Genomic DNA, 72089 nt, shown 5'->3' with positions numbered 1-72089 from the left:
ATGCTGTGTTTTACTGTTAGTTGCCTTCCTACCTGCCTTGTTCTGTTGTTACTTATTTCTATGCAACCACAGTACTGTAGTGATTAACAATAAAAATGTCTTCTTTTTTCCTAATAAGATCTGGAACTGAAACAAGTGAGCTCGTATAAGAAAAATAAAACTGTATTTTAGAAACTTCATAACGATATTTTATGAGCAATTATAAATTCTCAGTGTTTCATGTAAAGAATTAGAAAAAGAATTAAGGTAGAAAAGTAGGATAATTTAAACTGAAACTATTAACTCATTTAATTATAAATTAAATTTTTGGTCCCTGATGTACACTTGCATTTTTAATGATGTATGATTTTATAATTCTTATTCATGAAAAATATTCCTATTCCAATTAAAATGCAAGTAAATTCTTGAACAGGGAATTTGATGTGTGTATTTGTTGTTTAAACAAGTAATTTAAATTCTGAAAATCTGTGTGAGTTTCTTTTTTGCCCAGTTCCTCATGGGAAAAACTTTATTTTAAGGCTTGAAATAGGAAACAGGGAAGACTACCATGATTATGTTTACAAGCTGTTGACTTGTTTCTTTTACTCTCTTTGGCAAATGTCCAAATATAGTATCATAATGAAACAGGTTTGCCATCTTCAGTGCCACCAAAGGTATCCTATATTGGTGACAATCAGATGGAATACCATCTGCTAAAAGTGACTTATTCTTGAAAGGACCTTTATGTCGTGCCATCCTTTATATAGAGGTAAATGCACTGTATCTTTTTAAGATGATTACCTTAAACAGTTGAGTATCCCCTCTTAAAATTTACAGCCCCAAAGACCATATGTGTACAATGGCTGAATCCATGTATACAAATGGCTATATCCATGGGGCTTTTAACTCACTTTGTAAACTTCTGTTTTCTTTAAGACTGTGTATGACATGCTGAGTAATCTAATTATAGGCAGCTTGTTTGTAATAAACATTGTCCAAAAATGCAGGGAAGAAGATTGCTCCTGTCACAGAGGAGGAATTCCTGTTCATTCGAGATCCTTCAAGCAGGACTAAGAATTACATTGAAATGAGACAGATTAATAGGAGAAAATCAAATCTAATACTGTGTGTATGGAGAATCCACACAGATGTGGATATTCCAAAGACAGGGAAAATGAGATATAAGCATGCCATCCTGCACTAAGGAAAAGGGGATAGAGGTCTGTGATTTCAGAGGAAAGGAATGAAATTTACAGGAAGATGGAAAAGAGTAAAATTTTGGTAAATAAATGTTTGCTGGGCCACTGAGAAACAATGGGACAGAGAGGACTTTGATCAAAATGGCCTTGCTAGGTTCCTCCTGGTCTACCATACCTACTTCATATCATAATGCAGTTATCTATGGTAATAGCGGTCTTCCTAAAGTAGGTTCTCTGCATAAATTCTTTTTAGTCAGTTAAGAGGAGGTGAAAAGTTTTCTTGAATCTACTGGGTTTTGACTGCTTGCTAACTCGAAAAAATCTTCATGCCACAGTGGTCCATCTTGGTGTAATCTGAAATTGGTCCCTATACTTCCTTACTGGAAGTGGTTTAAAAATGTTATCAAAGACTGTCAAGAAGAAGAAGACAAAAAAAAAAAAAGGAATATAGTTGTTGGTTTGTAGGAATAAGTAGGCAAAAAACACAAGTGTTTGAACCTGAAAAATTCAGTTCTGATTTTCTCTCACTTATACACATACTCTTACCCAATGAATTTTATCCCAATGTGTAAAATGGACAAACAAATTAACTTGGGCTATGGAGATGCATATGTGGAATTACATATATTAATCCATAGCTGTAATATATATCAGTACATAGGATATTTCTTATTGTATACTTAGTAGCATGTGTGTGTGTGCATGTGTAAACACCTATTGAACTTATGTACATCTGATCTTCTTAAACTGGATGGGTATTTTACACTTTTTGGAGAATTTTCCTCAGGTCTAGAAAAATCAGTTACTATCTTTGAAGGCTGTTTGTAGTCCGCTCATATAAAGTAAAATTCAAGGCCAGTTTTAAGCAGAATTTAACATAGACATATTTGGAAACATCCTCATTCTTTGGAATACTTTCGTCTCTCCCCATTCTCTTCTCCAGCAAAAAGTACTCCTGTTGCTGTAGGACAGGAAATGCGTGGTACTCTTTTAAGGTAGATGCTAAGTCTTAGGATAAACATGATTTGCTTCCTAGAAGCATAGAACCCCAGAACCCTAGAAGGATTTGTCATTTAGATACTAAATATACACACACACATATATATTAAGTATATATGTTTTGAAAATTACATATGTACGTACATATATGTTATTTTATGGAATATATATATTTCCAGTTTTTAATTCAAGCACAAGATATTGCTTATTTCACGCTTTCAGCTGGCCATATTTTTATAATCCTCCATGGTTGTTAAGATAATCATTCGCTTTACTTTATTATTGAGGCCATTTCGAAGAAAAAGCTGAAAAGTTATTTTTAAAATTTTCTTCACAATATGATCTCTGATCACCTGACTCAATTTAATCTTACTCACTACAAATACATATTGTTTTATAATTTCCTCATTCTTTGTTCCCACTCACAATTTCTGGGTTGTGTTGTATTGTTCTGTTTTGGTTTTTTATGTATTCTTCTCTAAAATCTTCTTGACTAGCTAATTAATGCTTGATTGAAAGCAAGATCTGTTGGACCATTTCATGTTTGAATCCATTTGTTAACATATTCATCAACACTATTGCTATTAAAAAGATCTTCATGTTGCACATAGGTTGTTTCCATTCATGCCTCCTTGTACCTTGCGTATAATTCAAATATTAAAGTACTCAAATTATATTCAATTAGTGTATGAAAAATTACCCTATTTGATTGGAATATTGTTTTAAATTAAACAGTTATCATGGTTCTATTTTACCTATTTGAAGAAGTGATTAAATCAACATATTTATATTTTTGCTGGTAGAGATATAGCAGTAATTCTTTTGCCTCTAGTTTTATAGAATTATAACGACATCTCAGATCATGCTATTAAAAATTAGTTTGCACAAATACAAACATCCAAAGAAAATTCAAACATTACAAGAAATTACATATATATGGTGCCAAACTTTTGGATACATCAGTCTCATAATTTGGTCAGATTTATGCAAGTTTTACCTAATAACACAGCTAAGGTCAGTGAAGGGAAAAATACTAGAAATTTCAATAGAGAATATTTAATATACATAATTGGTTACAATCTTCATATTTAAATTGGTTACAAAGGAAACATGGAGATAATCCATAAATAATAACTATAGACAGTAACTCTCAATTCTAAGCCCAGAAAAAACAAAAGAACTTAGGGTTCTCAAATGTAAGAGCTTCTACATTAGAGGCAGCCCCCTGCAGCTAGAGACCAAACATCTTAACAGGGGATGCAATCTGACTCCTGCCTGTACAGCTTGTTTAGGGGTAGAGAGGCTAGTTTTCCAAGCGCCAAACAATGATGGAGGCTGGAACCAGTAGGCACACTGGGGTGACAGGACAGTAGATGGGGTAAAGTGTTGCTAATGAGTCACAACACAGAAAATAAATCCATCCATCTCCCCTTGTCTTATCTCCATTTTCCTCCCTACTGCCCTACAGATAGAATTTAGTATGAGACAGGCTGGAAAAGGAATCAGGGAAATGTATTTTGCAGTCCTCTCCCTAGTAGCACAGACCGTCATGTAGAAGGATAAGTTTGGAGCAGGGAGACCAACACTGGTTTCCCATTCTAGGAAAAAAAGCAACAAACTAAACAAAGATATAGCAGTATGGTTCTAGTTTCATCTATCTTACTGTATGTATTACCCTAATATTAACTATAATAATATATTAATGATGCCATTAACATTATTTTTACCTTTTTCTATCCCAACATTATTTGTCTCAAACATTTTATAATGGCACTTATTTGGGCTTTTTGTCTTTGTTGCTTTTTAATATTGGGACACATGCACTTTATGTGTGTATTACCTGAATGCCCATATGCTTTCATTGTATATAACAAAAATAAAATGATAATAACATTAGTATGGAATATTAGCATCTCCTCAACCCACATGTTCCCCTAGGAATTAAAGTCAGACTTTTATTCCCTCAAACACTTCAGAGATTCCTGCAAGGGCCTTTTCATGTGCCAACATACATTGTTCTTTGCCACTCCAAACTCTTTCTTCACTACATGTTCCTCTAAGGGGAAAAATTTCTCCTCAACCTCTTTAGGATTCCTTACTGGGTCTGAAAATTAAACTGACAAAGACTGATTTTAACAGGAGAAAAGCATGCAAGTTTATTTGATAAAGGCTTTACATATCACAGAGCCTTCATTAGGAAATGAAGGTCCAAGGAAACAGATTTGAGTGTTTTTATGTTGGTTAGGTGAAGGATGGACAGTCATGGAGAAATATGAGAAGCTAAGGAATGTGAAGTTAAGTGGGGAAAACTTAGCAAGGCCTATTCAGATTCTTCCTGGCATCCCTTCGTCTTCAGAGATAAGGTTTCTCCTTTCCTCCCAGTATAGGGAGGGCATCTCTCCCTGAAGGTTCTGTGACCTCTTTCAGGGATGAAAGGCAGGGACTTTCTGCTGTTTTTCAAACTCCTTCAGCTTAAAACATTCCGTATGCCAAGGTGCTATATTTTGGGGTAATGTGTCCTGAACCCCATCATTTTCAACCTGTCAGGTGGTCTCTGTAACTCAACACACACCCAGTCACAGGCTTTTGATCAAGGTGCCACTGCAGCTAGCAAACTTGCCACTGGCAATAAATAGAACATGTTCGCCTCTGTGTCACAGCCAGTTTTGGATGAGGGTGTGGTCAGGGAAGACCATAGGGGTTTTTAGGACTCTGAAGTATAGAGTTTAGTGAAATGGCTCTTTCTTTACTTACATGTAGTGCAAGGTAGAAGGTGGCTGAGTCATATGGCACCTGGGTGGCTCAGTCGGTTAAGCATCAGACTTCGGCTCAGGTCATGATCTCGCGGTTTGTGGGTTTGAGCCCTGCATCGGGCTCTGTGCTGACAGTTCAGAACCTGGAGCCTGCTTCGGATTCTGTGTCTCCTTCTCTGCCAGCCCCTCTGCCACTCACACTGTCTCTCTCTCTCTTAAAAAATAAAGATTAAAAAAAAAGAATTTAAAGAAAAGAAGATGGCTGAGTCAGGATTGGGTACATCTGACAACTGCCTCACTTTTACCACCAACTTGTCTCCCTCAAACAGAGATATTTGGATCATGTAGGTGAATCTGATTAGTTATATAGACATCTTCTCTATGAGAGACTTGACTTTCAGGCTAGAGGAATAACAGGAATAAAGCAATTATCTAAGCAGTACTCTAAAGAGGAATCAGACGAATTAGAAAGTAAAAAATCCCACAGAAAAATAAGATCAAAGCAACCAAAGGAAGAAAGCCTATTGAAGATTGAAAACAAAGTAATTAAAAGGTTTAAAAACCAGATGCAAAATATAACCTGGTTTGGACTGATCAGCTGCAAAAGATATATGGGGAGTCAGTGGAAGAGGAAAAAATATAAATGTAGTTCAAATATTATACCTCACTAAAGAATTATTACTAATGTTATTGGTTTTGAAAATACTTTAGCATGGAAAATTTTAAGAAAATAACATTTGAAATATCTACTGGAGAAGGCTTGTTTATAATTTACTTTAAAATGTTTCACCTTAGAGAACATGAAATGTAATATGTAGTTGTCTTAAATGACACCTTTGGTATGATGGATTGTCCCTATCAAGACCATTCACCCCAGGCCTGGCACCCTGCAGGGGCTAGCTAAGGCAGAAACATCTGCTTTCTAAATCTCAGGAAATACAATACATTTCTTAATTAACATTATAAATTTCAAAAAATGTGATTTCATTGATGAATGCTGAAGCTTAGTATTCATATAATGAATGTTAGAAATGTGTTCTTAATAGAGAAAATAGGAATTATTCAAGATATATTGATTACCAGAAATATTCTAGATGGTTTACTCACTCTTTCTTGAAAAAAAAAAAGTATTAAATCTTGGTGCTTGTATACTCAGCAGAGGAGCCTGAGAAAGGATTCCTGAAGAGTCAGTGGTTAACCAAAGATTCAGAAGATTCTTGTGTAATTATGCAGATGTTAAGTCATACATCCTACTGCTAGCATACTGCCTTGATGCCTTGAATGAAACTCTGTTGTAAGGAAAGTCAGATCCCCTGAGTGGACAGAGAGATTTGGGACTTCCGTAAGCTTAGCAAACATCACGTAGGAACTACCTGTGCCTGCTTGTAAGTATCTGTCAGATTTTGATCTAAAAGCTGCTTTCTTTAAAACTTAGTAGTAAGTTTATTGGGGACTAGCTTAATGATTGGCAGCTACTTTTGTATATCACAAAGAACAGAAGATATACCCAATGTAACTGATCAAATTGACTTTGCTCATGTCACAATAGTGCTTCATTCAAAATTTAATAACTACTGTAACTTGGAACAGTTTGTATCTTATTACACACACTGTGTATTCAATTTAAAACATGAATCAGCTATTCACTTAGTATGTATCCTTTTTTCCCTTCTCTTTCCAAATTTCTTCTCTACCTACTTATATTACCTCAACTTTTATATGTCAATATATAATAAATTGATTTCTTCTCCTGCAAGTAACTCAAACCAGTTATTACTAATGATCTCTTGATTAACAAAGTCAGTAATATATTTTTAGTTCTTGATTTATCTTTTATTTTGGGAGACAGAGAGAGAGACAGATCACCGAACAGGGGAGGGGCAGAGAGTGGGAAACACAGAATCCAAAGCAGGCTCCAGGCTCTGAGCTGTCAGCACAGAGCCCAACACAAGGCTCAAACTCAGAAACCTTGAGATCATGACTTGAGCAGAAGTCAGACGCTTAACTGACTGAGCCACCCAGGCTACCCATTTTATCTGGCTTTTTAAAAGCGCTAATAATTTGATATTGTAAACTACAGTCAACTTCTTCAATTTTTTCTTTTCTTCCCTTAAACTTTTATGCCTCATTTTCTTTCTTAAACTTTGATTTGATCTTTAAGTAGCCAGACTTATTTGTCAATATTTTCTAGTTTTTGCCATGACTTTTAATACTCTATACACACTCCATGACCAATCTCACCCCCTCTAATGACAGCAACTATTACAGAATCACAAATGAACTTCAAATATCTATTGTAAGACAGACTCCTTCTAAGCCCAGGCACACATAGTAAACTGTCAGCACCTCCAAGAGAATATCCACAGATACTTCAACTACAAAATATTTACAACTGAATTTCCCTTTGCCTTAATTATTGTCTGCATTACCTGTTGCATATCCTGTCTTAGATGCTGATAATGATATCCACCTAGGATTTTAAAATAAGAATACATATGGGGATAAAATATAATGGTGTTTGGCATTCGGTTGCTTTATAATAACATTTCTCTTCAGTCACATGGGTAAATACATATTTTAGATGGGCACATGTTTTCTTTAAATGTACTCAATAATATAGACAAACTTCTGAAGGAAGTACACAGCAGACATTTCATTTTACAGAGTTTTACTTACACTTCTAATTTTCTATTAAAAATATTTAGACTGAATAGCTTCAGGCTACAGACATGCTCCTGGACTAAGGATAGTTAATGAGGTGGTTACAGTGCTGCTCTACTCTGGAATTGTTTGTACAAAGCACAAAGCAATTTTTTCCGCATAAAACTACAAATCACAATATCTAATACAGAACCCAAATAGTATTTTGGGATTTAAACAATTATTTCCCTAGCTGTGGAGAAAGCTGTTATCTAAGAGCTCTCAGATGCTGGAATTATTTGGAAATTCCCAAGGGTTGAAGAGAGCCATCAGACCAAAGATCATGTTCTTTCCATGAGGGCAACCTGCATCCTCACCCACATTCAGAACAACTCTAAGAGCTATCATAGTTTCTGAGCTTCCTGAAGGGTCGCCCTGAGGCCTTTGTAAGGACTACATCAAACCTCTGTGTCTTCCTCTCCCAATCCTGCTTCTTTCATTTCCCCACGAGCATTGATCCCCAAATTAATCTTTAACAAACTACTTGCATGCTAATGTTCATGTAAGGTCTGCTTCTTAGCAAACTGTACCAGCAAAAGTTGGTTCTCTGAGTGGTTCAAGAAAAACGTCTCTAAGATGGTATTTGGAAGCTGGGAGCTGGATCACCAACTCCTGTTCCCTTTTAGCTGGAGAACAGAGAAGCCAAAAATAATGGTGATATAAATACCTGCTTACTATTCAAGTTTCTTCTTTGCTCACAAAACTTAAGAGGGCTAATATTCCTGTGTTTTCTTTGTGTTAGTTTTCTACTTCTGCTATAACAAGTTATCATACACTTAGAGAGTTAAAGCAACAAAAATTTATTATCTTCCAGTAAATCTTACAGACCTAAAGTCAAGGAGTTGACTGAGCTGCAATGCTTTCCAGATGATTAAGGAAGAGTACATGTCCAGCTTCTTGAGACTGCTCACATTCCTTGGCTCATGGCCTATTTCTTCCATCTTCTAAGCCAGCCATGCTGCATCTTTCCAACCTTGCGTCCACTTATTACATCCTCTCAGAGCAAATTATTATCTGTGTTAAAACTGGGCCCACCAGGATAATCCAAGATAATCTTCCCATCTCGAGGGCCTTAATCACATCTGCAAAATCCTCTTTGCAACAGATAGCAACATATTCACCAGTTCCAGAGATTAGCACATGCACATCTCTGGGAACCCATTTTCTGCCTACCACAGCTTTCCTTATGTTGGAAAGTGTAAAATGTAATCATTTGTTCTTTACTTCAGAGAAAATATATAGGCATGACACAGATTTCTAAGAAGTTTACTGATGTGGCAGACCTCTAAATATAATTGCACCAAATACACCCATTTGGTCAAAGTGTCAAATGTTTTGCTGATTTGGGTTAAGACATGTGTACTTTAGAAAAATGACAGGAAAATAATACGGAGTTTCAGAGCTGGAAGAAGGTGTTGGAGGGGGAGGGCATTATTATCAATGAATGAAGGAAGAGAAAACCCAGACTTGGTTCATTAACGAGAATGGATGAGTTTAATATTCACATTAGAGAAGTAGATAAAATGAGACTGTTCTATAGCCCCATTCAGGAGTGGTCATGAAAAAGAGCAGTGGGGGCAGGGAATTCTCTCAATAGGCACAGTTTTTGGTGGTACACGTGGCAATCTAATCTGGGTTTAAAGAAAAGTGGCCAGATTCTGGTCCTGCTATAGCTGGAAAAGTCGACTGTATTGCAACCAATGTCTTCTGTTGATTACAAGTAAAACTCTGGCAACTAACCTAGGACTCTGAAAAGTGTAAACAAATATGGGAAGATTATAAAAGGGGTGAATTTCTGGTATATATATTTCCCATTTTAGCTTTCATAACTTTGTTGTAAGAGTGGGCTCCAGTCACATTCTTGGTTAAGGGAGCAGCAGCATAGAGGGCTAAACCACTAATATATATCTTACATTTCTGTATACACACACACACACACACACACACCCTGTATCTCTGGATAAGAAAAAGGGCTCCCTGTTGGCTAAAGAGTGAAAGGTAGGGATCCTAGAGAGGGGCCAGTTGGAGAAGGGAGTTCCTTAATTCTGGATATAAGCTTACAAAAGTCTCAAGTTCACCCCTGAGACGTGCAACAGACAGACCCCAAAACAACATGGTGAAAACTTTGAGAATTGAACTACTGTTTGATCACTACCCAAGTTTCAGATTCATCCCTGAGTGACCCACATATAAGACAAACCCAAATAAAAAAAATTTTTTAATGTTTATTTATTTTTGAGAGAGAGAGAGAGACAGAGTGTGAGCAGGGGAGGCACAGAGAGAGAGGGAGACACAGAATCCGAAGCAAGCTCCAAGGCTCCGAGCTGTCAGCACAGAGCCCAAGGTGGGGCTTGAACCCACGAACCATGAGATCATGACCTGAGTCAAAGTCAGACGCCCAGCCAACTGAGCCACCCAGGTGCTCCAAGACAAATCCAAATCAAAGTAGTGAAGGCTCTGAGAACTAAATAAGATTTAAACAGTGGCCAAAGTCATAATTAACCCCTGAATAACACATGCATGTGAGCGATCCAAAGCAGCATAACAAAGGCTCTGAAAACAGAACTGATGTTGGAACCATGACCCATAGAAGGCAAGATAGAACTTGTGGTCAAAATCTAACTGGATTTATAGACTAAAAAGAACAAAAAAAAAAAACAGCAATAAACATTCTTCAGGCTATTGTAACAAGACCTAGAATGTATACAAAATAGTATTCAAAATATCTAGAATTCAATCCCAAAACATTAGACATACAAAGGACCAGAAAAATTTGATCAAAGCTTAAAGAATCGGCAATCGACATAGGCCAAACACAAGATGCCTCAGTTATTGGAATGATCTGATAAATTCTTTAAAGCAAATGTCATATTTTGCCACATAAAGATAAACATACTTGGATTTTTTGGAACTGAAAAAAATATAGTTGAAATAAAAAAAATAAAAATGGTCTCAACAGAAAAAAATAGAGGAAAAGAAAAAAGTGGGTTAATTGGAAAACCGATGAATAACATTATCTAAACTGGGGCACAGATTTTAAAAATTGATATAAAAAACAAAGCAGAACCTCAAGGACTTACTGGACAGAATCAAATAGTCCAATATAAGTGTATCATTGGAGACCAGGAGAGAAGAAAGTGACTGGGGCAGGAACAAATATTTGAAGAATTAGTAGTCAAAAACTTGCAGATTTGGCTTCATGACTATATCTCCTCACGTAAATTGGTGATTTAATTAAATGAAAAAAAAAAAGGAAATTACTGGAAACATGTTCTTTCTTTAATTATTAACATGTATTCATTCATGCATTGAATTTTCTTAGCACCCTGAACAAAATCAATTGACTGTAAATGTGAGAGTTGATTTCTGTATTTTCAATTCTACTGCAGTGATCTATATGTCTGTCCTTATGCCGCTAACACATTCTTATTTTTGTATCACTGTATTAAAATTTGAAATCAGTAAGTATGAGTCTTTCAACTTTGGTCTTTTTTGAAGTTGTTTTAGTCATTCTGGGTCCCTTGGATATTCAAATGAATATTATAATCAACTTGTTGATTTCTACAAAGAAGTCAGATGATATTTTGATAGGGATTATGTTGAGTCTGTACATCAAACTGGAGAGTATTGCCTCTTAAAGGCATTAAGCCTTCTCAGAAATTAACACGGGATATTCTTCCATTTAATTGGGTCATGTTTAATTTCTTTCAATAATGTTTTGTAGTTTTCAGAGTATAAGTCTTGTCCTTCTTTGGCTAAATTTATTCATAGGCATTTTACTCTTATTGATGATACTGAGAATGTAATTGTTTAGTTAATTTTACTTTTGATTTTTTCATTGCTAATGTATAGAAATACGATTGACTTTTGTAAATTAATAATGCGTTCTGCAGTTTTAGTGAACTTATTTATTAAAAATTTTTTAAATATTTATTTATTTTTGAGAGAGATAGAGACAGAGTGTGAGCAGTGGAGGGGCAGAGAGAGAGGGAGACACAGATCCAAAGTAAGCTACAGGCTCTGAGCTGTCAGCACAGAGCCCGACGCAGGGCTCGAACCCACAAACCATGAGATCACGACCTGAGACTAAGTCCGAAGCTCAACCAACAGAGCCACCCAGGTGCCCCTGAGCTTATTTATTAATTCTAATAGATTTTTAGTGGATCCTTTATAATTTGATATCTATAAGAACATGTCATCTGCAAATAGAGGTTGCTCTACTTCCTTTCTATTCTGGAAATTGTAATAATACTTTCTTGCTTCTTTTACTTAGTAATATGCATTTACGTTTCCCCCATGTCTATATATGGCTTGATAACTCATTTCTTTTTAGCTGTGAATAATAATCCATTGTCTACATGTACCCTCGTTTATTCATCCATTACCTACTAAAGGATATGTTGATTACTTCCAAGTTTTCGAAATTGTGAATGAGGCTTCTACAAACATCTCTATGTAGGTTTTTGTGTAGATATAAGGTTTCATTTCTGAGTAAATAACAAGGAACATGAATCCTGTATTATATGGCATGAGCATTTTTGGTTTTGTAGGAAACTGCCAAACAGTCTCCACAGTAGCTGCATTTTTCATTCCCACCAGCAATGAATGTGTGTTCCCATTGCTTCACACCCTCACCAGTATTTGGTATTGCCAGTGATTTGGATTTTGGATATTCTAATAAGTGTGTGGTGATATCTTATTTTCTTAAATTTGCATTTCCCCAATAAAACATAATATGAAGCATTTTTTCTAATGTTTATTTGCCATCTGTGTATATAATTTGGTAAGGTGTCTGTCAAGGTCTTTGGCCTATATTTTAATCTGGTTGTTTATTTACTTATTGCTGTATTTTAAGAGTTTTATTTGTTCTTTTGGAAAGGAATTCTTTACCAGGTAGTTTTTGCAAATATTTTCTATTCTGTGACTTGTTTTCTCATCTTGACATTGTCTTTGCAGACAAAAGTTTTTAATATATTTTTAAAGTTTTGTTTTTATTTTGAGAGAGGAGACAGAGAGAACATGCATGAGCAGGGAAAGGACAGAGAGAGAGAGAGAGAGAGAGAGAGAGAAAGAGAGAGAGAGGGAGAGACAATCCCAAGCAGGTTCTGTGCTGTCAGCAGGGACCCTGACATGGAGCTCAAACCCAAGAACTGTGAGATCATCACCTGAGCCAAAATCGAGATTCAGGGGCTTAACTGACTGAGCCATCCAGGCACCCCAAAAGTTTTTAATTTTAATAAACTTTACCTTACCAAGTATATGTTTCATGGATCATGTCTTTGGTGTTGCATCTAAAATGTCATCACCATACCCAAAATCATCTAAGTTTTCTCCTATGTTATCATCTAAAAGTTTATCTAAAAGATAAAAGTATGTTATCTTCTAAAATTAAAAAAAAAATTATATTTATGTCTTTGATTCATTTTGAGTTAATTTTTGTGGTGACTGTAAGATCTGTGTCTAGATGTATTTTCTTGCATGCTCAATTGTTCCAGCACTGTTTGTTGAAGAAACTGTACTTTCTCCATTGTATAGCATTTATTCCTTTGGCAGAGATTAGTTGACTATACTCACATAGATCTATTTGTGGGCTCTCTGTTCTGTTCCACTGGTCTATTCTTTCACCACATAGCTTTAATTAATGTATCTGTATACAAAATCTTGAAGTTGACAGTCCTCCAACTTTCTTCTCCTTCAGTATATGTTGGCTATTCTGGGTCTTTTGTTTCTTCTACATAAACTTCAGAATAAATTCTTAATATCTACAAAACAACTTGCTGGGATTTTGATTGGGACTGCATTAAATCTATAGATCAATTTAGGAAGAAATGAAATCTTGAAAATAGAGTCTTCCTATCCATGAACATGGACTGTCTCTTCATTTATTTAGTTCTTTCATTTCATTTACTGAAGTTTTATAGTTTTCTTCATACAGATCTTGTATATATTTTTGTTATTAGGTTTATACCTAAGTGTTTCCATTTTAAGGGATGCCGATGTTTATGACACTGTGTTTTAATTTCAAATGCCACTTGTTCATTCCTGATATATAGGAAAGTGATTGACTTTTGTGCATTAACCATGTGTCTTGCAGTTTTGCTGTAATCACTTACTAGTTCCAGGATAATTTGTGTGATTACTTCAGATGTTGTACATGTATGATTATGTGATTTGTGCACAAGGAGGTTTATTTTGTCTTTCTTAACCTGTATATTTTTAAAGGTTCTTTTCTTGTCTTATTGTATTAGAACTTCTAGTACATAGTTAAAAAGGAGTTGTGAGAGGGGACATCTGTTCCTGGTCTTAATGGGAAAGCTTCAGTTTTCTCACTATTAAGTGTGATGTTAGCTACAGGTTTTATACAGTTATACTAATTTATACAGATATACAAATTGATTAAATCTTCTATTCCTAGTTTAGTGAGAGTTTTTATCATGAATGAGTGTTAGAAAGAATCATAATCTTTTGGCAGGGGACATTGTCACAATAAACTTAAAGTTCTGTTATAGTGAAAAAGTAGAAAATGAATGTCGGAATATCAGCAGACTGCAGTATCTATCACAGAACTCAAAATTGGTCATCATTTCTGTTCTATTTGACATTTTGTAAGTGCTTTCATCTATAGTATCTTTTTTGAATACCAAATACATCTGAGCAATTATTTCTATAAAGACTAATTTACTAAACCTCACAGAAGACAATGTCCTGCACAAGGTACACATACATGCTTTAGTCATTTGATCCTTAGGGTGGCTCAGATTAGTGTTGACTTTGACTCAGGTCATGATCTCATGGTTCAGGATTTCAAGTCTCACATTGAAATTTCTGCTGTCACCGCTGAGCCCACTTCGGATCTGCTGTCTCCCTCTCTTTGCCCCTCCCCTCCCCCACCTTTCTCTCTCTCAAAAATAAAATAAACATTTTTTTAAAAAACTTATAAAATGTGTTACTCCCCTCTTAGTTAAAGTACATATTAAGAAATTCCAAAAATGCTATATGAGGTCTGAAAGCAAATAATTAATATGGATAATATAAAAGTTCATTATTTGTTGTTAATCTAGCACAATGACATTTATTTAGCAAGCACTAATTAAATATTCAGCAAACAACTAAATTACCAGTATTATATGAATGAATATAAGAATAAGAATGATTCTAGAGAATACTCATAACTTCTTTGATCTGGTTATTTTTCAGTTAGGTGTATTAGAAAATTCAGGGCATCTGTAGGATTTTTAAGAGTAAATATGGGTAGTAACAACAAAGATATATACTGAATGGTATGTCTTCTTTGTTATTCTGTTACATTTGATTTATTTTATGAGTCAGCTACTGATCATTCTGTAATAAAGATAAAAAAATATTGTTCTCTTTCCAAAGATTTTATATAAAAATATATAAATATACCTGAGGTATATGAAACAATCAACTTTTTAAAGATTAGACAGAAAGTGAGATTTAGATCTCTAATTAGAATCTTTAAGGTGCAATGGCCCATTTGTACTATGGCCCAAAAGTATTTTTGAACTGTAGAGACTGAGATAGCTCAGTGTGAATGCAAGAAAGTTAAATCATTATTGATTAATTGGCTGGAGAATAGGACTGTCCAGGTGATCATGAATTGTTTAAAAACAGAACACATTCCAAGTAGCATGCATATAGTAGCCAGTCTTAAAGAATTAGAGTCATATATGTACATACCAAAGCAAAGAAAATTTTATCTTTTATGAACAAAAAGCACTAGTGTCTATCAAGAGCTGTTCAAAAAACCTCATGAAAATTCATAATCACATTTTATTTTTCAGACTTTATGGTGTGGGAGCCAAAAGAGAGTGAATTTAATATATATGGCAAAGTTGTTAAATGTGTCTCCATTTACTCTAATGTTTGAAAACATTCACCATCGCCCTAATAACTATAATTGATGCTTGCTTTTTCACCCTTCTTTTTTCCCCTCAAGAGTACATCTTTGGAAGAAAACCCAGCAATAGTACAAACACTTGACTTGAATGCCTTTCTCCTTACATTTAGAGATTCCCTACTGGGATAGCAGATTACAAATGAGATCATACATAATACATAGATCCTAGAGCATAATTCTGATAATACTGAAGAAATCACAAAACCAAAAACATATCCACTTAATTTTTGTTTAGCCATCCATAAGATCAGAAAATTCTGTCTTATGTTGACCTTAAAGTTTATTTCCATAATTTATTTTAATTTTTCCATCAAAATATTTCATTTATAAGTTATTTTTATGAATTATTTTTATAATTTTTATAATTCATAAAATTTTTTAAATGTTTATTTACTTTTGAAGGAGAGAGAGAGAGAGACAGAGTGCGAGTGGGGGAGGGGAAGAGAGAGAAGGAAACAGAATTTGAAGCAGACTCCAGGCTCTGAGCTGTCAGCACAGAGCCTGACGCTGGGCTCTAACCCCTGAACTGCGAGATCATGACCTGAGCCGAAGTCAGATGCTTAATGGACTGAGCCCTTATCTCATAATTAATAAATGGAAAACATGTTACTATTTAGAGGAAGAATGTGTATTCTGTGCTTGTGTTTTGCTTTTGTTTCACCTCCTGTGTTGAAACTTTTCAGTATTAAATTTAAAAATACCTTCCTCTATTAGTTTAGGATACTATATGCTCACAGCACTCAATTTGTAGATTTATCACTACCTACTTGATTTGTAGAAGGCACTTTTTAACATCACAAATATGATCCATAAAATAAATATGCTAGAATATATGTTCCTTTTTATTACAATAAAATTAAATTTTAAACAATAAAATATAGTTCATTAACAATAATCCTTCATTTTTTTTAAATCATTTTACTTTTTGGTAAGAAATTGTTAATTCTTTCCCTTTTGCTTCTGGCAATGAAAAGATGTGCTTTGTTCATTCATGCTCTGCAATTTCCAGATAGGTATTTTTTAGGAGGTGGAGATTTCTGCTATTGCTGATAACCAGGCACTAACCACTGCGAGGAATAGAGCCCATGAGTGGAAAACAGTGAAAGCCTTAGACAGTTTCACAGAAAATATTGTTATCAAATGAAGAAAGCTATCCACATGTGATCAGCTGCCTAGGAACTTATTAGGGGGCAGAAAAGGAACAATTAAGGAAGGGGGCAGTCATGTCAATAAAAATGCCCTATAGTCATAAGACCTAAGGACAGAGGAGAGTATATATAAAGTATAATTTTCAAAAATTCTCACATAAACATGGAAACACACACACACACACACACACAGACATTACTTAAAATAACTTAATTACTGCCTTTGAGTCTGGACTCTGGCCCATACGTGTCTTTGGCAGAGCTGATATTTCAACTGTATATGCTTTGGTAATCTAGAAACTTGATAAAATAACATTGTGCCTTCTGTATAGACTAAAAATCTAGTAAAGTTTCAAATTAAATCTAGATGTAAGGGGATTATAAATCATACCCATGGTCTCACAGATTTGTATGAATTTAGAAATTGTGAATATTTGTTTTTAAAGTGTTGTAAGGCTTATCAAAACTGAAGATTAGGTTTGATTGCATTTTAAATTAAATTGAGTAATTGTTTTAGATTTGCAATTTTAAATTGAAATACTTGACAGCTTGTAAAATTACTATATTATCATGTTTAAGAGAATTGAATATACATTTACAAAATGAGTAAGTTTGGTTGATTACATTGAAATTAGTTGTTTAAATGCTTGAGAAGGATGCGTTTGTCAGTTCCTGGCAGTGACAGCTTCAAGATTATTAAATTCATTACATTTAAAATATAATTTTAAATACTTACAGAAACATATTAATTATGCTCTTTTATAATTTAGGGTGTTTTTCTTGAGTTGATCCTTGAAACTGTTAAAACCAAAGATGATTAGTTTTGGTTTGTTTTAATATGTTTATTGAATAAACTAATATTAATGTAAACATCCAAACAAAGGCATGAAGTTTTTTATGAGAAGATAAAATGTTCTAAACTTTACTTTGGTGATGGTTGCACATATCTGCAAACGTTCCTTAAAACATTAATTGTAAATTTTAAGTGTGTGAAATGTATGGTATATGAATTTTTGGCTCAATACGACTGCTAAAAAATAAGTTGACGTAGTTTTCTTTGCTCAAGATTCATCCTTGTCACTAAAAGTCCATCTCATTATGTGATTAGCCATGAATTTTTCTTTTGAGAAATCATCAGTGATAGAAATGTAGGCTGTTCTCACTTCCCCATTTAAAAATTTAATTTATTTTCAAAAAGATTTAAATGCCATCTTGCTCATAAATTATTGCACATGTCTCATCATCCCTTAGAATAAATTACAATAATTATTAAAGTGCTTGAAAATTAAGAATTTGATTAAAAACTTTGATTGCTTTCTTAAATTCCTATAGCAACTTATACTTTTACCTTTAGTGTATTATAGTCCACATCTTACCATATCCAGCTATACAAAGTATTTCATTTTTTTAAAACTATACTAATTCCATTCAAGGCATGATATCTCATTATCACTAATGTTTTAATATAGATTTACTGAGAACCAGTGGCGATAACATGTTTTTCTTTATATATGTCTGTATCAATCTAGGTCCAAGTGGGAAAGAGAAACCATGCAGTAATATGATCAGGAAAAATTTAATAAAGAGTTACTAACTATAACAAGGGATTAGAATAATGATTTAACTTGTACAAAGTAAAAATTCTAAATATGGGCATAGCAGATATAAGAAAAACCATTTCCCCTTGGGCAGAGATAGAACAACTAAGGAAGACTCTTCTCCCACCTCATTTCACTCCCAACACAGGGCTGAAATCCTGACTTTCTTAGAGAGAGGCTGATCAGGGCCAAAAAAAAAAAAAAAATCACTATGGTGCATTAAAATGGAACTTGCTGGCAATCTATCCTTAGGGTGCCACCAGAAGGTGTTTTGTGGCAGATGTAGGGCTACAAAGCTGCCCTAAAGAATTCTGAAAAAGGCTGTTGGCTGATGAGTGTTCCTGGTCACTGTGGACTGGAGGAATTAGGTACTAGAAATCTTGCAAGTGCTGGGGGTCTGAGTGCTGGGGATTCCTTGTGCCCTAGTGGAGCCTGAGAAGCAATCATACCAGAACCAGGAAGCAAATGTTTGTTCCTGTAATGTCACTCCAGCACTCACTACTGGCAAAGCTTTCATGGAGGAGGGAGAAAGAAAAATATCTAAAATGGCCCATATTCACAGAGCAGGCACAGAGGATGAATTTGGAGTTGGGAAGAAATAGATGCATAAACAGTACAATGTCTTTAATGTTTTTATATTTAGAATTGTACATTCATTTACATTAAAATGTTTCAATCAGAAGGTGACTTTTGGTACTTATTTTAAGATACTTTGTCACAGTTTTAGAAAATGATTAGAATTTGTAACTTATGTTTCTGTTTGGGTTGCATTTTGATTTACCATAGATTTTAATGTTTATGCAAGAAACTTATTCATGTTTTTCGTTGATTATACTATTGAAAATAAATGTTTTTAATGTTTATTCATTTCTGAGAGAGAGAGAGATACAGAGAGACAGAGCGTGAGTTGGGGAGGGAGAGAGAGAGAGGGAGACACAGAATCTGAAGCAGGCGCCAGGCTTTGACCTGTCAGCACAGAATCCAACGTGGGGCTTGAACTCACCAATCGTAAGATCATGACCTGGGCTGAAGTCAGACACTTAATCGACTGAGCCACGCAGGTGCCCTTTCTCTGATTTTACTATTAAAACACATTTCACCAGATTGAATAGTTTATATATTTATCTCTATTTTTATAACTGTGTTATTGTTATAGTTAAGAAAATAGAGAGAAATATTTTCCAAAGGGATTAAAAATATTAAGTATAATTTGGAAATTATTTTATTATATCACATTGGGACATTTTATTGTTGGCATCTGTTGAGGACCTAAGACCAGCTGCATCGATGTGGGTTGTACTTTGTCCCATAAATCTTCCTGTTTTATATTTCCCTCAGGAAGAGAGATCCATCCAGTAGAATCTATAAAGAGTGATTCCAAGAATCACCTGAAGAAATGGATCTGAGGAGAAAAACTGTTGTGTAGTGTGAGTCTCCTTGCAAAAACAAAGCATTTTCTTCTTCATTTTTGAGCAGCTAAATTACTGCCTTAGTCCTCAGCTGTCAGGCTTCTTCAGAAATTGCCTCAGCTTGACACAGCCATCTCACCCAGTGTCATGCTTCCTTTCCAGAAAGGACCAGGTGCAATAATTACAATGAGTTGGTGATAATTAGGGGTGAGATGTGGTCTAATGTTAGATCCCTTGCTGACTTGATACACTACTGAAGGGCAATTCCAGCCTCCTAATTCTCCAAAGGGACAATTGAGCCCATTTCTAAGACTGCATCACAGTTCAACGACTGTCTTTGCCCAATCTTGTTTATCTTCTCTTCCAAAATGTTGATTCTCAAATACTTCCAAAGCACTTATTACACTTGTGAGCACTGACTACCTTCTTTCTTTCTTTTGAAAACACACTTTACTCTTAATTAATCAATTAATTAATTAATTAATTTGAGCAAAAGAGAGAGAGAGGGTGCATGTGTGAGTGAGGCAGGGGCAGAGAGAGAGGACGAGAGAAAATCCCAAACAGGCTCCCTGTGCAGCACAAGATGGACCCCGGGGGCTAACTCCCATGACCGTGAGATCATGACCTGAGCTGAAATCAAGAGTTGGAGGCTTAACCGACTGAGCCACCCAGGCACCACTGCATGCTAATTTCAATCTCAGGATTTGCTATGTAGACAATCTGTGTCTTTTTTTTTTAACATTTAATCTGTGTATTTTTTTAACATTTTAATAGTTCATCATATTCTGGACTCTGAACCCATTTTTACAAATTGTACTTTAAAAATAACCATTTGATGAAGTCAACAGTTGTTTGTTAACACTGTAGTAGTCATTGAGCATTAACTGTAATAGCACATTAGTACCTTATGCTCTTTTCCACCCATTAGTTTGAACCGGTTATATGATTATTCAATGATTCATAATTGCAGTCATGTTTTGTAACATGCTTGCATTTTTAAAAAGATGATTACATTTATGTCATTGTAATTCCATTTTAGATACTACCTTATAATTTGAGAATCTCTGCCTACATTTCCATGCATTTACTTTTCATTCCCATTTGCCAGGATCTGACATGGATATCTCATTTTACTCTGAGTTCCATCCCTTTCCCTACAATTTTAAGAAGTGTTTACCTCTGTGAAATTGTGTTTTTTTCTTTATTCAAGTAAAATATGTTTATAGACATATAAAGCTAATAAATATAGAGAAAGAGAATCACATTTCCTGGTTGTCCAATGTTGATTTAAAAAATAAGCTAAAAATTTTCTAAATCCCCAAAGCGATGAATGTTAGGTAACATTTAATCAGGGTGTGGGGAGAACAGATAATCTTACAAAATGTTAGAGAACTACAAATCAACTGCTGGAGTAGACACTGCCATTGCAGAAATCATTATATGCCATTAGAGGGCAACTTGACAGATACAGTTTCTTTGGTATTTTAAAGATAAAATTGAAAGCAGTTTGACAATAGCATTTGCAGCAAAGACATTTCAACAACCACATTTAGGACATGTACAGAGCAGAGATGTCATTATGCCACTGGAAAGTACCTTGATGTGGGCATTTTCTGGCTGTCAAGATCAGATGGGCTATTTTAGGACTATCTGCATTTCTATTCACTGAAGATATACTCTGTGACTCTATTATGCAACAGGAATTGACATCTGTCAGATACCTGATCAGAACTCCTTTGGCCAGACTATATCAAATACAAATTGGCCAAGGCAATTGACAGTACTATCTTTTCTAAACACTTGTTACCTTTTCCCCTTCTTAATAATATAACCAACATAAATGAGTAAAAAAAGAATTTTAACTTTATGTTTGCTTTAACCATAACTGCTAACACACTTACAAAGACATTGGTCAATTTAACCAATATTTCTTAAATGTAAGTCCCTTCCATTAAAATGTCTATCAAAGATTGAGAGTAAGAAATCTCAGGATCTAGGGGTGCCTGGGTGGCGCAGTCGGTTAAGCGTCCGACTTCAGCCAGGTCACGATCTCGCGGTCCGGGAGTTCGAGCCCCCGCGTCAGGCTCTGGGCTGATGGCTCAGAGCCTGGAGCCTGTTTCAGATTTTGTGTCTCCCTCTCTCTCTGCCCATCCCCCGTTCATGCTCTGTCTCTCTCTGTCCCAAAAATAGATAAACGTTGAAAAAAAATTTAAAAAAAAAGAAATCTCAGGATCTATACATAACATACTCCACCAATAAAGAACAGGTTTTGGGACACCTGGGTGGCTCAGTTGGTTGGGCATCCAACTTCGGCTCAGGTCATGGTCTCGTGGTTTGTGAGTTCGAGCCCCACGTCAGCCTCTGTGCTGACAGCTCAGAGCCTGGAGCCTGCTTCAGATTCCGTGTCACCACCTCTCTGTGCCCCTTCCATACTCATGCTCTGTCTCTCAATAATAAATAAACATTAAAAAAATTAAAAAAAGAACAGGTTTTGTTCATGAAGCCTTATGATTTTTTGTTTATTTGTTTGTTTCCTGGCAATTGGTTCTTTGAAACGTGGAATAGTCTATCACAAAATTTCTGCTACAGCAAAATCATGAATGTTATGTTATTTGAGAAAACATAACCAGATGGAAAAATTTTTGGCTAAACATTTCATAGGTCAAAGATAAAGTTCCTTGAACTTGTCAGGTCACCTTGAGCAACAGGTTTTCTTCTTGAGCTCTTTTTGCACTTGGAAAATGAGTTAAAATCAATGGACTGTAAGTTCTCTTTACACTAATCTTACTAATCTTAACTATATCTGAAAACATCCTTGACACCTTTTAAATCGGTGTCCAAGACTATGACTACAAAGAAAGATATTGGTATTTTGTTTTTATGAATGTTAGTCAAGCCAAACAGAAAAAGCAGTGAACCATCACAATCGATATTTTTTAACATGTTTTTGTTTGTTTGTTTTTTTGTAACATATTGATTTAGAATTCAATATAAAACCAATCCATTTATCAAAATTGAACTCCCATTTTTAGCTTGCAAAAACATTAAGAAATCAGAACCCCAGACTGTCCCAAATGAACAAGCTTTTACTCAACAAAGGAAACTATCAACAAAATGAAATGGCAGCCTACAGAACTGGAGAAAGTATTTTCAAACCATATATATGATAAGGGGTTAATATGAAAATATACAAGAAACTCATACAACTCAAGAGAAAAAAAGAAATAATTAAAAAATTATGTGAAGATTTCAATAGACATTTTTCCAAAGAAGACATACTGGAACCTGCTTCAGATTCTGTGTCTCCTTCTCTCTCTTCTCCCCCACTCAGGCTCTGTCTCACTCTGTGCCTCAAAAATAAATAAATGTAAAAAAAATAACTATGAAATGACCAACAATTCTACTTATGGGTATATATCTGAAAGAAATGAAATCACTATCTAAAAGAGGTACCTGTACTATCATGTTCATTGCAGCATTATTCCCAATAGCCAAGGTGTGGAAACAACCTAAGTCTCAATCAATGGATGAATACATAAAGAAAATGTGGTATACATACGTATATGTATTTATATATATATATGTATATATATATACACACATATATACACACACACACACATATATGTATGTATGTATATATGTATGTATACACACAAACTGGAATATTATTTCAGACAAAAAAAAGAAATTTTGTCATTTGTGACAACATGGAAATGCTTGAAAGGCATTCTGCTAAGCCAGGCAGAGGAAGACAAATACAATATGATCTCACTTATATGTGAAATCTCAACAAACCAAACTCATAGAAACAAAGTAGAATGCTGGTTGCCACGGGCTGGGGAGTGGGAAAAATAGAGAAAAGTTTGTAAAAGGCTACAGACATTCAGTTATAAAAGAAAATAAGGTCTGAGGAACTAATGTATAACATGGTTACTACAGATGATAACGCTGAATTGTACAACTGGAATTTGCTAAGAGAGTAGAAATTAAGTGTTCTCACACAAAAAAAGTAAATCTATGAAGTGATGGATGCTTTAGCTCGATGGAGAATCAATCCTTCCACAATATATACGTACATCATCTTATCACATTGTACACTCTAAACATATTATAATTTTGTCAACTACACCTCAACAGAGCTGAAAAAAAAGGAAATCAGAGCCTCAGAAATATAGAATTTGCAAGGGTCTCTTCTCACAAAGACTTCTGGGAACAGTTGTAGTTTGTGTTTAAATGTTTAAATATCAAACTGATATCTTTGTATGTTCACAGCCCCAAAGGGATAGGGCTTGGCACGTGGGAAAAGCAATGTTGTAACATGAAATTTCACAATAAAAATTTTACATCACTGTGCTAGAAAATAATGTTTTGACTTAGTAATACTTTGTGTCAGCAATGAGCATCAGAATCTCCTGGATAATTATTTCAAAATAAATATACCTGTGACCTTCTTTCCAAAGATTCTAATTTAGTTTTTCTGTTTCTGTAGCAAATTATGAGCTACTCCACCAATCTTGGACTAGCTCTTCCAATACAAAGATGCTAGGCTATAAATGGATAATCTTTCCCTTAATGTACATTATCTGATTATTACCTACACTGAACATTTTTCTATGAGCTAATCATTTGAAGCTATTAGGACATTTCTGCCTTTGCCTATTTCTCTCTCCTCCTTCTCCTTAAACATGTATCCCAGTTATTGTTTTTTTTTTCTTTTTCTAAAGCTTTCCCATAGTCTTTGAAAGGTAGCCTTCTTCCTCATTGTGTTCCAAAACAAAATACATCACTAACACTTCTATTATAGCACTTAACACATTATGTGGCAATGATTTGTTTATAGTATGTCTCACCCACTAGATTATCAGTCTCCAGGGCAGTAATCAAGTTTGTAAGCATATTACTAAGCAGTAGCAATAGAGATTGCTTTATAAAATTGGTTAAAATAAACATTGGCGATGACATCCCAGCTGCAATAAGATCACAGCAATTCAATGTCATGGCACCGTGATTTTTAGATAATACTGGTTTCACTTCCTTGTGTTGGTTTTTGGCAGCAATAGCACTTGAAGGGCAATTTTGGGAAAACTCAGCTAATATTCTTGGCAGATATTTAACCTTATGAAAAGAAATCACTTACCCAGGACTTCAGTATTTTCATTTCAGTGACATTTAAAATGGTAATGACTCCATTTTCTTTTCAGATTTTTAAAATATGTTTTGGTTCAAAATTCAACCCATTCAGTGAATTAATCAACGAGCACAAAATCAGAATATAAAGGAATTGAAAAAGCAGACTTTTTTTCAAAGAGGCCCTTGTATCTGATACATTCTATATTCTATATTGACTGTAACAACATGTAAAACATACTAATTGATATTCAATAAACTAATCACTTCTAGGACACTGTGAATATTTAGCTTTATTTCTCTATGCATATAAGATAATTTAGATAATTTCAGGATATATTTGTACCTTTACTCATCCCAGAAAAATTATTTAAAAATGTATTTTCTTTATAGATTTTGGTATCGATTAATAATAGCTTTTAAATCTTATCTCATTTTTGTATGATTATGATACTAAAAAAAATTATAGGAAGTCAGTGAAAACAAAATGTAAACGGAATTAATCTCTAAGGTATCTGCAGTCACTTTTTGTTTGTTTGAAGTTAATAGGATTCACTGCCCTAAAAACACTGTACCTACAGACTTTGACAACATAACTTAAAATGAAAATCTCCCTTGTCTTCCTTAAGGTTGCATGTTGAAAGAATAAACAGTCCCCTGCAATAGCCAACATTGGTACCCAGTCTAAGTTTAAAGTCAAATAGCTAAACAGGACCAAAACAGGGCCAAGTGCATTGTAACTTAATAGTCAGCAAGTACAAACATCATTGAACAAAGAAAGTTGCAGGCACCAAATAAAACGAAGGCCCTCATCAGCATAAAAAGATTTACATTCGTTTGAAGGTGAGGTCAACACTCTGCCTGTGAATATGTATGTCAATCTTAGAAGCTAATGTGGAACCACAGAAACAAAAATTAAAAACCTTAAGTCTAACAACTACATGGAATGTAAAATTCAAAGCTTGAATTCACCCAGGAAATTCTCCAAAATCTAGAGCTAAAACTGCTTTTTGATGCACCAGGAAGATCTTTTGTAATGACTTGGTCACTTAGATTTGTGTTAACATACATAAAATTTAAAGTATACTTTTCTCCACTGCTCCTATTATGTCTGAATGTGGTTATGCTTAACTACTCAGCTCATGCACTAATCCATTAAAAATGATGAAATCTACTACCGTGACTTTTTCTGAGAACTCACACCATGTTAACGGTTAACACTTAATATAGCTTCCTAAGAATGCCCCAAGAGAAAACATTTTGTTCAGTTTGGTGTTTGCTGTGACATAATACTAACAGAATATAATTTCCTCAGCCACTACTTCAAATATCTGAATCTAACTTTTGTTCAATTTTGTTTTTTACACAGAATGTTTTTATTTACAAGATTTTAGACTTTTTAAAAATTTATTTATTTAAATTCCAGTTAGTTAACATACAGTGTTGTCTTGGCCTCAGGAGTAGAACCCCAAAGAATCTCTTACATATGACACCTAGTGTTCATCCTGAAAATTGCTCTCCTTAATACCCATCACCCACTTAACCCATCCCCCCACCTACCTCCCTTCCAGCAACCCTCAGTTTGTTTTCTGTATTTAAGAGTCTTTTATTGTTTGCCTCCCTCTCTGTTTTTATCTTATTTTTTCTTCCTCTTCCCTTCCCCTATGTTCATCTGTTAAGTTTCTCAAATTCCACATATGAGTGAAATCATATGATATCTGTCTTTCCCTGACTTATAACTTTTTTTTTTTTTTTTTTTAAATTTTTTTTTTTCAACGTTTATTTATTTTTGGGACAGAGAGAGACAGAGCATGAACGGGGGAGGGGCAGAGAGAGAGGGAGACACAGAATCGGAAACAGGCTCCAGGCTCTGAGCCATCAGCCCAGAGCCTGACGCGGGGCTCGAACTCCCGGACCGCGAGATCGTGACCTGGCTGAAGTCGGACGCTTAACCGACTGCGCCACCCAGGCGCCCCTAACTTTTGCTCAAATTTTAACAATCTCATATCTGTATGCCAAAATCCTTGTTAAAATGTAGCTCCAATACACAGTTTAACAGTGCTTTTTCCATGGGTATATCTGGACATTTTTATCAACAGAATAATTAAAGTCATGGTATTATGATTAGCCAAAGGTCTTTCTAGCAGAGCACTGATGAAGTCTGATTTAGCATATCATAACAAATGGCTTTCCAGAGACAGGAACAAAACACAATGATTTTTGTTCATGAAAGAGCTAACACCATATGCTAAAATGTCAAAATATAATCCAGAAAATTCAGGGTCTGTTAGAAGGCTTCCACTAATGACAACACTATGACAGGGTCTCCAGATATACAGAGAAGGAACATTCAAGATGTGGTGGAAACCTCAGTTAACAGGGAAACAAAGCCTTGGAGCACAGAATACATCTAACAAAAATGGGGAACAGGGTGACATTGGCTATTCCTAAAGGACCACGGTTTCTCTGTATGGACCCAAACTCCTTACAAAATAAAATGTGCCTTAATTATTGCTTATTTAAAATTATACTTTTACAGAGCTATTTAGTACCTGACACAGAGAAACAATCACATAGGGAAGCATTTGTTGGAGGTTTAACAGGAAATCACACAAATAAAATTTGTATAAACAGAAATCCACATCGAGTCATGACACATAAAAGACAAAGTAAATACATAGAAAACTAATTGGCGGCTATCAGCAGTTGGACACAGTTGTGTCTTGTACATGAGAAGTCTTTTACAAAAGAATCATTTTAGATCAACAGAAGGCCAGTCTTCACTGTCATCCTGCAAGATGGGTTACTTGAGCAAGCTCCTCTTGTTTTCTCCAACATCCTCCTTTAGTATGGCTGGTAATTGTTTTGGTGATCGCCACCCCCTCCAGACGCCTTGCCCTAAGTGTCTGTTGGCCACTGTAGTCTGCATATCCCTGTCCATATCCATAGTTCCCATAGTTATACCCAATATAATCATAGTGGCCCTAGCCACAACAGTTTTGATTACCACCATAGGCACTACTGTAATTTCCATGTCTTTGATCATAATAGTTATTAAATCCTTGGTTCCAGTGTTGGTGCTGACTTCATCCATGAGAAGGCTTCTAGCACCACCTTGACCACTAGCTGCAGCCCCTCTTCCTCCTTCTTCTTGTTGCTGTTGCTGCTATATACCTCTTTGGGTTGTGCAATTGATTTCACACTTCCCAGAACCAAATCGATGATATCTGCTTTCTAACAATTTCTTCACTGGCTCTTAGTCAGTACATGTGATAAAAAAAAAATCCTCTTCTTTCATTTGTTTTTGTAGCTGTGGGAACATCAATATTTTCAATCTGTCTAAAGTCTCTGAAACATTTTTAAATTTGTTCTTCAGAAGTATCTGAGCTCAATCCACCCACAGAAACCTTTTTGGGGGGGTTCTTTTTCTTTTAAATCTTTAGCCTTGGGGAACCTAGGTGATTCAGTCGATGAAACGACTGACCCTTGATTTCAGCTCAGGTCATGATCTCATGGTTCCTGGGATCTGGCCCTAAGTTGGGCTCTGTGCTGATAGTGCGGAGCCTGCTTGGGATTCTCTCTCTCCCTCTCTATCTGTTCTCCCCTACTCTTTTTTTTTTTTTTAATTTTTTTTTCAACGTTTATTTAAGACAGAGAGCGACAGCATGAACGGGGGAGGGGCAGAGAGAGAGGGATACACAGAATCGGAAGCAGGCTCCAGGCTCTGAGCCATCAGCCCAGAGCCTGACGCGGTGCTCGAACTCACGGACCGCGAGATCGTGACCTGGCTGAAGTCGGACGCTTAACTGACTGCGCCACCCAGGCGCCCCTGTTCTCCCCTACTCTTATGCACATGCTCTCTTTCTCTTTCTCTTTCTCAAAATAAATAAATAAACATTTTCCAAAAGGTTTTAGACCTTTTGGGATCTATCAATTTGCCATCCAGTTTGTGTTCTTTCAGTGCCAAAACTTTATCAACACTAGTAGCGTCTTTGAAAAGCACAAATCCATGGGGCGCCTGGGTGGCACAGTCGGTTAAGCGTCCGACTTCAGCCAGGTCACGATCTTGAGGTCCGTGAGTTCGAGCCCCGCGTCTGGCTCTGGGCTGATGGCTCAGGGCCTGGAGCCTGTTTCCGATTCTGTGTCTCCCTCTCTCTCTGCCCTTCCCCCGTTCATGCTCTGTCCCTCTCTGTCCCAAAAATAAATAAACGTTGAAAAAAAAAGAAAAAAGAAAATCACAAATCCAAATCCTCTTGATCTTCCAGTCACTGGGTCTGTTTTAACTGTGCAGTCTACAACTTCCCCAAATTGAGACAAATATTCAGTCAGGTCTTTCTTGCCTCTGTCGCAGTAAACATTTTACTGTCATTCTGCTGGCGTTGATCTTACATCCCTCTGCAAATTCCTCTGTACTGATGTATTCATTCATATCCTCATGGTGGCTGAGTTGTCCACTGCGGGTGCCAGCCACGCGGTCCAGGTCAAGCTGCAACAGCAGCAGTGGAGCCTTGTATGGAGCTGGGTCTAAAATGGCGGTGAAAGTACGGACATATCACCCTGCACGTGCCCGAACTCGTCTAAAATGGAGGTGAAAGAGTCGTAGCTACTTTTATGAAAGATTATTTTCATTGTTTTATAAAAAAGAAACAGGTTGAGTAATGAATACATTAAGATAACTTTTGACAATCTAATAGATTGAAAGTGGTGACTGGATTTAAGGGGACTGTAGTATCTTGGTTGGGCTTATTTTTCCATCTTAGGATGACTCCCAAACTTCAATATTATGTCCAAATCCAAAGCCTCCTGGATAACGTACATCTTAATGAGGGAGGAGAACATTGACTTACACCCTACCTAGCACATTTGTTTTCTAAAAATAAAATATTTTAAACATTTTTATCTTTCTTCCTGACCCCTCCTTCTGAATCTCCTGCCACATCTTTTCATTGGGTATTCATCAATCATCTCTGGAGTTTTTAATTAACCTGGTTCAAGTAACTGTCCCATACTTCCCATAATACTGCACTGAGCACTCCGCAAACTACAAGGTATCAACACTTTCAAGCAGAAGAAATGAAGCAAAACAGGTCATTTTCCCCAGCTAATGTTTTTCTTCTAGCATGTTCTTTGGGATTTTTAGTTTATCTATCTCTAGATAACTGCAGTGTAATGCCCCAAAATATATAATTCATACTTCTAGAGACTAACATACAGTAGATTGATAAATGTTTAACAATAAGCTCGGTAAACAACAAGAAAAAACCCTGATTGTAACATTTGCCCATTTCTATGGTCTGATTATGCATCCCTGTTATGACGACTTTTGAACTACCAATGTGATATTATGTTATTGAATGTAAAGTTAGAAGAAATGTGTTGTAGTACACTATTATGTATTTCCCCCGTATAGATTAAATAGACAAAATAACCTCAAGACCATACATGATAGTAAAATACAGTAAAATAATTAGGATGCAGTTTTCAGCCTTTATTACCTTTTAAAAATAATTCAAGTAAGTTTATATAGCTTAACTTTCAAGGACAGCTGTATTTAATAACCAACTTGTAAAAACAGCTTTCATTATCCAGCACATGCTGGATCTAGCATACCACTGGTAGGAGATGTTTTTCATACCTTTTGTTAGTTTTCATTAAGTATCTGAAATGAACAGGTTATCACTTGGTTTTAGTGATTGAGCATTTTGAACAAAATGAAAATTGATTTAAACATTTACTACCTTCCTTTAAATTGACAAAAGAAAAAGCAGTGTCTAGAAAGGGAAAAAAAGCTGTGCCTAACAGACCTAGAAAATTTCTTGGCCCTTCCTCTATAGTGTCTATTGCATTTATGTTATTTTCATGTAAATATATTCATGAATTCCTTTTTAAAAATGTGAAACTGTATGAAATGAAAAGATAATGAAAGCAAGGGATTGCACTGTTAATTTATCTAGTAATTTCAGCTTGGATTAAACTTTTCTTGACAGTTGCCTCTCACCTGTTTTATTTGTGGAAATGAAGAGGACAAAAGTCAGGTGCCTTTCTTGGAGATGTGTACACATTGCTGAGTTCAATACAAAAGACACAGTGATAAAAGTGATCGAAGTTTTAAAACCTTGAAGTGGAATGATATTTCTTGATTCATTTAAGATTACATTCTAAGATTCATTGTACAATTCACTCTAAGATTACACTATAGACAAGCTTCTGCTTTTTTGGGAAATTTGCTATGAACCATTATATTCCACTATGGCTCATTCTCTTGGCCCTCTCTGGATAGATTAGCAATGGACACCTTTCCAAGTTGGCTCATTGTCGTATGTTTCCCTGAATTTGCAACTGGGACCAATTAGCCAGTTCACAAGGCTGGAATTATAACACATAACCTCAATATCAATACAGATAGACAGATTTGTCATGGGGTCTAGAGAAGCAAAGGCATTTCTAGAAGGGGAAATAAATAGATAAATAGGGAAACAGGGAGAAAAGAGAAAGGCCAAGAGCTTTACAATGCTTGATTTCAGTTTCTTCCTAAATTTCCATGCATTTCTGCTTTGGGCTTCTATGAGGCATATTTAAGTTAGTTCTGTTATATATTTGAAAAGCACTGAATAACATATAAGGTTTAAGAGTATCTGTATTTCTGGCTCTGTTCATGTCAAAATGAACTACAGTGTCATTGATCTCTGCAGAAATGCACCGGTATGCATTTCATCCTGGTTCACCAATCCAGGTACAAGAATTTTAAAACAAGGAAAGAAACACAATACACTTTTAAATACATAGATTAGATGTGTTCTGGAAAGCAGGAAGAAAGTAACAAGGGAGTACCCTGTGTGTACCCCAGAAATAACGAATTCCCTGATCTCAGGATTACTCTTTGTGTTTTCCAGGCAGTATTTAGCCAGTGAGTCAGTTAATTAACATTTATCAATTATGAGCTGACAGGTAATACAGAGGGGTCAGAATGCAGAACATCATGTCTCCCCTGTACACAATCGGTTAAATCTTGGGAAACAGTTACAAACACATGGACAAAGAGTTTGTAATAATAATAAACAGAGCTCTTGACTCTTATTCTCTGTGGGTCATGCTATTCTTTTTCATCTTCAAATCCATTATTCTTCTCTATTTAAGGTATCTGTGCATTAAGACTAATACCCCTGAGGAGATAAAAGCCAAATGCAAAAGCAGATTTGATCACAAGTTACGCAGATGGTGGTGATTTGATTAGGAATTTGAGCACTGGGCTGTCATCTGCAATCTCTGTAGGACTTGACTTTTTTCCTCTCCTGTTGTGTCGTTGGACCACTTGTGGTGAATGATAGTTCAAAAAAATACAGTTTGGTCAATACTGTAGTGATATACAACTCCCGATTTTTAAAATTCATTTTTCATTTTTCTTGTCTTCTCAAAAAAATTATCAGTCCCTTTTTCTTTCTAGCTTCCATCACAGTATAATTCTTATATGTAATAATTTACAATTATCTAACATGCTGCCATCTGCCATTGTGGAAGAAAACTCTTTAATGCTTATCTGCTGAGAGTTATGAAATTATACTGATGATAATGTCTACATCAATCCATTATCTGTAGGTATTCTCTATAAGTGAGAAAGTGAAAATAAATTAACAGGAACAAAATGGTATATTGCACCTTTCAGACATGAGATTTCCATAAAGAAATGGGTTAAAGTCATAAGAACCTAGTAAGTGAAAAGGCAATATAGAACATTCTTATTTTCATACAATTACTTACTGAATCCTTAACCTGACTTAAAAAAATATATATTAGCATATATTTGAGAAAGCATATTTGTAATTGATTCTACAATCTAGAAAATAATTTGCAGATACTATAATTTATATGGAACTGATAAATTATGGCAAAAATTTTAAAAATTTATAATGGGTAAATATATGATAATGTTCAATTTTCTTATATATCCACAGCTTAATTATTATACTCTATATTTTAATAATTTAAAACTAAGGATTTCACTGTTAAAATTTGCAAACTGGCTCTTGCCTTCAATCTAAGATCATGACCTTAACTATACTTTTAGAACATATTCTTGGTCATATGCCTATCTGTGTTTCAAGGTGGTGTCTTCTAAAAGTAATGTGGCCTCTTAGTTTCAGGAATAGTGCTCCTTATGTTCATAAAATATCTTAGCATCCTACAAAGATGTTGCATTCATAATCACTACGGCGCACAGGAATGCTTTCTAAGCACCTTCACCATCCTTGATGTGCTATCAAACTGAATGAATGATTATTGAAAAATGATTATTTCCTTCAAGATACCACCCTATTCAATTGGATAACTTATATTCTCATTGGTTCTTACAGAAGTTTTAGCAGCATTACCTTTATGCAAATCATTTCTCACCATTTCTAAAGGGCCAGAGCTCTCTGTGTCGCCTTTAACCATTCCAATGGGTCCTGTAACATCACTGCTAATTTTGAATGCTTTGCCTTTCTTTAGTGAGAAAGAACATCTTATGAAATGCAGAGTCCAAAAGTGGTTGTATTAGCTATGTATTGCAGCATAATAATATTGCCGTAAATTTGGAAGCTTAAAATAACACTTATATATTGTCTCACTCTTTCTGCAAGTCAAGAGTCTTGTCTTTGGTTAGCTGGATACTCTGCTTTAGGGTCTTAAACGGGCAATCAAGGTGATGGTTAAGGCTGCAGTTTGCAGCCTCTTACGAGGTCTGACTGGGGAGAAACCTACTTCCAAACACACGTGGTTGTTAACAGAATTCACTTCTTTTCAGGCTACTGGACTGAGATCTGATTTTTCTTGCTGATTTCTGGCTACCCTCAGCTCTTTGACTTTCGATCTGAACATAGAAGCTTGCTTCTCCCAGGCCAGCAAGGAAGTTTCTTCCCAATATGGGTGTTGCAGTTTTATCAACATAATCATGTATATGTGATCACATATACCCTATCAACTTTGCCATATTCTATCAGATTAAAGCAAGTAACAGGTCTGCCACACTCAAGGGGAAGTCATAGCATAAAGATGTGAATGCCAGGAGGTAAGAATCATAGAGTTTACCTTACAACCTGTGTCTCACAAAGAACCTCATTCTCAAAAAGCTAGCTGAAAATCTACTATTTGGCCATATCACCTTCTCCTCAAGTTTGTCAAACTCTTAGGTTGTTGGCTGGGTTCATTGTGAAAAGATTGCATTGCCTGAAAGTTCACACAGCTAACCTCTGGAACATCTTGTAACATGGGATAATTCCTGTGAGGATATTGTTCTACAAATGTATTTATTTTTATTCTCGTTACTTTACAGTGGACAGATACCAGAACCTATCTGTGGTGACAGAATCAAACTATATTCAACATGTCTTCCTCATCAGATATTACTTCAGTGACTTACACTTTTCAGTTAAAATGGCTTTTTTTTTTTCATTTGGGGAACAGATGTGAACCATCTGTTTTTAATCAAAAATCCATATTAAATTACACCTTTAATTCTAGTGATAAGTAGGGAAACATCTTAAATGCAATTTGACTTGTGTATATGATTTCTTCATTAGATTTACCTCCTTTTAAATATGTCAAAACCTCATTATCTTGAATGCCGATGATGTGATGAAGAGATTAAGATTCTGCACACTGTATAAACTATGCAAAGCTATAGGAGCAAATCTGAATTACAAAAGCATGTGTTGAGAGGATCATTAAGTAATTTGGTCCATTTAACATTATATGCCCATGAGACTATTCCATACTTTGATACTTTTATATCTTGAAGCAAGAATAGATTTAAAACAACTTTTGAAATTATTATTCGTTTATCTTACTTTTGCCTATGTATCTCCTTCAAAAGTCATGGGTAAAAAAATCAGAAATCTTTAGGTATTTAATCCACATAATCTTCAAGCAAAGATTTACCTTTGTTACCTTTGTTAAAGATTACCTTTAAAAGGTAAAGGAAATGCTTTTGTATGATGTGAAGAGTTTTATATTCTCTTCTATTTTTATGGGCAAAGTCACGGCCATGGAGGGAGAGCTTACCCTAAATGATTGAAAGCTTTTCCACCAAAGAGGTAATTTACCTTCTAATATCAGACACTCTAGACTATTACAGGCTCTTATCACAAAAATGTTTTCATCATTTAGGACGTAATGGAGGGAGATTCCTCTCCCCACTCATTGGATACAATGTCAGTACAGCTCTGTACTACCACAATTCCGGAGACACAAGTGAGAGAAAAAAACAAAGAGAAAGAAGATTAATGCAGCTGTGACAATTTCCCTTTTGGCAGTTTATGGTTCCGTCTGGGGAAAACACTGTTGTCTTTTTGATGCTACCTGTATAGTCTTGCTTTTCGGACATATTCACAGTCCGTTTCACAGCCCTGACTTGGCCCCAGAAACTCATATCTTTCCAAATCAGAGACAAAAAGTCTTAGCAAGACTTTATCCATAATAGATGCAAACTTAAATTCTACCAAAATCACGTATATTTTTCTTTTGCTCTCATTTAAAAAAATCATGTTAACAACATAGTGTATTCCAAAACATTCAAAGCACTGATTTTAGATAAAAACGTAAGTTGAAAGAGATGATCTTTAGGACTGGAGCAGTAAATGTTGTAATAGTTTCAGATGTGTAGTTAGGCTAGAACCAGCTGAATGTGTGCAGGATCATCAGGCTTCAGGGGAAGCACCAAAAGAAAGTCTGCATGGGATGTGTGGCTCAACCAAGCAGGCAGACACTGGATTGATTTCCCTTACAGGCCAGAAAATCAGGAGAGACAACTCTGTGTAATGCCAAAGCCCAAGGAGCAGACAGGCAGAAAGACCTCACAAGTTAGTTATGATGAGTGAGTGATTAAGAGTGGTGTTAGTTATGAAACTGTTGCTCTTAATGCTGCCAAATGCTGAGAAAAGTTGTCAGACAATGAGCCCACAGGCATAGAGAGACATCAGACTTCCAAATGCCTCCTTACTAAATAGATAAAGGCTATTAAAACCGTGCCAAATCTGACTTGTGCTCCTATCTGGTACAGAGAGGAGGGCTGGGGACAGCTTAATGGAGAGCTGGAAAACACACAACTCACTGGAAGATAAGAAATAACCATGCACGTGGCAGGAAAAAAAAACACAGAAGATAATAGTAATAAGATAAGATAAGATGATAAGATAAGATAAAATAAAATAAAATAAAATAAAAAACAGTGTGAGTTGCATGTTTATTGAGTAGAAACTACATGGCAGGGCTCCCTCTAACATTGGAGATGCATCCAAGTCCTGGCTTCTCACACTCAGGTGGAAGATCACAGACCATCAACAAAACAACTAAGTCAGTTATGCTTTGTCAGAAGAGAGTGCATTTCAGAAGACAATTGAAGTAGACAAAGAAAATAGCCAGATGATTTGCATTTGTGGGGCTTAGGGATAGGATTGGATTTTCAACAGAGCTGTAGGCGTGGGCTCCTTGATAAGGTAACACAGAGCAAGCAAAGTGGCCAGGTTTCTGGAAATACAGTGGAACAGGCCAAGGGAGCAGCACTTGGCAAATGTCCTGAGAGCAGAACATGCCTGGGGAGGGAGCGGTGGCAACAGAGGCTCTGCTCTGAGATCCCACCTGGTACATGCCAGAACAGCAAGAGTCCAGTGTGGCTGGTGGAGAATGAGTGAACTGGGGGTCACAGGGATGGGGTCAGAGATATAAGAGAAGCAAGTACAGATCATCGTGGGCCTCTTAAGCCATTGTTAGAACTGAGAGTTTGTTGTCTGAGAAATGAGAAAACATCGAAGTGCTTGAGAAGAAAAGTGAAATGATATGACATATGTTTAAGTCTCACGCCAGCTGCTATATTGGATGATTTTTTTTTTCTTTTCAGAGCCTCCTAAACTTTCTGTATTGTTCTATATTGTGTTTAATTATAATTAAAATTAAGCTTTCATTCCTTTTTTTTCCCCTTACGGCTAGTGCCAAGAACTGGAACAAAAACTTCACCATTTTTGGGGACTCCAATAGAAAGTGTGGAAATAGTAAGACATTATCATTATAAAGTAACAGCAGCACTTACAAAAAGATAGGGCTATGGTAGTGGTCAAGTAAATGTTATATAAGTTTGGAACTGTATATATATCAATGTATTTTATTATTAATATATTATAATATATAAGTTATTAATATATATTATTAATATATAGAAGTATATTTTGCTGATGTGTGTGTGTGTGTGTGTGTGTGTGTGTGTGTGTTTGTGTATCACCCTCTGGCAGCAGTAATTATTCAAATTATAAGCAATCTTTTGCAGAGAAGATAAGGAAGGGATATGGACTCAACCTATTACCTGAGAAAGGAATAACTGTCAGGGATGCTCATCACACTCCTCCCACAGTCTTGAAATCCACAGAACAGCCCTCAAGTCACTGTTTTGCTTTTTTGTATTATTGTTGTTCTGGAAAGCATGTGGAACTCACAGGCTGTTATCATAGTCCATTGTTCTGAGGCAAGATTCTTCTGGAACTTTTGCATTCCCACCCAAAATGCAGATTATCTGTGGGGACAAACCAGGAGTGCATGGAATTCTTGCAAATTACCTGTGAGTCGTCTGTCTCCAACTAAAATTATCCCTGCTTTCTTTTAATGTTTCCATCCTCAAAATACTAAATCCAGCACTGCATGGCCACATGTTGGTTGAGTTATAGTTGAGTATCTTGGCAAAGCCATAATGTTTGTCCTACTTAAGTTGTCAGTGAGTTCATATGTGGGTCATTACATAAGTAACAATAAATGAACTAACCAACAGGTAAGTAACAGAGGGCTATGTTTGGAGCCAGGAATGACAGGATGTCATAAACTAAAGATTATACTTAATTCTCTCCTGTGTAACTGAGGTCTATTCAAGAAAAAAGTGTTAAAAAACATTAAAAGTTAGAAAAAACCATTTGTTTGGCCTCAGCTATTTGGTGCACTGGACATTCTTCCCCATCGTCATTAAAAGAATCTCAAAGAGCTCCCAGTCAGTATTCTCTAATTAAAAAAATAAAGTGAAAATTTTAATTAGAATGAAATTAATTTTGAAAATCAAGTTTATTTTTTATTTTGTGGTTTCATTTATTAAAATAGTCTCAGGGGTGCCTGGGTGGCTCAGTCAGATAAGTGGCTGACTCTGGATTTCTGCTCAGGTCATGATCTCATGGTTCATGGGTTCAAGCTCTGTGTTGGGCTCTGATTCTGACAGCGTGAAGCCTGCTTGGGATTCTCTCTCTCCCTCTCTCTCTCTCTCTCTCTCTGTCTGCCTCTCCCTCACTCAAGTATTCTCTTTCTCCTCTCTCAAAAATAAACTTAAAGAACATTTTCAAAGATGAAAGACAATTTCTGAAAAAATGAAAGCAGTCACTTTTGCCCACATTATACTCTCCCTGGATATGTAAATTTATTAAAGTCAGTCAGGAATTAGGTAGCAGTGCTTTTTAATAAATAAGAAATCCAAACCTGTCAAAGAAATTTATAAATTGTCATTAATATTAATTGAGCAAATTGACTAGCATTAATTGACTAAATTAAGTGTGATTTTTTAAAATAATAAAGATTATACTTTTCCACTTTCATTCCAATCTTATGTGGGTATAGTCAGAGTTTAATCAATTCTCACATGTCACCCTCAGTGAAGATTTCTGAAAAAATTGTATGTCTGTGAAAGTTCTATCTTTGGTGATTACAAATGGAAAATGAGTATCCAGTTTGTGAATTTAAGGGCACTGTCATGAGAGAGTGAAAGTAACATGCTTCAACTGGTTCCAAGTAATTCCCTCAAGATTTTCCTCAGCTGCTGGTGTTACTAAACACTTTCTTGTTCAGAAAACTAAAGCAGTTGAGGCAAAACGAATGAAGCCCTAATTTCAACTGAGAAAGGTTCACAGGTAAATCTCATGTGGTCTGTGCTTCTGAGGTAATAACGCTGTGGGTGATGAACAGGTTGCCTGGCCTCCCAAATCAGATTATAAGAACTGAAGAGGAATCGCTGAAAGGGGAATCTGTTTCTTCACATGCTGCCCTGCTTTGGTATGCAGTCACTGGGTTCTAAAGATGCTTTAAGACTTTATTAAAGAATGAATACCTGAAAATGGAAGCCAATGAACATCCAAATCATGTTCTGAGAGAAGTCAGTAAGACTTGCCAATTGCCAGCCTGCTATTCTTGTTTTCAGCTTTATTGAAGCTGAGAAATATGATTAAGAAACTTAAAAGTCCACGAGGTGGTGATATGATAAATGCATACATTCTGAAAGGATTCCTCTCATCTGGATAATTAATGCATCCATCACCTCATATATTTACCCCCTCTTTTTTTTTTATTAAGAACATTCAAGCTCTACTCTTTTAGCAAATTTCAATTATAGAATACAGCCTTATCAGCTAGAATAGCCTTGTTCTACACTAGAGCCTCAGACCTTATTTATCTTACAACTGAAAGTTGGTACCCTTTTCCAACCTTTCCCTGTGTCCCCCACTTCCAGCCCCCTGGCAACTGCTTCTATCCAGTCATCAGTCAGCATCACAGGAAAAATGCATAGGTTGTAAGTGATGCTTCCTTCATGAAAAACGGTGGGAAAATTGGTTAATGGAGTGAGTGCTGTTACATGTTTCTTATTTACTGTACATTTATTAAAATAATAGAACTCATTTATTTTTTATTTTTATTTTTTTTGTGTGTGGGAACTAGATCTTAGGTAGCCATTTACATTAAACCATGTGAGAAGGTTGTGGAAGGTTGGGAACAACTGCTTCATTTGAGCCTTATTTCTCTATCCATTGTCTCCAACAAGAATGGACCATTTTCTCCAACAAGAATGGACCATGTACCAAAAAGAAATGATTTTGTTGGTAGGGTATTGAGTTACATCCTCACAGTATTCTTCACATGCGTATACCATATGTGTTCTTCTGGAGAATCCTCCAACATCCTTGTGGAAACCACACGAATCTGAGCACACTTCATGCTGCTGAAATCCCTGAACTGCTTGGAGAATGGCGGATGACTTTTCCTCTGAAGTATGTATACTGCTTACATTTTATGTTGCTAGAATTTTACTGGGACGAGAGAAACTCCCTTGGGTAGCTTGGGAGGTAGAGAAGGGAAAAATGAAAGAAATTCTAGCAACATTCAAAGGACATTATATCTCCTTTGGCACTTAGTTTTAAAGGTTTTATAAATGTTTTCCTCATTACTTTTTCATAATTCATATCTTTCTTCCATTTCCTTTTACAATGACTAGATATTTCTATTTCTTTCTATATCTATCTCTATCTGTCTCTCTATTATCTATCTATCTATCTATCTATCTATCTATCTATCTATCTATTTCCAGAGTCTTTCTGAGAGAGACAGCGAAAGAGAAATGGAGAGGGGGAGAGAAGAAACAGACTTCTTTGAGGCAGGGCAAAAAAGAGAAGAGAAAACTTGCTTACTTATTTATCTATCAAACTCTGGTCTCAGTTTTGGTGGAGTCATCACTGCCCCAAATTTTCTTTTCTAAGTACCCTAGAGTCAGTCTCACCTAGAAATTCTCCCCCTAGAAATTCTCTTCTTCAGATGGTTTTGTTTTTTTTGCCATAAGTCTAAGGAAACACCCTTTTCCTTGTCATGCACTAATGAAAATTGTCTCCTCTCATGGGTCAGTGAATGATAATTTCAGTTGCTAAGAGACAGATGCTACTCCAAAGAGTTAAGTAATAGGAAACAGGGACTTTTTATTTTATATTTAAGATAGCTATGTGATATTAGCCACCATAATTTCTTAGCCTTCTGCTCTTTAAATAACTTTCCTTGGATTCTTTTTTTTTCCCAGAAATATTAGCAGTGAAGGAGCTCTTCCTTGCTCAGTAATTCTACCACCTCCTAGTCTTTAAAGACACACCCCCAGAGAGGTTCATTCACAGTCAAGTACAGAAGACATTGCCTATTACTGTCTAGCCTCAGGCCCACTGAACAGCTGCACTTCTCCATACCTGACATGACTGACACTAGGATTTCATCCATAGCATTACTTATTTTCTTTTTCAGAGCTCTGATAATCAGTCTCTTTTATTTCTGCAATCAAAACCTTTATAAATAGCAAGCATGCAAAACTTCTCATAATATAGAATTAGATATAAAAACTAAAAAAAAAAAAAAAAAACCTCATGAATTTTTCCTGCCCATTGATGTAACATACTTAAATAATTTCTTGAGAAATTAGATGTATATGATACTACACAAGGGTGAGTCATTATGTCCGTCACTCTTCCTGATGAAGGAAGAATCTTCACAGGCAGATGGCAATGTAGCCTTGAACAGTAATACACAGTTTTCTAAAGGTCCCTTACTATCTCCTCCTCTTATATCCTGCTTACTCATTAAATCATATATTTTTATTTGAATTATTTTTTAAGTTTATTTATTTTGAAAGAGAGAGAGAGAGAGAGCGTGCACAAGTGGGGGGAGGGGCAGAGAAAGAGGGAGAGACTGAGAATCCCAAGCAGGCTCCATGCTGTAAGCATGGAGATCTTACACAGAGCCCGACGTGGGGCTCAAATTCATGAACCGTGAGATCAGGACCTGAGCTGAAACCAGGAGTCGGACGTTTAACCAACTGAGCCACCCAGGCGCCCCTCAAATCATTTTTTATTTAAATTTTTATTAGGAAGACCTAACTTGTATACTGAGCAAGGACAAAGTACAATTATTCTTTTTGCCTGTCTTTCTATAATGATCTCGTGATCCTTAATTATTTTTCTTCAGCTTAAAAGGGTCACCTCTATTTCTGCTGTGGCAGAAGACGGGTATGTTATAGTGCTGTAGACCTCTGAGTTATAACTTACTTTTATGTGATTTCCACGTTGGTCTGAATGCTCTCTGGGAAGAAATTCTTTAGAACAATGTGAAAACAAGATCTCTCTTATTACCTTTCTTACAGGCTTAATCAATTCATTTTTTTTTCTATGAAAACATTAGAGATTCTTCTTGGTTATTGTAAAATATTCCTATTGTAATGTTTTTTGAAATGCCAGGAATATTTAAAATGCAGTAAAAAGGTACTTGCTTTGTAGAAAGTGTTTGAGTAGGAAAATATAAGAAAACATAATGATGTTTAAGATGAAGACGTAAATCATCTATTCAACATTTTGTTCTGAGTAGCAGGTTTTAAGATGAAGATAGATACATATGAAATGTTATCAATGACAAAGACAGCAAAACACAGTATTTTTAGCATGTATTTATAATTTTTTATTGGGAATAATATATCCAAAACATAGTATTTTTGAGTGAAGTCGTGTTTTATTTAAAGCTTCCAGGTATGTCTTTTCTCATATTGGGTTAGTTCCCAGGTTTGTTAGTACTTCAATCATGGTGAATGACTAAAAGGAAGAAGCTAAAACAGTACATGCAGATCTAAAGGGAGTTGCCCAACTATAACATTAGCCCATCAGGAAGTGGATAAACTTATAAATTATCTGCAAGGGAGGGGTTCTCTTTGAACTTAATTTGAGCAAATACTTACATTTAGAGTGTCTACTGGGAAAAGGGTCTTATGCTACCATTCATTGCTAGGCAGCAGGTACCCTGCAAGTCAATAGAGTACAGAATTGTGGGTCCCAGTGGTTCAACAAAGATAGATTGAGAGTACTACCAAAATGAAGATTGACAAGGAACACAAGCCAGTTTTTTAAAGAGCAGGCTGGAAACAACTAGTCCGTCTCATGAGGGATCTGGCCAACCTTGTATTTGCGTAGCATGTACTGCAGATTAGAAGAATAAAACAAATGGAAGCCTAGGCTGAAGGCATACAATAGGGAGGAAAAACGTCAAAACTTGGAGATAGATGTTAGAGGCATGATTGCAATCAAGACATGGCCATGGTATGTACCATATCTAGAATTCATTTGGACATTGTTTTAAATATCTGTTGAAGTTTATATATCCATGAATATGAAAAAAATGCAAGATTGTTTTTCAGTTAGCAGAAATATCTTTATATGTCTTAAAAGCCAAGAAAATGCAACATCCAACTGTGTGTTCAACCTTTAAGTTGCATATTTCAGTTAGAAGAAAGAATTAGATAATTTGAGCCTTAAGGACTGATCTTTCAAGCTCTTAAACCTATTCAGAAAGGTCTCAGTATGACAATCTAGTAGATGAAAAAACACTCTGGGTGTCTGTTGACCTGGCCTCAGACCTGGCCAAAATCTCTGCTTGTAATATCCTGTTAAATTGGATGGGGATGGCCTTCCTTGAATGAGTAAGGCTCTTTTAACATTGGAATGATTTAGAATTAAGTATATACATCATTAAGAAAATAAATGTCCTTGTACTCATATTTGTGAGTTAAGAAACTGTGCATATTTGATCTTTTTATACTCTTGTAATGTTTCAGAGAATTATGCCCATTAAAGAATCAACTATGTAGCTCCAATTTGCAGGTGCATTTAAAGAATTGATTTAAACTTAGGATGTTAAATTAAGCTCTTCCTAAATTTGTTCAGACCATTATAATATTTTGAGAATATAAAGGTCACCATATTTAGTCATAAAATTTCATTAGTTAAAAGGGAAATCAAACATATTAGGTTTATAATACAGTTTAGAATCTCTGGTGATATTAAGTGAGAAATGGATAACACTTTACTCTGAAACCTCTCAAAGGTGAATAACATCTTATACAGTTAAAATAGAATTAAGTATCTGTTTTATGAATTAGGTTTAATAAATTAAAACATATCTTAAGGGTCTAATATATTAAAACATATCTTAAGGGTCCTTTGCTTGCATAAATCATCCCTATAGATCTTTTAAAAACTCATATATATCATCAATGGAAAGATACAAAATTTGGTGCATATTTCTGGGGTGAAGGTATTTCTGAAAAACAAATATCATGTTTCTGGCATCTAGCTGGAAGACGAGATATCAGTTTTCTGATAATTTTCTGATAGCTTTTGATATCAAATAATAGTAGGAATGAATCTGCAATTATGATAATATATAAGGATCTGGGAAAGGCAAATTTCTATAACCACCCCCAACACACACACATATACACACACATTCTCTTCTTGGGTCTTTTCAATTCTTTAGTCAATAAAATGAAAAGGGCATAACCTCCCACATAGATATCTCTGCCATTATGATTTCTGGTTAGATGAAAGGGGAATACAAACTAGAGAAGACTTTATAGAAACTTTAATATATCTTTATCTTTAATAACTAAAACAAGTATCTTTAATAACTAAAACAAATGTCTTAAATAATTAAAATTACCCTGCATTTGTTTAGTGAAAATATATATTGTTCAATAGAAATAGTGAGTAATGGCTTCCCTTTACATTTTCACCTGCAAGTCATTAATTCTTTTATCTGAATAATGTAAAGTCTCTGATTTAAAATAATTGTATATTTTCTAGATGAGCATTAACATGGAAAAACAAGTTTCAAAATCTTTTAAGGTAATATTATAACTGTGCTTTAAAATACAGCTTCTATATATTCTATTTTTGACCTGTTTCTCTTAATTACAAATGTTTTTATGATAATATTTTTAATGTTTCCACATAATCCAAAGAGGAAAATAGAAAAAAAAATGCCTTAGTAAAAATGTTGTCAGTTTTGAATAAGTAAAGCATAAATAAAAGTGACTTAAGTGTGTTGTTCAGAGCTTTAGTAGTTATAAAACTAAAAATAGTTTAACCTAAAACTTCAAATATAAACTAATTTGAAAGTAAAAATAAAATAAAACATGGTATTTTCATGATTTTTTTTAGCAGAAGAGTAATTTTTAGGCTTTTAGCTATATATTTGAATTTATAACCCTTTTAAAAATGTCTATTTAGTGCCCTTCAGTTGATTTTTCCATTTTTTGCATCAGCCTACTTTCTTTTAGCTTAGTATGATAATATATTCTCTCTCAATCTTTTTCAAAAATCTTTAAAATGTGTTTATTATGCACTGCTAATTTGAGAAATAGAATGGTTGAAAAAAATCATTTATAAGTTATACAAACTTATACATGACAAGTGGATGATATTTACTGTCTTTTCCCTAAATTCATTATTCCTGAATTTTTCATTCATACACAAATAGAGGGAGAGCAGGAAAGTGACAGGGATTTCTCAAGTTCTATTACACACAGAAATCAAGTTTATGGTTCCAAGCAGTAGCCTAAGTCAAATAGGAGAAGTCTAGATGTCACTCAGAATATCTCTCTTTTATGTTTTCATGTTAAATCAAAACGAAATACAACTCAACACCAACAATGAAAAGAAAGCACATTCAATATACAAATAGAAGCCATAATTATCAACCTATCATATATACCAGTCAGTTGTAAATTTTAATTGTAAAGAAATTACTTTTGAGCTTATATATATGCTGCTGTATTAACACTAAAATCTATATTTTCAGTAGGAATAATACCTGTGAAACTCAGAAGACTACATAGGCACTATCTCATTTTTTTTTGATACCATAATTGTGATATATGAAGGACACATTATTTTCACCATCCTGAGGATAGGAGAACAAAGGTGCAAAACCAGATTTTTGTCCAGGTGACTAAGGAAATAATTACACAATTAGAAATTTTCATCATTGGGGCGGCTGTGTGGCTCAGTCAGGTGAGCGTCCAACTCTTGATTTCAGCTCAAGTCATAATCTCACAGTTAGTGGGATCTAGCCCCACATGGAGCCCTGCATGGAGCCCCACATGGGGCTTTGCACTGAGTGTGGAGCCTGCTTGGCATTCTCTCTCTTTCCCTCTGTCTCTGCTTCCTCTGCTCACATGCATGTGTGTGCACTCTCTCTCTCTCCAAAATAAGTAAATAAACTTAAAAAGACAAATTCTCATCATAACTTGCACCCTCTGTATATACTTCATCTAGATAAAATAATATCTACCAGTATTATTTATGGATTATTTTCATTTACCCTGCCTTGCACCTTGCACTTTATATGAACCATCTTATTAAATTTTCACAGAAACTACTTAAGGGAATTACTCCTCTCATCCTCATTCTCCTGATGAGAAGCTGAGTACTGAAGGGTGGTACATGTCATCCAAGGTCAGTAGCGGTCATACGTGGCAGAGCCATCACCCAAGGCAGGCATTCCAGTGTCAAAACCTATGCATTTATTTAAACCCCTTGATTTTATAGACTGAATTCTGTGTCTCCAAATTCACATGTTTAAACCCTGAACTCCAATGTGACTGTATTTGGAGATATGGCCTTTAAGGTAATGTTAAATAAAGTCCTAAGGGTGGGGACCTAGTCCAACAGGGCAGGTGTCTTTATAAAAAGAGGAAGAGATACAGGAAGACACATACGTGGAGGGTACCTGTGCATGTGAGACACAATGAAAAGCTGGTCTCACCAGAAACCATCACTTTGGCACCTTGGTCTTGGACTTGGAGCCTGCAGAACTGTGGAAAAATAAATTTATTTTCTTTCAGACATCCAGTCTGTGGTATTCTGTTAGGGCAGTCTGAGCAGGCTCATACAATTGCATCTGGTTCAATGATTTGGTGCCAAGTCTTCTGATTTTGGTCCTCCCTGGGCTATATTTAAGATGTATGCCTTTATCAGTAAACAGTTGCCTTCACACCCCCGGTTGCTTCTCCTCCTCTTTTTCTTTTTTTTATTATTGTAAGCTAAGGGGATCTTTGAACATTGTTGGTGATTCGTGCTGTTGCAATGAGTTGGGAAGAAGCTTACTTTTTGCTTATTGAACCTGAAAGAACTTATGCTATGAGAGGCATGCTTTCCTTTGGTTATCTGTGTCTCTACTCTGGTATTATATATCAAGTGTCTTCCCCACTGTTGGTCATACCTCAAAGAGCAGCATTAACAGCAGCAGATGTCACAAGAGACGTATTGACAATGAAACAGGCAGCCAGAATGTAATGGCTCAAACCAGAGAGTGGTAGGGGCTAAATCGTTACTATTAATAGTGTAAATGTTTAATTTGCCCACACTTTCAAATAATATAAATGTTTCTACTCCTCTGCCGAGCCATATATGTATATATCTGTGTGCATTTGCCTAAGCCTACATATGTGTGTTTGTGTGCATGAACATTCTGGATTTACATTACTATCACTAAATATTTCTCTTGGGGGCTGTGAGGGGAGAAACATGAGCTTGATTTCTTTAGACCCTCAAGAGGCCATTCTAAATTTTATATCTCTGAGTGGTCCAATGCACAGTCATAAGATTAATGTGCTGCAGTTCTCAGGATCCTTCTAGTGAAACTCACTCTCTGGATGCGTATTATTTATGGATTTTATGTTACCTTCTTAAATGAGAAAGAGAGAGAAAGAACTTAAGAACTTGTAAACTAAAATCAATAGAGATAATAGCCTCTCACACCGAGAAGGTTGGGATGTCTCTGTTTATTTCATAAATGTTCTTGTGGATTAGACATACTCTTTCTCACTAAATGACTTCCTGCTTTCTTTGTGTTTCTTCCTTCTTTTTCTTTTTCTGCTCCGTCATATTTCATTTTCTTTCTCTGCTTTTTTATCTCCCACACAGAAAATCATATTGGATTTCATGTGATTACTTGACTAAATAAAGTCACTGAAACAGGCCACAGGAGGAGGCAGGAACCCATTTATTTCACAGTGTGATAGTGATAGTTCAATATTCAGAAGAGAGCAATAATAGTGTATATGGAAGTTCTTTTCATGCATGATCATTATTTGAAAGATTTCATCCTTAATAGTGTCTTGTTTTAGGGGTTTGTAAAATAGTATTGAACAAACTGATGTCTAGAGAGATGTTTGGAAATACATATTTTTTAAAAGCTCACTACTTATATAGAGCAAAATTCAATATAATCAGCAATTTAAAAAAAAAACATCCAAAAGGATTGGATAACTGAATATATTCTTTGGCTTATTCCTGTGTCTGTGTTAAAGTGAGACTATATTCTTAAAGACATATTTAACTACTATAAATGTTCTGAATAAATTATGACTTCGTTTTAAGATATGATACAAAAGAAACCTTAATGCTTCTTCCTTTATGGCCAAAGCCATAAAGAACATAAAATTCATTCTGACACTTTTATTAGTCCCATATTTTTTTTCTTCTATCAAATTAAATATGCGTATTAATCTATACAATATCTAAATGTTTTTGTATGTATTTACTCAGACTTTTCTACATCATTTTAAATTCTTTTTTTTTTATTTAAAATTTTTTTTTCAACGTTTTTTATTTATTTTGGGGACAGAGAGAGACAGAGCATGAATGGGGGAGGGGCAGAGAGAGAGGGAGACACAGAATCGGAAACAGGCTCCAGGCTCTGAGCCATCAGCCCAGAGCCCGACGCGGGGCTCGAACTCATGGACCGCGAGATCGTGACCTGGCTGAAGTCGGACGCTTAACCGACTGCGCCACCCAGGCTCCCCTACATCATTTTAAATTCTTAGGGCACTTCCTCCTCATAAGAATCAGAGAAATGCTGTTTTCAGGATTTCAGTATTGGCACTTTATAATGAGCATGTATTGACAATAATGACTGGTGGCAATTGTGATCTATCATACTATGTAACTCTACCTCAAGACCAATGATATATGTTCACCCCAGTACACTTGATAGAGATGTTCAAAACATGTTGCTAATTATGCTAATAAATTAAGGAATGGAAACTTTCCCTTTATATTTGCATTGCCCTTAATGCTGATGATCCTGAAAATTTTTTAATAAGAATGGAAATTTCATTTTATAGACACATTCAACATATAGTATATAATCCAAAACAATTCATTGATTAGGACAAAGGAATTACCAAGCATTATTTCACAGTATGTAGAAAAAGATAACCATTGCATTCTTGAATTTTCAGAATATTCAACCACCTGAGATCCATTAATTGGACAAATATTACACACCATGTTCTGCCTTATTGATCCCCATTGTGTCAAAGAAAACTACAATATGAACATAATTTTAAAATTCATATAAATGTACAGATCATCTTCACTTTCTTCCAAATAATGCTGGTTATATCATTATTAGTGAGTTGAGTATTAAATGAAAGGACACATAATTTCAACAGTTGCTTTTTCTGTTAACCATAATTTAGATTTAATTTATGCATTTTATTTTCACTATCACTAGAAAAAGGTTTTATTCGGCCTATTGTTACCATGAGTTTTAGATTAAGTTAATTATGTCTATAAGTTCCAAATTCCACATGACTTTAAACCTATACTGTTTTAATAAGCATCACCATATATGCATTTTGGTTACTTTTTTTTACTAATGTGGGAAATTAATAATTTCCATTTGTGACATAAAATATAATGTGGGACTAAAAATCATTTAATTTTTTTCTTTTAAAACTTTTATTTAAATTCTAGATAGTTAATATATAGTACAATATTGGCTTCAAGAGTAGAATTCAGGGATTCATCACTTACATACAACACCCAGTGCTCACCATAACAAGTGCCCTCCTTAATACCCTTCACCCATCTAGCCCATACACCACCTGCTTCCCTCCATCAAACCTGTTTGTTCTCTATCTTTAAGAGTCTCTCATGGTTTTCTCCCTCTCTCTTTCTCCTCTCACCCCCTACAATATATTCATCTGTTTTGTTTCTTAAATTCCACATCTGAGTGAAATCATATGATATTTGTCTTTCCCTGATTTATTTCAATTAGCATAACACACTCTAGCTCTGTCCATGTGGTTGCAAAAGACAAGATTTCATTCTTTGGATGGCTGAGTAATATTCCAGTGTGTGTGTGTGTGTGTGTGTGTGTGTGTGTGTGTGTGTGTGTGTATACAACACATCTTCATTATCCACTCATCAATTGATGGATATTTGGGCTTTCTCCATAGTTTGGCCATTGTTGATATTGTTGCTAAAAACATCGGGGTGCATGTATCCTTTCAAATATATATTTTTGTATCCTTTGGGTATACACCTAGTGATACAATTGCTGGATCATAGAGTAGTTCGATTTTTAACTTTCTGAGGAACCTCCATACTGTTCTTCAGAGTGGCTGCACCATTTTGCATTACCACCGACAGTGCAAGAGAGTTCCCCTTCCTCTGTATCCTCACTAACACCTATTATTTCTTGTGTTGTTAATTTCAGCCATTATGACAGATGTTAAGTGGCATCTCATTGTGTTTTTTATTTGTATTTCTCTGATGATGAGTGATGTTGAGCATCTTTTCCTGTGTCTATTAGTCATCAGGATGTCTTATTTGGAAAAGTGTCTATTTGTGTCTTCTGCCCATTTCTTAACTGGGTATTTTGTTTTTTTGGTTGTGGAGTTTGATAAGTTCTTTATAGATTAAAAATAATTTTATACTTAATGTGAGATACATGTCTTTGATTATAGTTTATAGCTATCTTATGGAAGGCCCTTGAATATTGTCTTATACCTGAAGTTGTCCCAATGTGTTAGATCAAAAGATTATGAATGAGGTAGAGAACAGGGATAAATTTATAAACATAGTCATTGCTAATAATAATAGTTTATTGTTGTATAAAATTGGAGGAATTCAAACTCTTTTCTAGTTTATCTCGGGAATATCTATCAATATGTTAAATTTCAAAACTTTCTCATCATATTCATTTTTAGGGACAATGCATGGCTTTCTCTTACATTCATTAAGAACTCTAATTTGTGGCAGGAAAGGAAAACTCCTTAATGTATGTCTCAGGTGACTAATGAAAGAATTGTAGTACCATTAATAATCAAATTACTGGTGAAACATGGTTTCATTATTTTTTTTTCCTTACAATAGAGACCAATAAAGTGATGGGTAATGATTGACATTGCAAAAGAGAGAACTCTATATGGCAATAAAGTCAAGTTGATCAGGGGGAAAAAAGGCATGTGATATTGTAAACATCAAAAAACTGTCATATGATTGGAAGTGATAGAAATCAATTAACATAAAGAAGTTACTTTTTCCCATTGACATAGTGGAAAAGCTTGAGAAAAAGCAAAAATTATGAAGAAAAAACCCTACATGATGAAAGATAACGTCTACAGGATTATCTTCATTAATGATTTAAAAATATGCTAATTAAGGTGTCTTTCAGCATCAAGTTGTCAGGCTACAATCCTGTGTTTGGTGCTAAAGCTGAGAATCTGAAACCTGTGTTTCTACTTTGTCTGTAGCCTTCCTATTAGTTTCTGTCAAGAAGGAGCCCTAGAGGAAGACTGGAAGACAGAGGATGAAGGAGAGACTTGCTTCTCCACTTGTCTTTCAGGAATTAACTTAGATGATGATCTTTTTCTAATATCTTCCATAACCTCCATAAATGGCTGAAGTAGCTCCATATCCACCTGCCATGTTACCATTGAACACTTACTATAATACTTATCATGCTATTTACAGATATCCATTTACTTGTCTTTCTCTTCTACTACACAGTAAGGTCTTTGAGGAACTGAACCAACTCTTCTTCATTGGAACTTGAACATTAGTATTACTGCCACATACAAGGTGCTCAATAAATAAGTATTGTATGAATGAATAAATAAATATTCTTGAGATGGGTTATTTTTTTCAGAATTATGGTTGTTAGGTTTAACAGATAAAAACATAAGTCTCCAAGTTAAACTTGACTTTCAGTAAAATAATGAATAATTTATTTAGCATAAATATGTCTCAAGTATCACATGTTAAAATAATATACATTGTTTATATGGAATTCAAATTTAACTGAGTGTCCTGTATTTTTTGGGGGGCTACTGTAGTCTGAATGAAATATTTTCACTTCAACAATGACTACTGATTGAATGACTTCTGAGACAAAAATCTTATGCCTCATGTAGAATAGCATTTTTCTCTGTAACTTTGGTTTAAATATTCAGACATGATTCTTCTCAGTGCAATATATAGGTAAAGAGCTGTGATATTGGTCCATTTTATCATACAGTGAGTTGTTGACCAGATGGATGCAAGTGACTTTTAGATGTTTTTTACAACAGTGCATACATATTGAAACAGTATGTTTATATACAGATGTATTCATTTACATTTGTGCTGGCTATGAAAATCATGAGACTATTTATTTTACTATGTCATTTGATGGATGCAGCATGCTGATTGCCATAATAGGCAGACTTGATTCCTTATATTCAAGATTAATACTTTTCTAGTAACAGTGAAACATACTTCATCTCCCAGCAGAACATGTCTGAATGTCTATTGACAGACCCTATAGTATGACTACCTAGGCAAATACCAGCTTGAAGGTCACCCTTTGAAAATAATACTGTTCCAGGAAGATTCAATAGTGTCAATCAATCCTGGACTAGTCATCAAGCTTCTAATACATTGTGGTCTTGAAATATAAATATCCCAAGCACAATTTTTGACAGCTAATAATTGCTCACTGAATGATGGCTTTCTTTCCCAGTGTATGTGAATCCATTTCATAAAAATTAAAAGATTGTTTCAAAGAAACTTCTGAGCCCTGAAAGGCCAGAATTTTAGAATCATATCCTCTACAATTAACCTATTTTACAAGATGTTTATGGGGGTTTCATAGAATGCTGAAGAACACACTGTTCTTGCTTAACAGAAAAAATCAGCTACCCAAACTCCTCAATATATATCCTGGAAACTTTTGGTACATCAATGTTTTTTATTAAGCTTGTTTCAATTAGAAACTTGAATAAGCACATATATTAAAAATGCCTGTGTCGCTTACAATTTTAAGACTCGTTATTATGACCATCAATGCTCATTTATTCTAACTTCAAGTTTTGTGGCCTTAGAACCTGAATGAATGGAGCTACCACTGAATGAGATATATGGGAAAAGGTGGAGATGAAGCAGATTTGGACAGGAGGTAGCGATAGAAGAAGATTTAGAAATTTAGATCTGAATATTTTAACTTTGACAAGTTTGTCAGACATCCAAAAGGAGATGTTAAATAGGCAGCCAAGAATGGGTCTGGAATTCATAACAGAAATTAGGACTAGAGTTACATTGAGAATCACCTCCATGTAGATGTTATTTAAAGCCACATGACTTGAGGAAATCTTCAAGGGAGAGGTAGATAAAAAAGGTGATGGGACCTAGGACTGAGCCTTGAGTCATTCACTTGAACTTCCCTTTCACACAGCTTTACTGAGGAATAATTGACAAATATAATTACATATATTGGAGGGGTACAATATGATGATTTGATATACATATATATTGTGAAATGTTTACCAAGATTAAGATAATTAATACATCCATCACCTCACACCGTTAACACTTTTTTTGGTCACTTACTCAAATTTAAAACGAAGAAAAAGAGAAAGCAAATGTGACTGAGAAACGGTGAAGTGAAATAATACGAATAGAAAGTATAGGACTCTAGAATCTAACAGACCAGAGTCTAATTGCATGAAAAGTACCAGAAATAGTTAATTTGAGGGGCATACCACAAAATACTGACAAAATATGTCTCAAAAATCTGAAAATCATAGAAAACAAGAAAAGATTTGAAAAACTGTCATAAACTAAAGGGGACTAAGGGACAGTACAACTAACTGCAAATATTCTGGACTGGGTCTGACAGCAGATAAAGGACATTAATGGAAAAACTAGTGAATCTGAATAAGTTCTGGAGTCTAGTCTAAAAAAACTTCTTAAATATGAATACATGGATAATAGAATAATAGAATAAACTGTTGATCTGAATAATAATATGTCAATTACTGGATAGTTGTGGTTAAGTACATTGGCTTCAACTAATTATAAGATTATTGATGTAGGACATGTCTGTACTACTTGGCAAACATCAAAGAGCATACGAATTTTTTAACGATGGCTTGGGATAAAGGTCTTTGTTCTAGTTTAAACTTTAATCATCAGTTAGAAAAATATAAATATATCCCATAGCTCTCACTGTCAAGCCAGATGTATATTCGCTTTCTCTCTGTTTTTCAAATTAGTTTTAATTGCCCTAAAGTCAGCATAGAAGTGGCGAAATTATCAATATTCTACCATTTTTCAATTTTACATCTAATTATATCTCAGATTTTTAAATATACATATTGTACCTAGAGCCCTGTGTAACTAAAAAGTATCTCCTGATCACATGCAGAAAAAATATGAATTGCCTATACCTTCATTTAGCAATGTTGTATATCCTTTCTAATATTTTTAGAAATCATAGATATTAAAAGATCATACACATTAAAAGTGTATTTTATGGGAACGCCTGGGTGACTCAGTCAGTTAAGTGTCCAGCTTCAGCTCAGGTCATGATCTTACGGTTTGTTGAATTTGAGCCCCGTAGCAGGCTTTATGCTGACAGCTCAGGGCCTGGAGCCCGATTCAGATTCTATGTTTCCCTCTCTCTCTGCCCCTCCCCTGCTCACACTCTGTCTCTCCCTCTTTTCAAAATAAACATTAAAAAAATTTTTAAAAAACTGTATTTTATGTACTTGTATTTACAGAGACACTCTATATAAGAAAAACAGAAAGCGTTTTATCTGTATTTGTGTGTTCAAATCTTTTTGAAAAACTTTTTTTTGATTCAGGGTTAGGATAATATGTGAAATACTCCAGTGCATTTCCACTTTATTCTTCTACAGAGTTATTTTTTATGATAGGATTCTATTAAATAGTTATAAATCTTTTCCCTTTGGCTTGGGTATGGTTGACTACTCTTTGCCAATCACATGTCAAGAGAAGGCAGTCTTGTTCAAAGGAGCAGTCAAGAGGCAAGAGATTCAAATATATGTAGGTTCAAATGGCATTTATTAATAACGCCTTCTGAGACCTGAGAAAAGGCATTTGCTTTCTTTTTAAAACACACACATATGTGCACACGCACACATTACACACACACATGCAAACACACACACGCAAACACACACACACATTCTTCTATGCAAATTGCTGCATTCACATGCAATATTTAAAATAAGATGAGAATATCATTTCCACCCCTCTACCTAATACAAATCTTGAAGTGCATTTACTTTACAATCTTGAGAATATGAAAGTAATAGCTGTTTTAAAAGAGATTACAGAAACTTGTGGAGATTGAAACTCTTTTGTTGTAAAGTAAAAGGGAGCAGAATAAATAAAGGCTGAGAAAGTTTGTTTGGCTCTGAATTCTGAATTGTAGACCAAATTTAGTTATGGTGAACCAGCCTTGCATTAGATAATTCTGCTCTGTGGGTACAGTTTCTTAGGTGCCTAACTTCACTACATCTCTTGAGTAATCATTTTACTTGTTCAGAAAGTTTATTTATTTATTCGTTACAATGCACAGATGGCCAGAATGTGGCTCAGTATGCTATTGTGTCTACCATATTTTCAGCAAGTCTCCCTCTATCAGTGCATCAAGTAGAGGTGTTTCCTTTTGTTGTATATCAGCTCACACCTGGTTGCTAAACATTCATGTCAAAAGTATTTTGAGCCATAAATACAGGATATAAAAAAAGTAGTCCCAAGCATGTCAGCTGCCAAGATAATCTAATTTCTTTGCTAGACTCTTAAGGAAACCTGAGTCTCCAAAATTGGTGTAGAGTAAAAAAGACAAGTAGAAGGCAGTCTGTGGCAAAACAAGGTTTATAACAAAACATAATGGAGTAATTCAGAGTTAGAACACAATTAAAAAGAACATAGTCTAATTTTGGGCTACCTCATTTCAAGATGCAGTCTTGCATCTGTTGCTTGTTAGAAAATAAAACACTCTACAGCTAGTCATTTAGAAAGGTGTGAATCAATTGAATCTACTTTAGTGGAGTCCTATTACCTTGTTAATCACAAAAATAAACAGATACAATATGTTTTCTCTCATTTTTGATTAAGAAATAACAAATAGGCTTATATCTAAAAAAAAAGCCTAAATCTGGAAGAAGAAAATCATATCTAAGTCTTGATATTTAATATGTATTAAGCTCTAGGAAGAATGTATTAACTTTAAAAAAAAGTTAAGCTTCTAAAAATCTCAAAACACTTTATAGGGATTACCAGATCAGAACAATTACTACATAGTACAAAAATATAATGTCCAGGCACATGAATGATTTAAATTATAAGGTTTCACATAAATACATTAAATTATAATATTTAGTCTGCTGGTACCTTAAGAACATGGTGGGGATCATTGTGCTATGTTCTAATGCCACTTATCTCTTTTATTCATGCTGAGTGTAAAATCAGCTTAGACAACATTCTTATACAACACTCTTCATTAGTGTTAAGGCATAATTGTTAATACAACTAGATGTTTTCTGTATAAAGGAAGTTTAAGATATTTTCTTGGTTGTGGAATATTTAGATTAACAACAGATTTATAATTATATTAAATTTAATGGATAATTTATCCAATGAATTACCTGCATAGATAGCCACGGGAGCTTAAGTAGTAAATTTAGACATGGTTATAATAATTGCCAGCTGAGATCACTGGATGTACTGTTAGCTAAGTTTTTTCATTTTGCTGGCTCTTTATCTATAACTACATTACATCAATTACAAGTGACCTTGGAAATGTATCCATTTAGTTATAATGTGTGTTCTTCCAGAATTATTTAATATTTTCTCAAGTCTGACATGTTTGCAGGCATAGTTTATATTAAAAGTATTACCATTAAATTGGAGAAGCATTATACATCTTTATTATTTCCTGCTGTTCAGTGCTTAGAACATATAGATAGATGATAGATAGATAGATAGATAGATAGATAGGTAGATAGATAGGTGATAGATAGATATATAGATAGCTTTAACCCATGCAAAATTGTGATCTAGTTTGTTCATTTTAAGGCATCATTATATTTTATCAGGATGCAGGGCTCTTATTTCTCTTATTCAAGTAACTCAAACTTGAACACACAAATGTTTTAGTGCTCACTAGAAAATATTAATTATCCATAACACTGTTCCAGCAGGGCATTTTGGTAGGCTATTACAGTAAATCTATGGCTTAGTGTTCAGAGAAAGTCCAGGAATATGAACAGTTTTTTCTATCCATGAAAAAACATAGTACAATGGTATGTTTTATTTCAATCCTGACTGATTTAATTATTGAATTTGCCTCTTGTTGTATAAAATGTACAGACTCCTCAACCTGTACTTGGCTTAGTTTCTTTACTTATAGGAAGGAGATAGAAACTACAAGAAAAAAAGCTACCGTGAGGGCCAGAATAAAATTTTAAAAAGTCCTTACTATAGAGTATAGGCTCAATGAACAGTAATCTTTATTCCATTTATATTTTAGAGGCACTCCAGCATATTGGAAAGCTCCTTTGAATAGATATGAAACAACCTCCTGCACTCTTGATTGAATAACTTTAAACAAATCATTTAAATTCTTATAACATCAATTTCTTCATTTGAGGAAGTTTAAGGTTTAAACTCCAGAAGAGACTAGAAACAACAACAACAACAAAAAACAATGCCTGTTTTAAATTCTCAGATTTTTGTAGATCAGAAATAAAGTCAGAATTGAGAAAGACCAATGCAACCATCTTTTTTTTTTTTTTCCATGATTTTAAGATCTGGTATTTATTTCTTGGACAAGTGCTTTTATTAAGACTGCCTAAAGCTAGGGGGTGTCTGGGTGGCTCAATTGGTTAAGCAGCTGACTCTTGATTTTGGCTCAGATCATGATCTCACAGTTGTGGGATCTAGCCCCATGTCAGGCTCTGTGCTGGGTGTGGAGACTGCTTGGGATTTTTCCCTCTGTCTCTGTCTCTGTCTCTCTCCACCCCTCTGCCCTTCCTCCCTTACTCACATGTTCTTTCTCTCTCAACAATAACAACAGCAACAACAACAACAAAAAAGACTGCCTGAAGCTAAAAAGAATAAGTTTTAAAATATTCTTGTGCCTTACACCCTTAGATAATGAGGTCCACTGTCTTACAATTAAGTTAATAATTGAATCTCATTTCTGGTTTATGTCACTGTTGCTAGAAATTTATGTATTCTGCATTTCATAATTCACTGGTTTCACATTCTAGGATGTTCTGTTTTCTCTCTAAATAATTTTAAGCAGCAAATTCCGTTACTGACTTCCCTTGGTTGATATCACATTCCCCAGTCTCTAAAAGTATCTTGACTACTTGTGGATTTATTGATCAAATACTCTCAATTCAACCAGCTCTGAATATATTTGCTTGGGGTTTTATTTGTGTTATAATTCCCTACAATAAGTGGTAATTTCTACTCCCCAGTTAATCTAGCACATTGGGTCAGTTAACATATTTCTGAATATCACTAAATTTGGTAAGAGTGGTGAATTTTAAAATACATCATTACGTGCAAAATATGGTGATTGATAACCAAATAGAAATAGAGATAAAGACAAGATATATTTCATTTAACAAATGTGTTTGGACACACAAAAAAATTTAAACAAGACTAACTCCGTATATACCATACAGATTACAAACATCTGTACATCCAAGATTAAAAATACTTGTTAAATATGGTAGACAGCTCTCAGTAATTTACGTGTTATGTGGAAAAGAGGCATAATATTCACATATGTATGGAATGTCTCTTTTATTTATTTATTTTTAAATGTTTATTTATTTATTTATTTATTTTTAATTTTTTTTTTCAACGTTTTTTATTTATTTTTGGGACAGAGAGAGACAGAGCATGAACGGGGGATGGGCAGAGAGAGAGGGAGACACAGAATCGGAAACAGGCTCCAGGCTCCGAGCCATCAGCCCAGAGCCTGACGTGGGGCTCGAACTCCCGGACCGCGAGATCATGACCTGGCTGAAGTCGGACGCTTAACTGACTGCGCCACCCAGGCGCCTCTTAAATGTTTATTTTTGAGAGAGAGAGCAAGAGAGAGAGAGAGAACACAGGCATGCACCCAAGCGGGGTAGGGGCAGAGAGAGAGGGAGACACAGAATCAAAAGCAGGATCCAGGCTCTGGGCTGTCAGGGCAGAGCCTGACCTAGGGCTCTAGCCCAAGAATCAGGAGATCATGACCTAAGCCAAAGTCAGACACTCCACTGACTGAGCCACCAAGGTGCCCCTCAAGTCTCTCATTAATGGGGCTAAGCAAGAGGCTGGGACAGGGTCTCATTCTCTATGATACTTCTGGGTTGGTTTTATATTATATAAATACATGTCTAACTCATCTTACTTTTGTGGATACGGTGTTTAACGTCTCAGGCAAAAGGGAAGGATTCGTCTCTTATTTTTTGGAAAATAAATTTCTCAATCTTTTAGGGACAAAATGTAATCTCAACAATACTAATCCTGCTGGTGTACTCAACTAAATATAGTAAAATTAGAAATGCTGTGCATTATCAAAGCTTAGAAATTGTTTCATAACTGAATTACATGTTCATTCAGCAAGTATTTCAACCCAGAGCACATAGTTCTGGGTAGTGAGTATGGGGTCAAAGAAAAAGAAAATCTGCATTGTGTGCTTATTCCGCCATTGAATATCTTTACAGAGAATGCTCTATTATGGTTTCTGTTCTCTATTAGGAAGCCTGTCTTTTCAGTTCAAAAGCCCCCTGCGATTTGAAAGTGCAAGAAAAGCGTACACTGGTGAAGTGACTTGCCGGACCATTGAAGTTCAATTTAAGCATGGAAAGCATCTCTGGGGAGAGCGAAGCTGTTCTAGTCTGTGAAGATATCTATATACCCTGAGCTGGTGGGACGTACCAGGAAGTGATGGCAGAACCACGGGGTATCTTTGATTCACAATAAGATACTGCTTCTTTTAGAATGAAAAGCCACCTGTTGTTTGTCAAAAGGTACTAGTTACTGATTATTACTTTACATATTAATGCAAAGAACCCTTGGAAGTAGTCTCCTGTGCAGCTGTTGAAAGTCAGTCTTTCACCTGTCTCCAATAGGGCAAACTTGAAAAAAAAAATGTTTTGTACAGCCAGTAGAGAATGCTTCTTTCTTTAAAGAAATCAGAGCTGTCTGCTGGGGGCAATAAAGAGGGAGGATATGGGGAGTATTGAGTTGCTTATTGCCAAGCACAGAAAAATGCTAATAAGATCCATGCTGAGAAAAGCTCTCACTCATTGGGGTGCATCATTGCAGACATTAAGCTGAGGCTGTGAATTGCTGTTAGCCAAAACTCGAGAAAGGCTAAGGAGAATTGTTCCAAGAAGTATCTCCAGTCACCCTGTGAATTGCTGTCAGGGGGCATGAGGTTTGCTATATTGTTTTTGAAATAATTTGCATAGCAAAAAATTGTCTGGTGAACTTGGTAAATCTATCAGTACATCAATATATATGATATGTATTTGCTAAGTTTTTTTGCTGAAAACTTAAAGAATAATTATATAATTTAATTAATAATCAAATACATAAATGCAGGCACTTTAAATAAATACATCATAATCTACTGTTTGTTAGGTTCTGAATCTCAAAGAAATGAGATTGATAGGAGACCAAAGAAAATCTGAACAGAGCCGCTTACTGACTTTTCAAAGGATCTTTTGTGTAAGACCATAAAGAAAATCCACCCCCCCTCATTTTTTGACAGTATGGCAACATATATCATCCATAACTATGGCAATTTGCAAACAAGTAAACCCTCAATCTTTTTTATGAGAAATGAAGCAGATAATAAAATGGAGTGTCCTATTCCAAAGTAACTGGACTGAATGCTGATAGTTGTTTGATTCTTCTTATTTTAACACGGCCACTTGGCTTATGTATTTCTGCTCAATTGCAGTGTAAGAGAGTACAAAGCGATCAATGAAATGCTGGAGGAAATTGAGCACAGAGGATTTCCTGATGTTGCTTAAAAAGCACAGGTTAAGATGTGCTAATGAGCACAGTTCATTTTAATTGCCAACAACTATTGGGATTATCTGATAAACATGAAAAACATTTTCCCTTTTCTATGTAAAATCCTGATGTAAAATATTCCTACTAGTGCAGTCAGGTAGAAATTAATAGAGAGGTAGTTTAGGGTAGTAAAACTTAGGGAAGTCTGAATTATATTCTCTGTTCTTTTGCTAATTAGCTTCCCTTGGGACAATGACTTCCCTTGCTTGTGCCTCACTTAAAAAAAAAATGAGTCTGCACCATTCATTAAAATTTCAGACTTACGTGTAGATTTTATGTACAGTCAGGGAATTAAGTGTCTCCCTCACCCATTTGATAGTTCAGAAATAGAAGGAGTGCTCTAAGATTTCTCAGTGTGTGGGTGTATGCCTGTGTGTATAAGACAGAGAAGAAGAGAGAGAGAGATAAATCTAGATATGTCCTATCTGTGAACATTTCCTGTTAATTAATGTTGGGTTTTTTAGTTCTCAGCTATATCACTTTCCTCCATGTGTTCCATACCAATTAAAAAAAACCTGCTTAGCAGTCAGATAGGAAATGTGGCTTTGCTCAGAAACAAATTTTAACTTCCAATACTCCATCTTAAATTTAAAAACAATTCTTGTCCATTTTTTTTTGAGAGAGAGGGAGAGAGGGAGAGAGAGAATGAGTGAGGAAGAGGGGCAGAGGAAGAGGGAGAGAGAGAATCTTAAGCAGACTCCACACTCAGCATGGAGCTGATGTGGGTTTCCATCTTATGACCGTTGAGATCGTGACCTGAACTGAAATCAAGAGCCAAAATTTAATCAACTGAGCCACCCAGGTGCCCCCCAATACTCTATCATAAACTTAACTAATCTTAAAACTGCTGACCTTCATGTTTACAAAAGAAAATTTTCACTGGGCACATGTTAAAAATGGCAAATGGAACTTTACTCAGGATCACTGCACTAGGGCAGAGATTGAATTCAATTCCACTGAAATAAAAGGTAGCAGTTTGTTTGTTTGTTTGTTTAACCTGGTATGACAAAACCAAAGCACAAAACCTCTGATGGTTACTAGGGGGGAGGTGGATGGGTATGCATTAAATAGGTGATGGGGATTAGGGAGTGACCCTGTTGTATGGAGGTGTAGAACCACTACATTGTACACCTGAATTAATATTATACTGTATGTTAACTAATGAATTTAAATAAAAACTTAAAAAATAAAATTGTGGGTTTTAAGCTGCAAACAGTACATAAGAAAAACAAATTAAAATCTGGATGAGCTAATGGAGAAGAGGTATAGGACTTCATGGGGAAGGATGGTCAATATGATGAGCCATCTATCTGTGTTTCCTAATTGTCACTTATCTAGTGAGGCTCCTATCATCCCACAGAGACTGGGAAACAGGGTTCCTATCTTTCTTGATGGTCACATTTCAAAGGGATTGATCCTGGGTCATTGAGAAAAATGTTCCTGCGCTGAAGAAGATTTGGGTCTCAGAGGGGCAGAGAAAGAATGTACAACTGCATGTTTTCTAAAGTAAATGTTCTAAGAAAGGGAGTTCAGAGGCCTAAATTCAGGAAGAGGCATACCTAAAGTTTAGTCAAGCTGAGAATAGTAAAGCCATCTTGCTCACACCACAGGTAGAAGACTGACCTTAAATGGTTATTAAATTCAGGCAACAAAGGAACAAACTCTCATCCAATGTCTCTCTCTCCGCCCCCACCCCCCCCACTCACACACACACACACACACACACACACACACACACACACACTCACACACACACATAAATGGGCTGATCCTAAGAAGTGAGCACGGAGACCAGAAGACAGTAACTACCACACTGGGAATCCTTCTGTCAAATCTCCTATCATAAAAACCACTCTTTCTCTTGTGTAGACATCTAAATGAAGGAATATGGAAAGAAAAGAGATCAGAAATGTTTTTCCGAAGAACTGCTTCAATTTGAGGAACATGCAAAGTCACCATAGCATTAAAATATACATAAACACTTGAGCATTATCATTTATTTTTAGTTTCTAACCATAATCCAAGAGCATATTGAATCTATATAAAATAAATGGTTTAGCATCTTTGATTCTTAATTATACTATGTTTCTTTATCTGTTTCTATTGTGTTTTCACCATTATCATTATGTATAATCTTTTTTTTCTTTGTATATTGGGTGATTATTTTATTGGATGCTGGTCTTTTTTGTACACATTTAAATTTTTTGGTTTTATATCTAGGACACAATTATGTTTCTTAGAAACAGTTCAATCGGAGATTTGCTTTTGAAGGTTTTATTAAGTGGTACCAGAACAGCCTTCAATTTGAGAATAATTTGGGCCCATTACTGAGGCAATACTATTCTGAGGGCCAACAGGTTACTTGAAAAGATCCTTGTAGGTGTGTGTGGTCCTCAGTATTTTTACACCTGCTCCTCCATGGTCCTTCTTACAGCTCCTTCCATGCAGACAAAGACTCAAGGGACACCTGTGCAAATCTAAAGATTCTTTTTCTTTGTGCAACTCTTCCTTCTCTGGTAGTTTGCTACCCTTTACTCTAAACTCTGTGTCCTCAACTCACTGAGATCCCTGGGATGGTTCCCTTAGAGTTTCCTCTCTTGTGTTGTGGCTGAGAAACTCTTCATGCATTGAACTGGGCATGTGTGTTCACTTGCTTTATTTCTCTTCTCTCAGAGATTACTGTCCTGAGCTGTCTCTTGTCCAATGGCTGAAAAGCACTTTTTTTCATGGATTTTATATATTGCTTTAGTTTTTTCATGTAGAAGTGTAAATCTTGTCCTGTTATTTTGTCATAACTATCAGTCTCATCATTAGCATTTCATATAGCATGTGTGAGTGTATATAGAAAGTAGAGTGTGAAAGCAAAGATTAGTAAGAGTGAATGAAGTAGAAGCAGTAAAGATGTAGTCTACCTAAAGACCATATGATTTCACATATATATGGAATTTAAGAAGCAAAGCAGATGAACATAGGGGAAGGGAAAAATTAGAGAGAAGGAAGCAAACCATGAGACTCTTAACTGTAGAGAACAAACTGAGGGTTGATGGAGGGAGGTGGGCGGGGGATGGGCTAAATGAGTGATGGGTATTAAGGAGGGCACTTGTTTGATGAGCTCTGAGTGTTATATGTGAGTGATGAATCACTAAATTCTACACCAGAAACCCATTTTGCCACATATGTTAACTACTAGAATTTAAATAAAACTTGAAATCCAAAAAAAAGAAAAAAAAAGGAACAACAACAACAACCAAAAGATTTAGTCTATCAGGTGATTCCTCCATGATTTGATTTAGACTGATGAAATATTTGAACTATACAAAATAATATTGGCCACACTTCATTACACAGAACATGTGCTTTGAATAACTTCAGGTGTTTATGTTGAGATGATATTTTCAAATAAGCACTGAAAATGATGGCTTCAAAATTTCATTGTTGAGAAGTCATCATAAGCATTTGAGTATTTTCCACCTACATGACCTTGGATAGGTCACTTAATCTGTTTATCTGTTTGCTCATAGTTTAAATAGCAATGATAATAGTACCTCTTTCATCAAGTTGCTCTAAAGATTAAATGACTTCACAAATATAAAGATCTGAGAACTGTGCGTGGCACAGAGTAAGTGCTTTATAGTGTTAGCAAATATTTAGTAATCTGATAAGTCCTGCCGTAAACCTATATAAACCCACATAACTGATTATTGTAATACTTAAATGTACCTAAGTATGAAGAGATTTTCACCTCAAAACATGTATCATCAATTGTCTTTTAGAACTATCTGCTTTGAGCAGCACTGATACAAAGGAAAAGAAAGATTATTTGTCTGATTATTCTTTATATAAATAAAATTCTTTATAAATATCACAGCCACGTTTTTGTTAGGTATGGATAAAGGTTCTCCAAAACCCCCTATGAGACCTGGACAGGATTCATATATTTAATACCTCACCCTTGGAGTTTTTTGTAGCCTCATATTTAATGGTATCCTAGTAGACAGATTTCTACTGGCATATATATTTGATAAAGTGTCACTCTGTCAAAGCTTTTCCCTAAACAAAAGACAAAATTTAAATATCCTTGTGGTTGCTTCAAAGTTGATGTTGTTGCATCAGTTATGTGTTTCACGATCTCAAGTAAATAAATGTGTGAGTTAGATCCATGCCAGATGGATTATGGTTAGGATATTTCTCTTTGATGGTGTGAATTTTGCTGGGCTTTAACTATTAGAAGATGGCAGGACTTACAGTTTGAATGTATCAAGACATCCATGAACTTTTAATAGTCAGGACACAGAAGGGATATGGCCCAATAGATGTTTGTATTTTATTTAGCACAATTCAGCAGGGGCTCATCGCTTCATTTGATCAACATGTGGACAAATGATTGAGAAATTTCTAATTACTAAGCTCAGTGAAGACATTCAGCTACAGAAGAAGAGAGGATTGACATGAAGGCATAACTTAGGACCTGATTCTGGGCCATTGTGACTGGGAACAGCAGTAATTCCCACTAACTTTCCTGCAGGAGATCTAGAATCACAGAGTTTTGCATTATTGTTTCACTCTGTGCAATATGGTCACCTGAGAACACCTAAGAAAAAAATTGTTTATGAAATGTAGGTTAATGTTAATACTTATGTCAGGGATGTGAAATATTCCTTTTCACTTAACTGAATAGAGTGAATTTGCTGCCACTTTCTGGTAATTTGAATTTATTATAACAATTAGTGTATGTTTAAGAAAAACCACTGGAGACTTTTTAAGGGTGAAGAAAATGGTGATTTAATCTTTAGTCAGAGAGCACAAGCTTCACACATAACCTCCAAACAAATCTGTATACGTTTGCATTGAGACACTTAATATGATCACTTAGGTTAGTTGGAGTTCTTAAATTACTTTTGACATTCTACATTAATTTTAATTATTTTCCTTAATGATTGAAATGTAATCATTTAATCTCATGTAATTTTCATGCTTACTAGGCCGTAGGGGACATTTTGTATATGAATTTCAGTCATTTCATTAGAAACACATGCCTAAATGTTAGTAGGGATCTCCTGGCAGTTTCTTATCTTTTCTCTTCCATGGTATTAAAGAAGTTATGTAGTTCTGCTAGAATACTAAACATGCAGTTAAGTTTGTATGTAACTTTTACTCTCTGTATGCTATTATTGATATTAACACAATTTCAAAACTGTCTGTGATAGGCTCTCTAAAGTAATGTCTCCAAGCTTTTTTAGAATACCTCTTAGGTTTCAGCCATCATCCTGCTGCAGTGGCTGCTATTTATCTAGCCTTTAGTAGAGGCCATGAGCTACTATGCACTGAGCTACTATGAACAAATCATAACTTAAAATATGAAAGAAAAGGAAAAAGGAAACCATTATTTTAATTCTGCTCAACTGTTCGAGTGACAAAAACGAAGAAAATTTTGCTTTATTTCTGATACTACAAGGTGGCCATAATGTCAGGAAATACTGATATTATATAGATAAATACATATAAGTATTTATATGGTTTTTGTCATGTGAATATTATTAAATATACAGTGTTAATTCAAAATATGAATATAAATAGTATCTATACTGGCTAATATATTGTATTTATATGTATATAAAATATGGTTTATTGATATTATAACAATACATCAATATGCTATACATTCCATAATATGTAATTGGTAACACATAATTCAAAGCATGAATTTCACTGAGCAATACAATGTATAAATTTGTGATGTGTCTGATAATCCCTGTGTCTGATTTTTATTGCATGAACACATGCTTGCCTCATAACTCAGAAGACATAATCTAGGGGTTTCAAGTGAATTACAAAAATCCAAATATCTGTTTTTAGAATTTAAAGAAATTATTAATTTTAACTTGCTTTTTCATAAAATTTCTAAAAATCAGTTGCAAAGATAACTAGGCCAATTTCTTATTTTTATTTTTTTAAATTTTTTTAAGTTTATTTATTTTTGAGATAGAGACAGCACAAGTGGAGGAGGGATAGAGACAGGGAGTGACAGAGAATCCCAAGCAGGCTGTTTACTGTCAGCATGGAGCCCAATGCAGGGCTCGAACTTACGAACCATGAGATCATGACCTGAGCCAAAACCAGGTCAGATGCTTAAGGTCGGATGCTTAACTGACTGAGCCACCCATGTGCCCCACTAGGCAAATTTCAAATATGACATGAAAAGCCTATTTTAAACTATTTTGGCAATTTTCAGCAAAATACTATTATAGTAACATCATAAACATCAAATTCATCATTCACTATGAGATGAATGAATAATGCTGCTCTTGCCAAAAGTAATGCAATGTCGTAATACTCGTATGTCAGAGCAATAAAAAATATTTATTTTAGTTTTTTATGTTATGAATTAGCTATGATAGTTATCTTCCAAATAAAATCAAAGTTTTCCAGTATAATATGTCTTTGTTACTTTTTGGCCATCCAGTACGTGGACCCCTTAACTCTACTGCTAATAGGAATTTTGAAATCTCCCTTTCTCCATATTTGATGCATACATTTTTGGTGAGGACCTATCTCTCACCTCTAGATCTAAGACAAACAGTTTTTCTTATCACTTTGACCACAGTGATTGCTTTATGGCTTGTTATTTGATTCAGTCAGAACAAAAGGATTCAGTAACTTTCTTGATGAAAACTCTGGGTGAAAAGACCCTTATTGTTTTCCCAAATGCTTTACAAATCAACGTTGTAAAGGCTAAATTGAGTAGAGTACTTTTACCTGGTAACAAAACTACAATAGCAGAAGGCAATGCTGAGAGATACACAGATTGACTCATCATATCAAGATTGAGCCCTGAAGCCAGCCATGGCTTTTGTCAACCTAGCGAGTGAATTTTAATTTATGTGAAAAGAACTTTCTGAGTAGGCCAATTTATATTAGTTTTTGTTTGGTAAGCAAAAAGGGGAATCTGGCACCCTGGTTGTTATCCACCATCCCTTCACACAACCCCCTGCTCAGGGAATCCTGCCTGGGATTTGCTGATATTGAAGAAAGATCAATATCCACTGTCAGTTCGGTCCCTAAGTAGAGTAGTCAATAATTATGGGTTGAATACTAGAGCTTAAACAGTTAGCTTCCATAGATTGTTGAACTGATACTTAAAAGAAAAAAATAATTACCACTTGAAGTGTGAGTCAGAGAAGAACAAGTCCATACAGAGATTCTAAGTAACAGTAATCATGGAGTGTGAGCACTGAAATCTTTCAACATGGTATGTATGCCAAGACCTGCTTTTCTGTGATCTGCCCTGATCGTGATTCTTGTTCTACATAGGAATAGATTTCCACTTTTTCTCTGAATGGCTACATAAACTTCCATTTGTTAAGGTAATTTAAACAGCCTGCCTCAGGAGACAAAAATAGCCTAATGAAGATACTTTACTTTGATATCATATGGGTTTATAGTTTACAGACATATTTTATCATTGGAATAAAATGTATAGCCTTATTTTTCATCATTTTATTGTTCTGTCTCAAAGATTATTTGGGTATATGGTGATAGATAATGCCGGTCTTTGTCAAAACTCATAAACATGTATACCAAAGAGGGTGAATTAAGTTTTAATGGTGGCTCAGTTGGTTGAGTGTCTGACTCTTGATTTCAGCTCAGGTCATGATACCAGGGTCACAGGATCGAACCCCACATTGGGCTCTGCACTGGGTATGGAGCCTGCTTGAGATTCTCTCTCTTTCTGTCTCTCTCTCTCTCTCTCTCTCTCTGTGTCTCTCTCTCTCTCTCTGTCTACCTGTCTCTCTGTCTCTCTCTCTCTCTCTTTCCCTCTGTCCCTCCACTGCTTGCACACTCTCACTAAACTAAAAAAAAGTTAATGAGTGTAAATTATACCTAAACAAAATAATCTATGCCTGTAAAAATTGCGCAGATATCACCTTAGTCATCATCATTATCTTCTTAATTACCCCCCAGTTATAGGATGAAGTGTGGATGGAGATATCAATGAGGCAAGCATAGCAGAATACTTACAATCATTGCAGCTGGGTGATTGACATATGGAGGGTCATAATAATGTTAGTTAAATTTGTATATGCTTGAATTTTTCCATAGTAAAAGTGAAAAGAAAAAAAACATAGGCACACATACACAAATACACATACACACATTTCACAAACCAAATGAAAATATTTGGACACTGCATAAGAAATTATCCTGAGCACTGGCTTAACATCCTCCAGATTACTTGTCCAAGCGGCAGCTAAAATTGTCTAAAATTCACCAATCTCAAGGAATATATCTCTGAGGGATGGGGCAAGCCTTTATTTTAAGCAATGGTATAAAAATATAAAAAGAAACACTACTTTAACAGGTATCGAGGGAAAAAGTAGAAACGCAATAGAATGGTGAAAGTTCATGAGAATTTAGAAGTTAAAATTCTGTGATTGGGGCCTAATTCTATCACTTATCAGCTGTGTGAGCTTATGGAAGTGATTTAACCTCTCTGAGGCCAGTTTCTTCAGTAAAATGTCAATGAAAGCAGTTGCCTCATTAGACTGTTTTGAGGAACAATTGGAATAATGCATGCACAAGCTATTTGTAAAACTGAAATTGTGGTTATTATTCTCTATTTTGTGTCTTAGAAACTTTTTTGAAAAGAAATGCATAACCAGCAGCTCACTTATTCTGCAATTTGTAAAGAACTCAAAATGTTGGAAAGTGTCATCTCTTTTATCTAGTATTTTTCTTTTTGATTTTGTAGTTCACAGACAGCAGCAGTCAATTACCACCCTAGTTCCAAATGCTTTAATAAAATCATTCTGTATGCTCAGAACAAATAACAACCGGAATTGAGAAATAAATTGTTGAATAAAATATGGCAGAGCACAAAGTATTTCATAAAAGTACATAGACTGCATTCTCCAATATATCAATCTATTTATTTTGCTGAGAATGCTCAAGAGAATAGTTTCCTTTATAAAACATGCACATACATCATTGATTTTGCAAACTGTATTTCTTAGTAAGGAATAGATTATAGATTGCTTCAGGGAGATAGCTGTGATGTTGAATGACAGATGAACTTGGCATTAGAACACCTGGGCCAAGATCTTTAATTTTCTACGTGCTACGTATTTGACGTTCAATATTCACCTACTTCTCAGAGCCTTGGGTCCCTGATAATCAGAACAGTAATTATAGTTGCTACTTCAACAGCTGCTACTCAAAAAGTTGTGATAAACATTTCATGAACTAATAAATCTATCTCTTCTATAATACATTTTATTGAATTTAATAAATACTAAATGCATTCATAAAGAACTCACTTTTGATTTTGTTTCCTTCTTTAGAAATGACTTTATTTTAACCTGAAAATAAATATTTTGATAAGCTATATCAAGCTTTACCAAAGATATTCTTTATCACAAATAATAAATACCGTAATTGTGTTTAAGTCTCCATCTTCTGTGATTGTGAAATTTAAATTTTTTCTCTAGTTTTAAAATAAAATTATCTTGAGCAAAATTTTGTTGAAAATTGACTTTACCTTCTGTTCAACATACAGCCCATATATCAACAAACCCCAAGCTATAGTGTTTGTAAAATGAATACGTATATAAGGAAGTATATATAAATATATATGTATAAAGAACAGGTATGTTTCTGCCTTTGCATGCCATTATTATGTAATTTCTCATATATAAACTAGTCACTTGACCTATGTGATATAAAAAGGCATCTGCAGGTAATATACGCATATTTTCTTTGGTCTTATAATAATCTATTACTTCAACTCTATTCTAATTTACCTAATTAAAATGTATAATCTTGATTTTAAGGTAAAATATATTTTTATTTCAAATTAATATTAGTATCAGAAATGTACAACCATGTATACTATATACATTTTATATGTACTTTAGCCAACAAATCATATTGGTAATAAAAATAGAAATAAATATATATATATATATATATTTTGATAAATAGTCATAAAGACACAAGATGGCAGTGCTAGTCTTTATTAGTTCTAAAAGTATGACAGTGCACTTGAAAATTTATTACATTTCTCTTGTTTTTCTTCTCAGTAATTGTAAAGATGTTTTCACCTCCATGCATAAACTTTTATCTATTTTGTGGAATTGAAAAAAATTCTAACGGGAGTATACTGTCTATCATCGATCTATCCATTGGCAGCTACTGTGTTTAGTACTTTTGTCTTTAAAAACTTGAGTTTCCTCATCCATATTATGAACATGTTAGTCTAGATAATCTTTAACTTTCTTCCACTTCTGTATATCTATTAACATTTTTAAAATTAGGAATTTCACATTCAAATGAATTTTCTATATCTTAATGATTAAATGTATTCAAAAATCGAGATAAGAATGACAGCAGGCTTTCTGCTAATTCAGTGATTGAAGAAAGATCAGTGGTAACTCTGACTGCTTGTTCTTCAATAGAATTGAAATATTTAGAGTTAAAGTTATGGAACTTTTATGTAAAAAACAACTGCACTTATTATCATTTAACAGTTAATGACCATTGCCAGGCTTTCTGTAGCAAGGAATACATGACATGACATTCCATTGCACTAAAAAGTGTCAGAGATGGGATCTGTGAACTTCCAATTTTCACATCTCCAAATAAGTCTTTCTCTATAATTCTGCTGATTTTAGAGAAACTGAGAACTATTTTCTTTTCTGGAAGTAGTATGATAACATCTTACCCATTTGCGTTTCCTGAGTTTTTTTGTTTGTTTTCATTTGTTTCATTTTTGTTTTTCTTTTTCTTCTTACTCTCTTCGGGAAATTTAGGCTAAGGTTTTTTGTTTGGGCTTCTATAAGAAAACACATTAGGCTGGGGTGGTTTATAAACAACATAAACTTATTTCTTATAGTCCTGGACATTGGTAGGTCTAAGAAGAAGGTATGGGCAGATTTGGTATCTGGTGGGAAATCACTTCTTGGTTCATAGACAGCTATTTTTTTGCTGTATCCTCAGGGAAAGGAGCAAGGGAACTACTTAGGGTCTCTTTTATTAGGACTCTCATCCCATTCATGAGGGCTTTACTCTTATAATCTCATCATATGTAAGAAAAATAAATATTAAAAATGAGAATCATTATAAGCTTCTGTGAAAATTTCAAGGATCCAAATATACATCTGGTTGGAATTAGTGAAGAAAAGAGGGCAGAAGTAATACTTGATGAAATCATGAATGAAAACTTCTCATAATTACCCACATTACTACCCATGCACATAAATCTAAGAAACTTTTGAAAACCATTTAATATAAAAAAGGGCAAAATATTTGGACAGAAACTTCACCAAAGACAACACATGGAATGCAAATAGATACATGAAAAAAAGCTAAGTATCATTAGTCTTGAAGAAAATGCAAATCAAGGTGCACCTGGGTGGCTCAGTCGGTTAAACATATGACTTTGGCTCAGGTCATGATCTCACAG

At 35.0% G+C, this 72089-nt stretch overlaps 1 pseudogene; it reads right to left on the bottom strand.

The window, feature by feature from the left end:
* Positions 1 to 27445: 27445 nt before the first annotated feature.
* On the bottom strand, positions 27446 to 36556 carry LOC122490945 (annotated as a pseudogene).
* Between the last annotated feature and the right edge of the window lie 35533 nt (positions 36557 to 72089).

This window comes from Prionailurus bengalensis, chromosome C2, assembly GCF_016509475.1.
Source record: "Prionailurus bengalensis isolate Pbe53 chromosome C2, Fcat_Pben_1.1_paternal_pri, whole genome shotgun sequence".
NCBI lineage: Eukaryota > Metazoa > Chordata > Mammalia > Carnivora > Felidae > Prionailurus > Prionailurus bengalensis.
The sequence above is the reverse complement of the archived record's forward strand: the minus strand, read 5'-3'. Positions and strand labels throughout refer to the sequence as shown.